General features: G+C 44.3%; 1 pseudogene; it reads left to right on the plus strand.

Annotated features, from left to right (window-relative positions):
* The first annotated feature begins 5382 nt into the window (after nucleotides 1-5382).
* On the plus strand, nucleotides 5383-60252 carry LOC125518427 (annotated as a pseudogene).
* The last annotated feature ends 731 nt before the right edge of the window (nucleotides 60253-60983 follow it).

The following is a 60983-nucleotide window of genomic DNA, read 5'->3' on the forward strand; positions in this document are numbered from 1 at the left end:
AGCCCTCCGGATCGAGCACAACTTCGGTAAAGAGACGAGGCCCGAAGAAAAAGTTGCGCGAGGATGAAAGGTTTGAGATCACAGCAATCGCGCGCGATGGCCTACCGATTGAACCCATCCGGACGAAGGATGTATTTACTGCTCAGTGCGGGGTTCTTGTTGGGGACAAGATCCCGATCAGCATCCACCAATGGTTTAAGCCGGCTGAAGAAGACCCTGAGGTGTCTTATGTCAATGATATGCAGAAAGATGATCTTTGGAAGGAGCTGAAGGCAAATTTCACCCTGCCGCCAGAGGAGGATCCGGAGAAGCCTGTTATAGAGCAATTAATTTAGTCTACTGCTCTTAAGAAGATGGCAGAGCTATTCAGGAGGTGGAAGAATGAGCTGAAAAGGTTTGTCGACAAAAAAGAGACACCAGAATTCAAGGGAAAATATGAGAAGATCAGAGATCAATGGCCCGCATTTGTGGCCCACAAGACATCGGATAAGATTAAGAAGATGTCGGAGACAAACAAGAAAAATGCTGCGAAGAAGATGCTTCACCATCGCACGGGGTCAGGTGGCTACCTCAAAGCCCGGCCTAAGTGGGCAAAGGCTGAGACTGATCTGCTTGATAAAGGGATTGAACCAGAGACAATGAACTGGCCAGACCGTTGCCAGACTTGGTTCTTCGGGGCTGGCGGATCCTTGGACCCTCTAACAGGGAAGTGTATTTGGACGGACGAGTAACTTGACATACCCTTGAAGAAGCTTCGGTACTATATCGATGCAGCGCAGAAAGGGACGTTCCTTCCAAATAGAGAGAACGACGAGCTCACAAAGGCCCTCAGAAATCCTGAGCACCCTGGACGGACACGAGGCACGCCAGGCTCCATTCCGTGGAAGGCTGGGTTTCCGGACGCAGGCTGTTACAAAAGCCACGAGAGGAGGAAGAAAGTGCAGCAGACCGAACTGCAGGCGCTGCACGCAAGGGTACAAGCGATAGAGGAACGAGAAGCAAATCACAACAAACGACTTGCCGAAGCTTCCCCTGAAGCTACCCCGCCATCTCAGCGGAGAAGCAGCGTGGCTTCCATCGAGCTGCTTCAGCCGGAGCTTGTCTTGACGGCTCCTGCCAGCTATCCCGTGGATGCTATCACGGAGGCTCAAAATTGCCACCTTATGATGCAATGGATGAATATGAAGGTCAAGGCGGTTGTTGGCTGTGTTTTTCCTAATGAACCCGGCGCAACTTTTCACTGCCGGCCGACTCTAGAAGGATATGCTAAGGTGATGGTGGATGAAATAACGAAGGGATTTGAGGACCTCCCGCTTGACCACCCTACCGGAGAAGGGGAGACTCGGCTGGGTTCTTCTCTAAAGACTCCATGCCTATGGCGGAAGGAGCTCATCAACCTTCCGATCCGGACGCCTCCGCCTCCTCCTCCTCTTCCGGCGAGTCAAGGCACTCCGCCTCCTCCACCGCCTCCTCCTCCGGCGAGTGACGATCAGGGCCCTCGGCCGCCTCCTTCTCTGGTGCGTGGCGGCACTCCGCCTCCTTCTCCGCCTGCGCCGGCGCGCCCGAGCAGACAGCCTCCTCCTTGTCCGCCTCGTCAGCAAGGGCGGAAGAGACCCGCCGCCGCTCCGGCAGCTGCTCCGGCGCGTCGTAGTCCTTCTCCTCCACCTCGTAAGCAAGTAAAGATGACAGCTGCTCCGTCTGTTCGGCTGGCGTCCAGCAGTACAGCCAGAGGAGGGAGGACATACAGATTCGGTCCTTCTCTGAAGACTCCAGATAAGTTACCATACGAGAGGACCCCGGAGGAGAACGCGAAGATCGCGCGAAGTGAAGTGGATGACTGGTTTTAAGGGTTGAAAGCAAAGAGACATCCACCTCTGGAGGAGAAGGTAGATCCAATGGAAGTGAAGTGCACTCTAGCTGCCCTGGCAAAACCACCCAAGTCTCCGCCGAAAGGCAACTATGAGCACATTATTGGAAAGACATGGGCCGAAGCGGAGCGGTCGGGAAGTACAGTCAGTGATCAAAGGATGAAAGAACGACAAGCAGCTGGGAAACAAATTGCCTAGCTCGGTAAACAAGCGAAGCAATCGTGCCCCCCGCTCAACGTGCCTAGCGACATCGTCGATCCGAGGATGGTGCCCGGTTATAGCAATCTTGAAGATTACCTGCCCGACGATGTACATTATGATCCCATGGACGTGCAGATACACAGATACGAGTACGGGAAGCCTCTCGTCAAAGATGAAAAATCTCTAACAACGATGATGCAAAGATTGCATGATTGGTACTTGAAAATCTGCAGAGAGTCTGGGGGAGGAGTACTTTGTATGTGAGAGTTAAACCGGAGCATGACCTCGTTGGAATTGATCTGTTGCCTACTCCATTTGAGGAGTTCTATCAGTTTTTCAATCAATTGGCCCTCGATAAAGCAACGGTCACCTGCTACTGTCTGTAAGTACTGCTACTTCTGTCATTAAGTCTCTCTATATAGCTCAGCTCTTTCATTGCATGTATTTATAATTATCCTCACTATATTAGTTATGCAGATTGAAGATCGCCGAATTGAAGAAAAGGCAAGTCGGTGATATTGGGTTCATTAACACATATCTCATAGATGCAACTCAGGTTAAATTTCATGCCGCAGAAACCGAGGCCAACTTGCTACGATCATTCAAAATAAATGAACAAAAAGATATAATACTCTTTCCTTACAACTTCAAGTGAGTGTTACTGTCTTGTGCATATTCGGTTTCCCTTATATATTAGTCCAGGTTATAGTAATGTAATTGATGAGTTATGCATGCGTGCGCAGGTACCACTATATTCTCCTAGAGATTAGGCTTGAGCAAGGAGTAGTAACTGTCTTGGACTCTAGACGAAAAGATCCCCAGGAGTATGCGGACATGACTGAAATGCTCGAGAAGTAAGTTAAATCGATATCCACCATATCAGCAACTTTGTTCATTTCAGATATCAAGTAATTGTTTTCTTTGTCTAGCAGGGTTTGGAGAAAATTCACCAGAAAAACTCTGGGACTGCCGAAGGAGCTGCAATTTAGACACCCGAAAGTAAGTACTATAGTAGCTAGTTTCATCAATACCATTTGGAATTCTTGCTTATCAGTTTGATTGACCTCTATTTCTAGTAAAGTGGTTGTGGTAGGAACCAGAGAATGATTTCTGTGGATACTACATCTGCGAGTCCATCCGCCACACGACCTATGAGCAGGGCTACTCTAACGAACAATATGAAGTGCATAAATAACAATATTCACAATTTTATTTTATTACCATCATTTGTGTTGAGTTTCATTCATTCATATATATATATATGTATTGACCCCATTCTTTAAATTAGATGTTTCGGATGCAGAATGAACTCCTAGCACCAGATCGCATGCGAGCAATTCAAGAGGAATTGGCGGCATTCTCCACGTGATTGCTGAAGACGGAGAATACTATGTGGACCATGTGTCCATAATTTAGGAGATTATATTTGTAAGAGATAATTATTGTATATTTGTAGCCGGTAGTGTCGGATAGATATACGAGAACTTGTTGTTCGACCAATCTCTCGGACAAGGAGAGGTGGTCAATATCACTTCTCTCTGTATGCATATATGTTCATGACGTTCTTCTGTTTCCTTCATTTGCTTACTAGCTAGCTAGCATGTCTAGTCCTCTCTATACGTATGTATAGTACGTAGCGTCGACCAAGCACGGACATAAGAGAGGACACTTCTCTCTATTAATTAGCTAGCTAACACAATATATGAAATACCTAAATTAACCCCCCAAAACCCCCAACCCCCCCCCCCTTAAAAAAACAAAAACCCCAGCCACAGAAATGCTGACGCGTGGATGCCTATTGGTTCCGGTTGGTGCCACCAACCGGGACCAAAGGCCCTCCTGCCTGGGCTCAGCGCGCAGGCCACGTGGAGGCCCATCTGTCCCGGTTCTGGTTAGAACCGGGACTAACGGGTCAGGGCATTAGTAACGACCCTTTAGTCCCGGTTCAAGAACTGGGACAAAAGGCCCTTACAAACCGGGACAATAGGCCCGTTTTCTACTAGTGTATGTGGGTGAAATGATCATACCATGCCAACTTTCAACCCTTTCACAGTTCATTTGAAGTGCTTTTCAATTTCAGGGTCATTTAGCTCAAAGAATGAACTAATAGCAAAAAGAATGAACTAGAAAACTTTTATGAAACTCTAATACCATAAAGAATGAACTAAAAATAATCAATTAAAATATTCTGTTATGATCAACTAATACAAAACTATAATACTCTTCAATAGCAAAAAGAATCCACTAAAAAGATTTTATAAAACTCTAATAGCAAGAATCAACTAAAAAGATTTTATAAACCTCTAGTATTTTTTAAACTAATTTTTTATAAAATTTATGCAACTTAAATTATCAAAGTATTTTTTGTTCAAAACAGTAATAGAAAAAAGAATTATCATAAAGATTTTTTTGTTAGAAACTTCAATAGCAAAAAGAATTTTCATAAACAATTTTTTGATAGAAACTAAAATAACAAAATCTTTTTTTGAAAATAATGATAAAATACATTAATATTAAATAGCAGGAAAAAGAATCACTAAAAAATCTATTTTTATAATGAAGTTATTCAAAACTAGTAATTCACACAAATTTCAAAGAATTCAAATTTAAACTATTTAAATTTGAAAACTAATGGCACTAATAGAAAGTTTATAATTTTTGTGACCTAAAGGCAAAAATAATTTTAAAAATAAATCAAAAAGCAAAAGAAAATTAAGTAATGCAAAAAACAAAACAAACATACTAGAAAAAATTACGAAAAATGCCGCCTACTGGGCCACATTGCCTGCATACGACTAGAAACCCATCTGTACATGGGCCCGGATGCAGGCCCGCAGGCCCAATAGGCCCAACATGGCAGTGAAGTGGGTAGGCAAGTACTGCCTGCAAATTAGAGAGGAGCTCGAAAGCTCTGCCGCAACGCAGCTTATAAATAGGTGTTGAGCTCTCTCAGCTAGCGAGGTGGGACTAAACTCCCACCACACCACCGCCGTGCCAGTTTATTTGTCCCGGTTTGTGCCACCAACCGGGACCAATGCCCATCTTTGGTCCCGGTTGGTGCCACAAACCGGGATGAAGACCCACCTTTGGTCTCGGTTCGTGCCACCAACCAGGACCAAAGGTCTTTGCTTCCTCCCTTTGGGCTGCTGAAAACTGACCTTTGGTCCTGGTTGGTGGCACCAACCGGGACCAATGCCCCTTTAGTCCCGGTTGGTGTCACCAACCGGGACCAATGCTCTGGGTATATAAGCAAACACTTGTGAAAAATTTCATTCTCACCTCGCAGTTGCCCCCGACGACGCCAACGACATCGATGCTGCTAGGCTGCACCGACACCGTCCGCCGCCCTGCCATCGCCGTTGCCCGTGCCCTGTCATCGCCGTCGCCGTCCCCGAGCCCACGCGCCCCTGCCCCCGCCCCTGCTGCCCCGCCCCCGAGCGCGCCGGCCGGCGCCACCCGTGCCCCGGCCAGCCACCACCGTCGCCGTCGCCGTGCCCTCGCCGCCCCCGCCGTGGCCCTCGCCGGCCGTCTCCGCTGTGAGCCGCCACCCCGGCTCTCTGCATTTTTTCTTCTTATATGTCGATTTTTTTATATGATGAATTTTTTTGTTCATATATATAATTTATTTATGTATGTGGCTATATGTATGTATGGATGTGGCTAATATGTTTGGATGTTCATAGCATGTTTTTCTTCATATATGTATTAATTTTTTTTATTTAGGTTGTTAGTAGATATCGATTTTAGGTTAGTTGATTTTAGGTTAGTGGAGAGGAAATAGAAAATAAGGAAAAAGAAGAAAGAGGAAGAAGGAAGAAGGAAGAAGAAGAAAAAGAAGGAGAGGAAAAAGGAAAATAAGAAGAGGAAGAAGGAGACGAAGAACGAGAAGAAGAGGAGAGGAAGAAGAGGAGAGAAAAAATTAGAAGAGGAAGAAGAATAAAAAGAGAGGAGATTATTCTATTTTTTATTCTTCTCCTCTATTCCTTCTTCTTCTCCTCTTTCTTCTTCTTCTTCTTCTATTTTTTATTCTTCTCCTCTATTCCTTCTTCTTCTCCTCTTTTTTCTTCTTCTTCTTCCTCTTCTTATTATCTGGAATGAGGGTGTCGAGGATCGCTGAGCGGTCGAGGGTCGGGAACTAGGGTAGATGGTCGAGGGTCACCGAGGGGTCGAGGTTTGAGGATCACCGAGGGGTCAAGGGTCGAGGTTCGAGGATCGCCTAGGGTTCGAGGGTCGACGCTCGTCGAGGGGTCGAGGATCGCCGAGGGGTCGAGGGTCGGTATGTTGTGCTAGGAGGGCATCCAAACTCTACACTACTAGGAAAAGGGCTATAGATGAAATTGACACTAATGGCACACCAGAGAAGTGGTGCGCCACTACTATATACTAATGGCGCACCATGTGGTGATGTGCCATTAGTGTGGAAGACACTAATGGCGCACCAGGCACAAGGTGCACCACTAGTAACAATTTTTTTTTCATTTTTCCAACCATACTAATGGCGCATCCAGGCAAAGTGCGCCATTAATAGTTCTAACTAGTAATGGCACACCAGCCATAGAGTGCGCCACTACTGTATTTTTTTATTCTTTTTTTTGTAAAACTACTAATGGCGCACCGTTCCAAAGTGCGCCATTAGTATGTATATATATATATATATTACTTTTTTGCAAAACTACTAATGGCGCACGGCCAGGAGGTGCGCCATTAGTATGTTGGGTTACTAATGGCACATGGCTGTGTGGTGCGCCATTAGTAACCTGGGACCAGCTAGATATTTTGGACAGCCACACCTACACACTCACTTTCCCCACTTGATTCCCTCCACCTCCTTCTCCAAGCTTGTCGGCTGCCTCCTCCTCCTCACCTCATTTGCACCATAGATTCATCAATATTAAGTGGTGAAATTACCTTTTTTGATAGGTAAGTAAGGGGAAAGCTATCTTCATGTTGTAGATCTACTTTTTTTCTCCCTAGCTCGCTCCAACAACGTGCACATGCACTTTTTGTGGCCTGGCTAGATTTATGTATGTTTGTGGTGTTGCATATGTTTGTGGTGTTGCATATATGTTTGTGTTTGCAGGTACCGGTATTTGAAATGCGATAGTTGCCAATATTTTGCCGGAATGTTGATTCATTTCCGTTTCGGCGAGAATTTTGGCACTATGCATTCTTTTTGCTTCTATTTTTAGGGAAAGTCATGCCAAAAAAATTTCTTGGTTCTAAAATATCATTTTGCTCTACCCCGCAGGTGACCATGGTCTGCACGATGACCGAAGGCATCGTGAATAGGTTTTTGAGCTCCGCGAAGGCCGAGATGCTTCAAAAGAACGAGACGGAGATAAGATGTCTGTGTCGTAGATGGAAGCTGAAGAGCCTTATTGCGGACCCAGATTCCGGGCAGGTGCGGGACCACCTGCTCTTGTGTGGTTTCATGGATGGCTATCAGTGGCAAGGTGATGAAGATGACTATGAAGTCGTCCATGGGGGCCGGGCAAGAAATGAGGAAGGGCAGCAAGACAACCACCGCGGCTCGGGTGGGCGAGAAGACGAAGAATCTCCAGAACATGATCATGACGGTGATGCTGTACACAGTCATCATGTAGAAGATGCCGGACATGATGATGAGGAAGACGCCGGAGCAGACGAAGGGCATGATCATGAAGATGAAGATGCCGGCAGAGCAGACGACGATGTACCATCAATGGGCTAGGTGCAGGACCCTCATATTCAAGAGCTGCTTCTCAAGCAGACGGATAACGCAAGAGCTGCCGCCCGAGAGAAAGCCAAGCTGGATCAACTGGATATAGACGCGGTTACTCCATTGTATGAAGGATGCAGACCCGAGGATACCCGCCTGAAAGTAACGCTCATGGCTTTGGAGATGAAGGTAAAACTCAAAATGACCGACGCATGCTTCGACGAGAACATGTCATTCTGGCACGAACGTCTTCCCAAGGGGAACAAGTGCCCGACCAGTTTCGAGGAGGCAAAGAAAGTCGTGTGTCCTGTGGATTTACCGCACGTGAAATACCATGTGTGCATGAACAATTGCATCAATTATCGGGGCGAGCACGCGGAGTCTACCATATGTCCGGTGTGCGGCGTCACTCGATACAAAAAGAGGGAGAAAGCTCCTCGAAAAGTGGTGTGGTACTTTCCGATCACTCCTCGTCTGCAGCGGTATTTCGCGGACCCTAAGGTAGCAAAGCTCCTGAATTGGCACGCGGATAGGGAGGAGAAGAAGCGAGAAGATGACGCAAATGATCCGGAGAAAAATAAAAAAGACAAGATGCTGAGTCACCCTAAGGATGGGAGCCAGTGGCAAGCATTGAACTTCGAAAACCCAGAATTTGGGAAGGATCCAAGGAACATCGTGCTGGGCGCGAGCACCGATGGAGTCAATCCGTTTGGCAGCAAGAGAAGCACACATAGCACCTGGCCTGTGTTTGTGTGGATGTAAAACCTTCTGTTGGGGAACATAGTAATTTCAAAAAAAATTCCTACGCACACGCAAGATCATGGTGATGCATAGCAACGAGAGGGGAGAGTGTTGTCTACATACCCTCGTAGACCGTTCGCGGAAGCGTTATATCAACGCGGTTGATGTAGTCGTACGTCTTCACGTCCGACCGATCCAAGTACCGAAAGCACGGCACCTCCGAGTTCTGCACACGTTCGGCTCGGTGATGTCCTCACCTTCTCGATCCAGCAAGAGGGGCGAAGTAGTAGATGAGTTCCGGCAGCACGACGGTGTGGTGACGGTATTGGTGAAGAACAATCTCCGCAGGGCTTCGCCTAAGCACTACGAAAACTATGATAGAGGATAAACTAGAGGAGACGGGGTTGCCGGCACACGGCTTGGTGTTTCTTGATCTGTCTTTTGTGCTAGCCCTGCCTCTCTATTTATATGTTGAGCCCTGGGGTCGAAACTTGGAGTAAAAGCCTCCACAAAGTCGGTTTCACCCGAAAGGCAAGAGTCCTTCTCGGACTCCAGGGCCAGATGCCAGGGTTCCTAGCGTCTGGACCCAGACGCCAGGGACCCTGGCGTCTGGCCCCTGGACTCCGCAAAACTTCCTTTTGCGCTTTTCAAAACCCTTGTGGGCTTTCCCCTTTGGCCCAAATAAAGTGTTCTCGTACCCAAACATTTCGGGAAACATCCGAAACCCCTTCCGGTGATTTCCGGAACCCTTCCGGTGACCAAACACTATTATCACATATATCAAACTTTATCTCCGGACCATTCCGGAGTTCCTCATCATGTCCGTGATCTCATCCCGGACTCCAAACAACATTCGGTCACCAACATACATAACTCACATAGTACTATATCGTCAACGAACGTTAAGCGTGCGCACCCTACGGGTTCGAGAACTATGTAGACATGACCGAGACACCTCTCTGGTCAATAACCAATAGCGGGACCTGGATGCCCATATTGGCTCCTACATATTCTACGAAGATCTTTATCGGTCAGACCGCATAACAACATACGTTGTTCCCTTTGTCATCGGTATGTTACTTGCCCGAGATTCGATCGTCGGTACCCAATACCTAGTTCAATCTCGTTACCGGCAAGTCTCTTTACTCGTTCCGTAATACATCATCTCACAACTAACATATTAGTTGTAATGCTTGCAAGGCTTATGTGATGTGCATTACCGAGAGGGCCCAGAGATACCTCTCCGACAATCGGAGTGACAAATCCTAATCTCGAAATACGCCAACCCAACATGTGACGTTTGGTAGCACACAAAGTGTTCCTCCGGCAAACGGGAGTTGCATAATCTCATAGTCATAGGAACATGTATAAGTCATGAAGAAAGCAATAGCAACATACTAAACGATCGGGTGCTAAGCTAATGGAATGGGTCATGTCAATCAGATCATTCAACTAATGATGTGATCCCGTTAATCAAATAACAACTCTTTGTCCATGGTTAGGAAACATAACCATCTTTGATTAACGAGCGAGTCAAGTAGAGGCATACTAGTGACACTCTGTTTGTCTATGTATTCACACATGTATTATGTTTCCGGTTAATACAATTCTAGCATGAATAATAAACATTTATCATGATATAAGGAAATAAATAATAACTTTATTATTGCCTCTAGGGCATATTTCCTTCAGTCTCCCACTTGCACTAGAGTCAATAATCTAGATCACATCACCATGTGATTAACATTGATAGTTCACATCATCATGTGATTAACACCCATAGTTCACATCGCCATGTGACCAACACCCAAAGGGTTTACTAGATTCGGTAATCTAGTTCACATCGCTATGTGATTAACACCCAAAGAGTACTAAGGTGTGATCATGTTTTGCTTGTGAGAGAATCTTAGTCAACGGTCTTTCACATTCAGATCCGTTATGTATTTTGCAATTTTCTATGTCTACAATGCTCTGCACGGAGCTACTCTAGCTAATTGCTCCCACTTTCAATATGTATCTAGATCGAGACTTAGAGTCATCTAGATCAGTGTCAAAACTTGCATCGACATAACCCTTTACGGCGAACCTTTTTGTCACCTCCATAATCGAGAAACATATCCTTATTCCACGAAGAATAATTTTGACCGCTGTCCAGTGATCTACTCCTAGATCACTATTGTACTCCCATGCCAATCAGTGTAGGGTATACAATAGATCTGGTCCACAGCATAGCATACTTTATAGAACCTATGGCTGAGGCATAGGGAATGATTTTCATTCTTTTTCTATCTTCTGCCGTGGTCGGGCTTTGAGTCTTACTCAACTTCACACCTTGTAATACAGGCAAGAACTCTTTCTTTGACTACTCCATTTTGAACTACTTCAAAATCTTGTCAAGGTATGTACTCATTGAAAAAACTTATCAAGTGTCTTGATCTATCTCTATAGATCTTGAAGCTCAATATTTAAGCAGCTTCACCGAAGTCTTTCTTTGAAAAACTCCTTTCAAACACTCCTTTATGCTTTACAGAATAATTCTACATTATTTCCGATCAACAATATGTCATTCACATATACTTATCAGAAATGTTGTAGTGCTCCCACTCACTTTCTCGTAAATACAGGCTTCAACGCAAGTCTGTAAAAAACTATATGCTTTGATCAACTCATCAAAGCGTATATTCCAACTCCGAGATGCTTGCACCAGTCCACAGATGGATCGCTGGAGTTTGCACATTTTGTTAGCACCTTTCGGATTGACAAAACCTTCTGGTTGCATCATATACAACTCTTCTTTAATAAATCCATTAAGGAATGCAGTTTTGTTTATCCATTTGCCAGATTTCATAAAATGCAGCAATTACTAACATGATTCGGACAGACACAAGCATAGATACGAGTGAGAAACTCTCATCGTAGTCAACGCCTTGAACTTGTCGAAAACCTTTTGCGACAATTCTAGCTTTGTAGATAGTAACACTACTATCAGCGTCCGTCTTCCTCTTGAAGATCCATTTATTCTCAATTGCTTGCCGATCATCGGGCAAGTCAACCAAAGTCCATACTTTGTTCTCATACATGGATCATATCTCAGATTTCATGGCTTCAAACCATTTTGCGGAATCTGGGCTCACCATCGCTTCTTCATAGTTCGTAGGTTCATCATGATCTAGTAGCATGACTTCCAGAACAGGATTACCATACCACTCTGGCACGGATCTCACTCTGGTTGATCTACGAGGTTCAGTAGTATCTTGATCTAAAGTTTCATGATCATCATCATTAGCTTCCTCACTAACTGGTGTAGGTGTCACTGAAACAGTTTTCTGTGATGTACTACTTTCCAATAAGGGAGCAGGTACAGTTACCTCGTCAAGTTCTACTTTCCTCCCACTCACTTCTTTCGAGAGAAACTCCTTCTCTAGAAAGGATCCATTCTTAGCAACGAATGTCTTGCCTTCGGATCTGTGATAGAAGGTGTACCCAACAGTCTCCTTTGGGTATCCTATGAAGACACATTTCTCCGATTTGGGTTCGAGCTTATCAGGTTGAAGCTTTTTCACATAAGCATCACAGCCCCAAACTTTAAGGAACGACAACTTTGGTTTCTTTCCAAACCATAGTTCATAAGGCGTCGTCTCAACGGATTTAGATGGTGCCCTATTTAACGTGAATGCAGCTATCTCTAATGCATAACCCCAAAACGATAGTGGTAGATCGGTAAGAGACATCATAGATCGCACCATATCTAATAAAGTATGGTTATGACGTTCGGACACACCATTACATTGTGGTGTTCCAGGTGGCATGAGTAGTGAAACTATTTCACATTGTTTTTAACTGAAGGCCAAACTCGTAACTCAAATACTTTTCTCTAAGATCAGATCGTAGAAACTTTATTTTCTTGTTACGATGATTTTTCACTTCACTCTGAAATTCTTTGAACTTTTCAAATGTTTCAGACTTATGTTTCATCAAGTAGATATACTCATATCTGCTCAAATCATCTGTGAAGATCAGAAAATAATGATACTTGTCGCGAGCCTCAATATTCATCGGACCATATACATCAGTATGTATGATTTCCAACAAATCTGTTGCTCGCTCCATTGTTCCGAAGAACAGAGTTTTAGTCATCTTGCCCATGAGGCATGGTTCGCAAGCATCAACTGATTCATAATCAAGTGATTCCAAAAGCCCATCAGCATGGAGTTTCTTCATGCGCTTTTACACCAATATGACCTAAACGGCAGTGCTACAAATAAGTTGCACTATGATTATTAACTTTGCATCTTTTGGTTTCAATATTATGATTATGTGTATCACTACGATCGAGATCCAACGAACTATTTTCATTGGGTGTGTAACCATATAAGGTTTTATTCATGTAAACAGAACAACAATTTATTCTCTTACTTAAATGAATAACTGTATTACAATAAACATGATCAAATCATATTCATGCTCAACGCAAACACCAAATAACACTTATTTAGGTTCAACACTAATCCCGAAATTATAGGGAGTGTGCGATGATGATCATATCAATCTTGGAACCACTTCCAACACACATCGTCACTTCACCCTTAACTAGTCTCTGTTTATTCTGCAACTCCCGTTTTGAGTTACTAATCTTAGCAACTGAACTAGTATCAAATACTGAGGGTTTGCTATAAACACTAGTAAAGTACACACCAATAACATGTATATCAAATATACTTATGTTCACTTTGCCATCCTTCTTATCCGCCAATCACTTGGGGTAGTTCCGCTTCCAGTGACCAGTCCCTTTGCAGTAGAAGCACTTAGTCTCAGGCTTAGGACCAGACTTGGGCTTCTTCACTTGAGCAGCAACTTGCTTGTTGTTCTTCTTAAAGTTCCCCTTCTTCCCTCTTCCCTTTTCTTGAAACTAGTGATCTTGTCAACCATCAACACTTGATGTTTTTCTTGATTTCTACCTTCGTTGATTTCAGCATCACGAAGAGCTTGGGAGTTGTTTCCGTTATCCCTTGCATATTATAGTTCATCACGAAGTTCTACTAACTTGGTTATGGTGACTAGAGAATTCTGTCAATCACTATCTTATCTGGAAGATTAACTCCCACTTGATTCAAGCGATTGTAGTACCCAGACAATCTGAGCACATGCTCACTAGTTGAGCGATTCTCCTCCATCTTTTAGCCATAGAACTTGTTGGAGACTTCATATCTCTCAACTCGGGTATTTGCTTGAAATATTAACTTCAACTCCTGGAACATCTCATATGGTCCATGACGTTCAAAACGTCGTTGAAGTCCCGATTCTAAGCCGTAAAGCATGGCACACTGAACTATCGAGTAGTCATCAGCTTTGCTCTGCCAGACGTTCATAACGTCTGCATCTGCGACTGCAATAGGTCCGTCACCTAGCGGTGCATCAAGGACATAATTCTTCTGTGCAGCAATGAGGATAAACCTCAGATCACGGATCCAATCCGCATCATTGCTACTAACATCTTTCAACACGATTTTCTCTAGGAACGTATCAAAATAAACACAGGGAAGCAACAACGCGAGCTATTGATCTACAACATAATTTGCAAAATACTACCAGGACTAAGTTCATGATAAATTTAAGTTCAATTAATCAAATTACTTAAGAACTCCCACTTAGATAGACATCCCTCTAATCCTCTAAGTGATCACGTGATCCAAATCAACTAAACCATAACCGATCATCACGTGACATGGAGTAGTTTTCAATGGTGAACATCATTATGTTGATCATATCTACTATATGATTCACGCTCGACCTTTCGGTCTCCGTGTTCCGAGGCCATATCTGCATATGCTAGGCTCGTCAAGTGTGCAAAACTGGCTTGCACCCGTTGTAGATGGACGTAGAGCTTATCACACCCGATCATCACGTGGTGTCTGGGCACGACGAACTTTGGCAACGGTGCATACTCAGGGAGAACACTTCTTGATAATTTAGTGAGAGATCATCTTATAATGCTACCGTCAATCAAAGCAAGATAAGATGCATAAAAGATAAACATCACATGCAATCAATATAAGTGATATGATATGGTCATCATCATCTTGTGCATGTGATCTCCATCTCCGAAGCACCGTCATGATCACCATCGTCACCGGCGCGACACCTTGATCTCCATCGTAGCATCGTTGTCGTCTCGCCAATCTTATGCTTCCACGACTATCACTACCGCTTAGTAATAAAGTAAAGCATTACATCATGATTGCATTGCATACAATAAAGCGACAACCATATGGCTCCTGCCAGTTGCCGATAACTCGGTTACAAAACATGATCATCTCATACAATAAAATTTAGCATCATGTCTTGACCATATCACATCACAACATGCCCTGCAAAAACAAGTTAGACGTCCTCTACTTTGTTGTTGCAAGTTTTACGTGGCTGCTACGGGCTTAAGTAAGAACCAATCTCACCTACGCATCAAAACCACAACGATAGTTTGTCAATTTGACTCCATTTTAACCTTCGCAAGGACCGGGCGTAGCCACACTTGGTTCAACTAAAGTTGGAGAGACTGTCGCCCGCAAGCCACCTATGTGCAAAGCACGTCGGGGGAACCGGTCTCGCGTAAGCGTACGCGTAATGTTGGTCCGGGTCATCTCATCCAACAATACCGCCGAACCAAAGTATGACATGCTGGTAGGCAGTATGACTTATATCGCCCACAACTCACTTGTGTTCTACTCATGCATATAACATCAAACCATAAAACCTAGGCTCTGATACCACTGTTGGGGAACGTAGTAATTTCAAAAAAAATTCCTACGCACACGCAAGATCATGGTGATGCATAGCAACGAGAGGGGAGAGTGTTGTCTACGTACCCTCGTAGACCGTTCGCGGAAGCGTTATATCAACGCGGTTGATGTAGTCATACGTCTTCATGTCCGACCGATCCAAGTACCGAAAGCACGGCACCTCCGAGTTCTGCACACGTTCGGCTCGGTGACGTCCTCGCCTTCTCGATCCAGCAAGAGGGGTGAAGTAGTTGATGAGTTCCGGCAGCACGACGGCGTGGTGACGGTATTGGTGAAGAACAATCTCCGCAGGGCTTCGCCTAAGCACTACGAAAACTATGACAGAGGATAAACTAGAGGAGACGGGGTTCCTGTCACACGGCTTGGTGTTTCTTGATCTGTCTTTTGTGCTAGCCCTGCCTCTCTATTTATATGTTGAGCCCTGGGGTTGAAACTTGGAGTAAAAGCCTCCACAAAGTCGGTTTCACCCGAAAGGCAAGAGTCCTTCTCGGACTCCAGGGCCAGACGCCAGGGTTCCCGGCATCTGGACCCAGACGCCAGGGATCCTGGCGTCTGGCCCCTGGACTCCGCAAAACTTCCTTTTGTGCTTTTCAAAAACCTTGCGGGCTTTCCCCTTTGGCCCAAATAAAGTGTTCTCGTACCCAAACATTTCGGGAAACATCCGGAACCCCTTCCGGTGATTTCCGGAACCCTTCCGGTGACCAAACACTATTATCACATATATCAAACTTTATCTCCGGACCATTCCGGAGTTCCTCGTCATGTCCGTGATCTCATCCCGGACTCCGAACAACATTTGGTCACCAACATACATAACTCACATAGTACTATATCGTCAACGAACGTTAAGCGTGCGGACCCTACGGGTTCGAGAACTATGTAGACATAACCGAGACACCTCTCTGGTCAATAACCAATAGCGGGACCTGGATGCCCATATTGGCTCCTACATATTCTACGAAGATCTTTATCGGTCAGACCGAATAACAACATACGTTGTTCCCTTTGTCATCGGTATGTTACTTGCCCGAGATTCGATCGTCGGTATCCAATACCTAGTTCAATCTCGTTACCAGCAAGTCTCTTTACTCGTTCTGTAATACATCATCTCACAACTAACATATTAGTTGTAATGCTTGCAAGGCTTATGTGATGTGCATTACCGAGAGGGCCCAGAGATACCTCTCCGACAATTGGAGTGACAAATCCTAATCTCGAAATACGCCAACCCAACATGTACCTTTGGAGACACCTGTAGAGCTCCTTTATAATCACCCAGTTACGTTGTGACGTTTGGTAGCACACAAAGTGTTCCTCCGGCAAACGGGAGTTGCATAATCTCATGGTCATAGGAACATGTATAAGTCATGAAGAAAGCAATAGCAACATACTAAACGATCGGGTGCTAAGCTAATGGAATGGGTCATGTCAATCAGATCATTCAACTAATGATGTGATCCCGTTAATCAAATAACAACTCTTTGTCCATGGTTAGGAAACATAACCATCTTTGATTAACGAGCTAGTCAAGTAGAGGCATACTAGTGACACTCTGTTTGTCTATGTATTCACACATGTATTATGTTTCCGGTTAATACAATTCTAGCATGAATAATAAACATTTATCATGATATAAGGAAATAAATAATAACTTTATTATTGCCTCTAGGGCATATTTCCTTCACCTTCTCCCCTGGTTGTGCATGAAGAGGAAGTACATTCACATGAGTATGCTAATTGAAGGGCCGAAACAACCAGGGAACGACATCAATCTGTATCTAGGGCTGCTGAAAGAGGAGTTAGACACGCTGTGAAAAACGCCAGCCAATACGTGGGATGCCGCAGAGAAAGAATATTTCCCTATGAGAGCCGCACTGCTCACGACGGTGCACGACTATCTCTGTTACGGATATCTCGCGGGGCAGGTGGTCCACGGATTTTCTGGATGCGTCAGGTGCATGGATGACACAACGTATCGCCAGCTAGATAGAGATCCCGGGTCTTCAAAAACCGTGTTCATGGGACATCGAAGGTGGCTTCGCGACGATGACCCATGGAGGAAACGCAAGGATCTGTTCGATGGTGAAACCGAACCCCGAAGACGCCCGCGTACGAGGAGCGGCGAGGAAATAGATGGGCTGTTGAAAAATTGGAAAGATTGCCCATTGCCGGGAAAGAAGCAAAAGGCGCCAGAGCCGGGAAAGAAGTGAAAGGCGCCAGAGCCGCTGCTGAAGGTATGGAAAACGAGGTCTGTTTTCTGGGACTTGCCGTCCTAGAAGATCCACCGTGTGCCTCACAGCCTTGATGCCATGCATATCACGAAGAACGTGTGCGAGAGTCTGCTTGGTGCCCTGCTCAACATGCCAGAGAGGACCAAAGATGGGCCGAAAGCAAGGGCAGACTTGAAATCAATGGGCATCAGGCAGGAGCTTCACGCTAATGATGATGATGATGATGATGATGATGATGATGATGATGATGACGATGATGATGATGATGATGAGGCGAAGCAGGACACAGAAAGTCGTCGCAAAGGCAAAAAGGCCAAGAAGACCAGAAATGACTACCCTCCCGCGTGCTTCACTCTAAGTCAGGAGGAGATCGAGCAGTTTTTCACCTGCCTCGTAGGAGTAAAACTTCCTTACGGTTACGCGGGGAAGATAAGCAGATACCTAGACCCAGCGAAGCAGAAGTTTAGCGGGATGAAGTCTCACGACTGTCATGTGCTGATGACGCAGATACTTCCAGTTGGAATCCGTGGGATCATGGACGTGCACGTCCGTGAAACGCTATTTGGCCTATGCAACTTTTTCGATGTCATCTCTCGGAAGTCGGTTGGCGTGAGGCAACTCAGAAGGCTACAGGAAGAGATCGTGGTGATACTATGCGAGCTTGAGATGTACTTCCCGCCCGCATTCTTCGACGTTATGGTGCATCTGCTGATCCATATCATGGAGGATATCATCCAACTCGGGCCGACGTTCCTGCACAGCATGATGCCGTTCGAAAGGATGAATGGTGTCATCAAAGGATACGTTCGCAACATGTCACGTCTAGAGGGAAGTATAGGCAGGGGCTTTCTGACCGAAGAGTGCATCTCCTATTGCACGAATTATCTAGGCTTCAAGAACCCCGTTGGTCTTCCCGTCAACAGGCACCTCGGCAGGCTCGCTGGATGGGGTCACCGTGAGGGTCGCCGCGAAATACATGTCGACTTCGAGGGTCGACTCGCCGACTTTGAAAGAGCAAACCTAGTCGTGCTACAACACATAGACGTGGTCGATCCTTGGGTGGTAGAGCACAAAACCTTTATTGAGAAGACGTACAATGACCGAGGCCAACAGAGGACGGACGGAGATATAATCAAAGAGCACAACTCATGTTTCATGCGTTGGTTCAAGCAGAAGCTTCTGTCATACCCTTTACATGAGGATTCTTCCACGGAAGAACAACTCATATTCGCCTTGTCACAGGGCGCCGAGCACAACCTGATGACCTATGATGCGTACGATATCAACGGCTACACATTCTACACCGAGGACAAGGACATGAAGAGCGATGGTTATCAGAACTCCGGGGTAACGGTGGAATCCTACACCGGTAACGACAAGGACAGATACTACGGAAGGATCGAGGAAATCTGGGAGCTGAGCTACGCTGGAGAGAAGGTCCCGATGTTCCGTGTCAGATGGGCCAAGAGCGTCCTAAAAGAAGACCGGTATTTCACCACCATGGTTATACCCGAAGCCAAATCCAAGACCGCGGGCACAAACGTCACCGCGAAAAATGAGCCATGGGTACTGGCTTCCCAAGTGGACCAATGCTTCTTCATTACCGACCCGTCAAAGCCCAGTCGTGTTGTCGTGAGGAGAGGCAAAAGGAAGATCATCGGAATGGAAGGAGTAGCCAATGAGCAAGACTTCGACAAGTACGGTGACCCGAAGATCGAACATGACGACAACGATGAAGTAGCAGCATACACCAGAAGAAGAAGCAGGACCACCCTACCTAAAGGACGTCCGTTCCACAGAAGAACTCCATTTGCGAAAAAGAAGGGCAAGAAGATTGTGAACAGATAGCTAACTAAGATCGATTGTATTTAAATCGTAGTCTTCATTTCTCAATTGTATTTCATGGGCACTTTTTGATATCATGAATATTTTTAAATTTCATTGGCACTTTTTGAATTCATGAGGACACTCGATCTCGATCCCCCTCCATCTCGATCTCGATTCCACCCGCACCCTCCCCCGCTAGCTCCACCGCTGCCGACGACCCACCGCACCCTCCCCCGCTCCACCGCCGCCGACGAGCACCCCCTGCACCCTCCATCTCGATCTCGATTCCACCCGCACCCTCCCCCGCTAGCTCCACCACCGCCGACGTCCCAACCGCACCCTCCCCCGCTCCACCGCCGCCGACGAGCACCCCCGCACCCTCCATCTCGATCTCGACTCCCCCGCTCCACCGCCGCCGATGATGATATTTTCAAATAACAAATTTGATGATATTTTTTAAAAAATATATTACTCTTTTTATAAAAAATTATTACTGTTTCATATTCATATTCATTTTCTAAAAAATAATAATAATAAATTGTAGACTACAATTGTTGTTAACAACAATTATTACTATTTTTATAAAAAAATATTACTGTTTCATATTCATATTCATTTTTAAAAAAATAATAATAATAAAATATACTAATGGCGCACCGGCCTGGTGGTGTGCCATTGCTATCTGAAAAAAAAGATTTCTAATGGCGCACCGGCGGTGGGTGCGCCATTGCTATCTAAAAAAATATTTCTAATGGTGCGCCATTAGTAAGCTTCCCCCTATAGCTAAGTCCTCCCTCTCCCTCGCGACATCCCCTTCGTCCCTCTCTCCCTCGCCAGACCCACGACGCCGCCGCCCCGACCCCCGCCGGACTCCACCCCGCCGCCCCCGCGCCCCCACCCCTGCCGCCCCGACCCTCAACGTCTTCGCCTTCCTCCTCGCCGTCGGCGCCGAGCAGTGACGCAGCACCGTACGCCCCCCCGACCCTCCTCCTCCCCTTCCTCCTCCTCCTCCTCCTCCTCTTGCCCCCCGCCTGCGCCGGGGCTGACGGCCCCTTCTCTGTCTCGCAGGGCAAGGTCTCCGGCGCCTCTACGACACCGACGCCTCCACCGTCTACGGCGTCTGCGCCTTCTTCCACCCCCGGCCACCGCGGCCTCACCGTCGATCCGCGTCACCTCGTCAACCCCGGCCCCGCACGAGCTCGCCATCGTCTTCCTCTCGGTGAGCTGCACCGGTTCGCCTTCCCCCCCCCCCCTCTCGCCATCGTCTAATTTGCTGTTCTCAGTACAGTAGTTTACTCTGGTTCTCAAGCTGTGGATGAAATTCAGTCAGTGGATACAAAGCTAGAGAAATAATCCAGGAAAAAGGCTGTACAAAGATGCATTAGCATTAGAATCACATTTCTGTTCTAATGTAAAAACACCAAAGATGCATCATGTACTCTGCAGAAATGTTGCAAAAAAGATTCAGTTAACACAGAAGTTAACTGAATGTGTCCCTCAATGTCCAAAGTTCATCAGTGAACTGAATGTTAACAGAAGTTAATTGAATCTTTGGATAATTTGTGATCCTCACCTAGAGTAGAAGCAATTTCTGATCTACTGTTGCTATCAATTTACAATATTGAGCAGTGCTACACCTTCACAATATTGTGCAACATCCCATTCGCCTTAAAGGGAGAGGGAAGGTTAAAAAGTTCAGGTTCTGTTAACTGAACATTTTCAGGTTTAGGTTCTGTTAACTGAAAAAGTTTAGGTTCAGAAACATTGTTGGACTGATAGGAAGTTTGTTGAATAGAGAAATCTACACCTGTAATTTGTACTGTTATGCCTTTGTTACTCCAGTCAAAATTTCAGCCAAAATTTTCCTGTCAAAATTTTCAGTCAAGCACAACTGATCATGTAACTTGAGAAAATTATTGGAGTAGATCAAATTCAGCCATTATAATGTTTGATGCCTGCATCAACACTTCTCTGTACTGCATGCGGTTGTTATAGTTGAGGGTCAAAAGTAGGGGTTAGCTTTAACATGATTCGCTAGTGCTTTTACATGTTTGCATTGCTTCCAAGAGTAACAACAGGTGCTTAGGACACCTTTAGGAGATCTACTCATCTATAATGATGCTACTCAAGGATAGGAACCCTAGGCTTCTCTATATATTTTTTGAGTGTCCTTTATTGGTGGTTCTATGATGTAGTCCAGATGAAACCAATTGCATTGAGAAATAGAGTATTAAAATAGAACTTGACGTGGTTTTCCACTTAGCTATCTGAATTGAGAAAAAACATAGCTTTTGCGGTCTCTGAGGCAAAACTTGCTACTCCATATACAACTAATACTACTACTAGACAAGATACTACTCCATATACTACTAATACTACTACTGTATTTCATTTCAAAAGTTCAAAATGCTGGTACTGAGATTTTCATTTCAATGAGTGATGTTTTTCCTAGCGGTAGAAAAAACATAGCAACTTCTTTGATTTTATAAAGTTGTTCTTATATGGGTGAAACTTCACTTGTTTTTAGGCTAGTGCAGGGTGTTGCTTCTTCTGTATGGGCCAACTATGTCACAAATAAATTGTTCCTTCCTCTGTATTTGACAAGTAATGACTTGCAAAGATGATGATCATTTTGCTAGTTTGCTGGGTTTTGTCTCCGACCATTGTGTCGTGATGAATTTGCAGGTACCCCGAGAGGCCCTTGAGTTTGCCGGAATGTCGATTAACTTCCATTCCGGCAAATTTAGGTACTCCATATGTCCTATTTTTAGCAAAGGTCATGCCGAAATTTTCTGTGAATTTTAGCATAACTTTGCTAAAAATAGGACATATGGGGTACTTGCGACTAATGCATGGGCCGGGGTATCTTAGTACTTAGTTAAGTAGGGTCAACTGCCCCACCATTCTTGCTGCATTGAACCATAGGTTGCAATAGAGCCAAGTGATTAGGCCCAACTTAGAATTCTCCTTAGCATCCATAAACCCTACATGATAAACCCAACAATAGGTGGCAATAGAGCCAAGTGATTAGTGCCAAGTGATTAGGCCCAACCTAGGGTGCCTCGGCATCGATAAACCCTAAATGATGAAAACTTAACTTGGCTTCTATAGGGTGCCTCGGTGTCGATGAGAACCTAAATGATGTACGCTTAGGCTTTTAGGGTGCCTCGGAGTCGACAAACCCTAAATGATAAAAGCTTAGCTTTTAGGATGCCTCGGTGTCGACAAACCCTAAATGATGAGACCATGATCTTGTTCCTTGACAATAACCAACTTTTTGACCAAACTTTTTTCCTATTTAGAGTGAAACATGGCCCACAACGATGAGGCCGGCGGTTCGGGCGGCAAGCCATTCTGGGAGCTGTCCCAGGAGTTGGAGGAAGAACCTCACCGCTATGAGGATGCCGCGGAAGGCACCAATCCTGACTACACAACCACTAGTGGCGTCGGGGATGACACCACTGATGGCGCCGCCGAGGATGCCACCACTGATGATGGCGGCGCACGCATAGATGGCAGCCAACCGAAGAGGCAACGGAAGGACCGGCGCCCGAGCGTGCTCGGCACCGTCAGGGAGGAATTTAATGAAGTGAACTCCGACGGGCATCCGACAGCGCCCAAACAAGTAGTCAAGGGGTACTCGGTTCAGCTCGGGTGCATTCTCCGGAGCACCATCTCGATCAACACCGAGAACCTAAGGCAAAAGGACCGAGGGAATTTGCGCAGCCTCCTCTTCACGAAGCTGCACGAACGATACAAGTTCCCCGCTGAGTTTGCAAACACATGCCTCTCAGGAATAAAGTGAACAGTGCCGCCCTCACGAAGATGAGCACGGCCCTGTCTACTTGGAGAAGCATGGTGAAGGCAATGATTGATAAAGGTGATAGTTATGACAAGATCAAGGCGAAATATCCTTTGACGAGCGAAGATGACTACAAGGAGTTCAAGATCAAGTGCGAGAGCCCCGCAACCTCCGAATCAAGTTAGTGGGGGAAAGAAATGCGGCAGTTGAACTTAGGGGTCCACCAACTCGGTCCCGGCGGTTACAGAGTGGCGGAGCCTATATGGGACAAGGAGGACGCGGAGCGTGCCGAGCAAGGCCTACCGCCCCACTTCGAGAAATAAAGTGACAAGCAGACCAGGAACTTCCTCAGGGCCCGGTACAAGGAGGACCCGGTAACAAAGGAGCTTACCACGGATCCGAAGACCAAGCAGCTTGAGCTTGTTCTGGTAAGGAATACACCCCCGCGTAATTAGCTCCATATGGTTGCATTCTAATTAATCCCCAATATTTCTAAATGGTTCACGTTCCTTCCGCAGGACAAAGAAAGCAGTAGCGCGGGGTCGTCTCAGAGATCCCCTTTCGACACCCCTTTGAATAGGGCATTGAACGTAATGAAAAATAAGGATAAGCTCAGTAAGCCGACGTCAGCTGGTCGTGTGGCCGGCAAAGGCTTGTCCACAAAATGGTCGTCATACTATACCGCTGGTGCGAGAAAGGAGACAAAGACCAGCTCGGAAAGCTAGTCGCGCGAGGTTGCAGCACTCAAGGCACAAGTGGCGTGGATTCCGGAGCTTGTCCAAGAGCAAGTGGAACAACAACTGGGAACGAAGCTCAACGCCATGGTGCCTACGTTGATTCATGGGCTGACGACGTGGATTGCGGGCGGCCAACAGGGGCCTCCCCCGGTTCCCAGCTTCACGGCCAACAACTCGCACAGCGCGCAGGCGGCGCCATTGGTGTCTCCGGCGACGCCATTGGTGTCTCTGGCGGAGGCGGTATTCGTGTCTCCGGCGTCGGCACGGGCATTGGAGCTTAATGCACCCGGGTGTACGCCGGTCGGCACCTCGCCAGCAAGCAGCCCCTCCGTCAGTTGCACGCCCGCCGTTGGCGGTGCCTTGACATTAGCCGAGCTCGATGGCATCACGGTAACTAAGCCTCTTGGTCGATGACTTCATCTCCCTGCCTTTGACTGGGCATCTCTGATGCCCTACATGTTTTCGCAGGGTGCCGCCGACGTTCCTTGCACTCTCCTGCACTTCGTGGGCGGCGAGTTGGTCGATGTCGCCAAGGGCAGAATCATTCAACCGGGCAACCCCGTGTTCCACGGTAATCCGATGCCACCCACAGTGTATAGGGTTGAAGTGGTTCGGGTGCTGCCAGGCTGCGACGAGCTGTTGCCTCCGATTTGACCCGCTGGGGCCGAGGAAGAAGATGAGATGACCCTCGGCGCCTGCGTAAGCTGGCCCCTGCTTTGGCCGAAGAGCCAGATTCGTTTGGGGGCGGGGGACACCACCCCATAGACAAGACCGCCAGTCGTGCCGGCGCCAAGCCATGGCAAGAACGCCGCAACGCTACCGGACATGCCGGACATCCCTATGGCACAGGATCCGGACATGCATATGGCACAGGATCCGGACGACGACGACAATGACGACGGTACATTTACCAACGTCGATAAGTACTTTGCCGAACATGGATATGGTGACGAGTTATGCGGGCCTCCTTCTCAAGAACCCAACCAAGACGACCGCGATCTAGCTGGTTCTACGGAGAAACCCAGTTGCAATAGGCGTCGTCTGGCGTTCAGTTCTCAGGAGACGCCTCCAGCTGCTGCCTTCACCGAGCCTCAGATAGCTGAGGTGCGAAATATTATCAGCCCCAACACGCACAAGAAAGCGGTCTGTGAGCAGAACTCGGTCTCATTACAGTAGATCCAGAAGAAGAGCCGGAAACGGAAGACTAAAAAGGGCGCCGGTGCGAGCCAGCCGGCACCGAGTACGATCCGTGCTCAGGACGGGCCACCTTCACCTAAGGATATCTCGAGGAGGGTGCATGTGGCGAGTAGGGTGATGCTACCGACAAATATGCTCAATGCTGCAACCGGTGCTATGCGGAGTCTGCACGACAGTGTTCTTTCTTTGGAGAAGCGGCAACTCAGAGAGAATGATGTGGCATACCCGGTTTTCGTGGCCAAGGTGCCAGAGGGCAAGGGCTTTGTGGATGGCGACATCGGGGGTACGATCGTCCTGCGGTTTGATGACATCTTTGCTATGTTTAACCTTCATCCGCTGCACTACACCTTCTTTCGGCTGTTTTCGCTGGTATGGAGATGCGGATCATTAGAGACAAGACCCCGGACATCGTGATAGTCGACCCCTTTGTAGCGACCAGACCTCAAACAGACTGATCTCTGTGCTCCGATGTCATCCCTGGATCAGTAATGCTGACACCACACAGTACTCGGAGGATTTATAGCAGAGTAGCAATCACACACTTATTACATCGAGTGTCTCGAAGGAGAACCTATTACAATAAATATTGCTTAAGGCCATCTAATAACGATAACAGCGGAAGGCTTGGAAGATAAGTGAGTTCATCAACTCCAACGGCATTACTGAGTATAGAACCACAACCTAAAACTCCTTAATCGTCGTCTGAAAAGTCTGCAACATTAACGTTGCAGCCCGAAAATGGGTCAGCACATGGAATATGCTGGCAAGGTAACACATAGAGAATAATGGAATGCAACAACTATACTATATGCATATTTGGCTGGTGGAAAAGCTCTATGGTTATAGTTTTTGCGTAAAGCCAATTTTTCCCTACTTCAAAGGAATAAATTTAATTACTATCATGGTGGTTGTGAAACATTGAGAATGGTTGACAGCATTCTCAATCCCAATTAAGTAGCATCATTAAAACCCATCAAAATTAATTTTAGAGTAACATGTTGAGATTCACATGATAATCCAGGTACTAGATACTCAAGATGTCCATAACCGGGGACACGGCTAATCATGATTAGTTTATACACTCTGTAGAGGTTTGCGCACTTTTCCCCACAAGACTCGATCGCTTCCGTTTGGTTTCTCGCACTACAGGGTGTTTGAGAAGACGGATGACCGAGACATAGTCTTTCAGAAGCGCTAGCACCTTACGATCGGGTAGACCGTACCACCTACATCCCCTACATCTACTAGTCTACCACTGTAAGAGTTCGCACAACTTAGTCAACTATGCCAGAGCCCATAATGGCTTGTGGCTGCACACGGAAGTTTCTAGTATGAATAATCTCATGATCCCTTTGGGCCTGGGTGGCGGTCCAATAAAAACAGGCAAGTCCTGGAAATCCCAGGTGCCTCAATCCACCCAGATGTGTGTTAGGTTGCCACCTTAGATAAACCATTAATTAACAATCTCACATCTGTCAATGGATATCACTCACCCAAACCACATCTACTAGCATAGCATGGCATAATAAGCAAATGTAGAAGTACTCCCAAAGGTTTGATAATAAACAGGTAATAGGTACTACCTCATCTACTTCCCATCCCAGAATTTAATTAGATCCTAATCATGCAATGTGTGAGGATTGATCTAATGCAATAAAACTGGGTTGTAGAAAAGGTATGATCAAAGTGTTACTTGCCTTGCTGATGATCCGCGTAACCTAGAGATTCAACGTAACAGGCGGCGCACTCCGGGTATTCTATCGCAGACAAACAACAAGCATACAATAAGTACTCCTCTAATGCACAGGTAAAACTCAAATAGAAGATCTAACCAGAAAGTTCAACTTAAGAACTCCGGTTGGCAAAAAGAATCAAATCGAACGAAGCAAAAGAAATCAAATGGCGAAAGAAAACAACTTTGTTCTAGTAATCTGGATCTAGGGCAAATTTTACTGTAGCAAAAACATGTTTAAGTTGATTATTCGGAAAGAGGGTTTCGAGACGAAACTCCAGGCGCTTGAATCGCCTGATTCCGATAAACGAGCGAAAAGTTATACTAAAACGAAAATTGGATCAGAAATCGCGATCAGAAAATAACCATGGAAAATCCGACGAAAAAGACAAAAACGACGAACAGAATTTTTTTTTAAAAAAACTGCATGGAAAACAAGGCGGCGGCGGCGAACCTCGGGCGACGTGCTCCGGCGACGGCGGCGGCGGGCGGCGGCGGCGGCGGCGGCTGGACAGGGGCTAGGGTTAGGGTTTCGTGGTGGCGGGCTGCTCTCCTCTCGCGGGCCTTCGGGCGCTATATAAAGGCCCCAGGCCAGGGAGTCCTGGCCGGGTACGGCCCGAAGTCGGTTTCCATTTTTTTTTAAATCCGCTCGGAAGAAAAATAAAAAGAAATACTAAGCGGACTCCAAAAATCACGAAATAAATTTTGCCGGGTTCCTAAAATCAAGCCCGATAAAGTGAACATTTATCTGGGCCCAAACTACAACTTTGAAAAACGCGCATTTTTCCTAAATTCAAATAAAAATACCGAAAAACTCCGAAATAAAACTTATTTGATTTTTTTATTAAATCTTCAATATTTCTATATTTTGGGAAAGTCATTTTATTCCCTCTCTCATATTTTTGTAATAGAAATAATTGATGATAAAATAAATAAAATCAAATGATCCTGTTAACATAATTTGAGAAAACTCAAATATGTAAATAACGAAATCCCCAACTCTCTCCGTGGATCCTTGAGTTGCTTAGGATTTTCTAGGATCAAAACCAAAAGCAAAATAAAATATGATATGCATGATGACCTAATGTATAACGTTCCAAATTAAAAATTTGGGATGTTACAAACCTACCCCCCTTAAGATGAATCTCGCCCTCGAGATTCGGGTTGGCTAGAAAATAGGTGAGGGTGGTCTTTGAGCAAATCTTCCTCTCGCTCCCAGGTGGCTTCATCCTCCGTGTGGTGGCTCCACTGAACTTTGCAAAACTTGATAACCTTGCTACGAGTAACTCGACTGGCAAACTCGAGGATCTTGACTGGTTTCTCCTCATATGTCAAATTTTTATCCAACTGAATTGCTTCTAATGGCACTGTGTCTCTCAAAGGTATGTCAGCCATCTCCGCGTGACACTTCCTCAACTGAGAAACGTGGAACACATCATGCACTCCGGCCAATCCTTCTGGCAATTTCAACTTGTAGGCCACTTCTCCCATACGCTCCAAAACTCGATATGGTCCTACAAATCATGGCGCTAACTTCCCCTTAACTCCAAAGCGCTTAATCCCTCGAAGTGGGGATAGTCGAAGATAAGCTCTATCTCCAACTTTGTAAACTGTCTCCTTGCGTTTAGAATCTGCGTAGCTCTTCTACCTGGACTGGGCTACCTTGAGCCTATCGCGAATCAACTTCACTTTCTGTTCAGACTCTTTGATCAGATCTGGTCCAAACAACTGGCGGTCTCCAACTTCGTCCCATGACAACGGTGTCCTGCACCTCCTTCCGTACAAAGCTTCGAAAGGTGCCATCTTCAAACTAGTCTGATAGCTATTATTGTAAGAGAACTCTGCATATGGCAAATTATCGTCCCAACTAGATCCATAATCTAGCGCACAAGCTCTCAGCATATCTTCCAAAATCTGATTGACTCTCTCAGTCTGTCCATCTGTCTGCGGGTGAAAAGCTGTGCTAAACTCTAGCCTAGTACCCAAAGTCTCATGTAACTGCTTCCAAAACTTTGAGGTAAACTGGTTTCCTCTATCTGATACGATGCTCCTCGGAACTCCATGCAAACATACGATCCTGGTCATGTATATCTTTGCCAACTTAGCACTGGTGTAAGTGGTCTTTACTGGGATGAAATGTGCTACCTTCGTCAATCGATCGACTACAACCCAAATCGAGTCATAGCCTGAACGAGTCCTTGGTAATCCCGTGATAAAATCCATGCCTAACTTATCCCACTTCCATTCGGGCATCGGCAATGGTTGCAACAATCCTGCTGGCTTCTGATGTTCTGCCTTTACTCTCTGACATACATCACAAATTGCTACATACTCCGCAATATCCTTCTTCATTCCGGTCCACCAGAAAATATCCTTCAAATCCAAATACATCTTGGTATTTCCTGGGTGAATTGAATATGGTGAATCATGTGCCTCTTGCAGAATCAACTTTCTAATCTCCGGGTCATTGGGCACGTAAACACGGTCTTCAAACCATAGGGTGTCGTGCTCATCCTCACGAAATCCTTTAGCTTTTCCTTTGCTCAGTTTCTCCTTTATAGCGGCAATCTCTTTGTCCATTTTGTGAGCTTCTCTGATTCTATCCATCAAAGTTGACTGAATCTCTAGTGCTGCTACATAGCCTCTCGGAACTATTTCCACACATAGTTCACGAAGATTTTCAGCTAACTCCTTGGGTATTTCTCCCGTCATTAACGTATTGACATGGCTCTTGCGGCTTAATGCATCAGCTACTACATTAGCTTTTCCGGGATGGTAATGTAATTTCATGTCATAATCCTTGATAAGCTCCAACCATCTCCTTTGTCTGAGGTTCAACTCCTTCTGCGTGAAAATGTACTTCAAACTCTTATGATCTGTGTACACCTCACAATGATTTCCAATGAGGAAATGTCTCCATGTCTTCAATGCATGCACTACGGCTGCTAACTCCAAATCATGCGTAGCATAATTCAATTCGTGGGGCTTCAGTTTTCGTGAAGCATACGAAACAACTCTTCCTTCCTGCATAAGCACTGCTCCAAGTCCTCGACGTGAAGCGTCGCAATACACCTCATAATCCTTGGTTTGATCTGGCAAAATCAACACTGGTGAGGTAACCAAACGTTTCTTCAACTCCTGGAAACTTGCCTCACACTCCTCAGTCCATTTGAACTTAGTATCCTTCTTCAGCAACTCCGTCATAGGCTTTGCAATCTTTGAGAAATTCTCAATAAACCTCCGGTAGTATCCTGCGAGTCCAAGAAAACTCCGGATCTCTCCAACTGTTATTGGTGCTTCCCACTTGGTCACGGTTTCAACCTTAGCGGGATCTACTACTATACCTTCTCCGGATATAACGTGTCCGAGGAATCCTACTTCCTTCAACCAAAACTCACATTTGTTGAACTTGGCATATAATCGATGTTCTCTGAGCTTTCCAAGTACCAAACGCAAATGCTCCTTATGCTCCTCTTCATTCTTCGAATATACCAGGATATCATCAATGAACACTACGACGAACTTATCCAAAAACTCCATAAACACTTTGTTCATCATGTTCATAAAATAGGCAGGCGCGTTAGTCAGTCCAAATGACATAACGGTATACTCATACAGTCCATATCTTGTGGTAAAAGCTGTCTTAGGTATATCCTGTTCTCGAATCTTCAACTGGTGGTATCCTGATCGCAAATCGATCTTGGAAAACACTTTAGCTCCTTGCAATTGATCAAACAGATCATTGATCATTGGTAGTGGGTACTTGTTCTTGATCATTACTTCATTCAATCCTCGATAGTCAACAACCATCCTTAACGATCCATCCTTCTTCTCCACTAAAAGTACTGGCGATCCCCAAGGCGAAGAACTTGGGCGAATATATCCCTTATCCAGTAACTCCTTAATCTGCTTCTTAATTTCCACCAAATCTTTTGCTGGCATCCTATATGGTCTCTTCGATATTGGCCCAGTGCCTGGCAAAAGCTCAATCAAAAACTCAATGTCTCTATCCGGTGGCATGCCTGGCAACTCTTCGGGAAATACATCAAGAAAATCCTTTACCACTGGTACTTCCTCCTGCACAACTCCTGTTAGTCAATTCACTTGTGTCCTTTTTGGTACATGCCGGGATACATACTTGATCCTTCTCCCTTCTGGTGTGGTAAGCAAAATTGACTTACTAGCACACTCAATATTCCCTTTATACTTTGATAACCAATCCATGCCTAATATCACATCCAATCCTTGAGATTCCAATACTATTAGGTCTGAGGGAAAAACATAGTTACCAATCCTTAATGGTAACCGATCACACCATAAACTTGCCACATACTCTGCTCCTGGCGAGGTTACTAACATGGGTGGCCTAAGGGCTTGGGTTGGTAGGTTATACTTATCCACAAATCCCCTTGAGATGTATGAATGCGATGCACCAGTATCAAAAAGAACGAGTGCAGTAAATGACTTAACCAAAAACTTACCTATTACTGCATCGGGCTGAGCTTCAACCTCCTCCACGCTAACGTGGTTCACCTGTCCCCTATTGAAAGGGTTCGGCTTCTTCCCAGAACTTCCATTGCCGTTTTGGCCTTCAGGACATTCATTTGCAAAATGTCCTGGCTTCGAACACTTATAGCAAGTGACGTGGCTCAAATCCTTCTTGGCTCGGGTTGATGGGGTGCTGCGGTCCTGTCCATTACTTCCTCCATTCCCATTACCATTCTTGGTGCCATTGTGATTGTGCGAGCTACCTACTCCATGGGTATGCTGAAAATGTCCTCCAGGTCTAGGGGTAAAACGAGGCTTCTGCTGAGCTCCTGAATTATACTTTCCTTGTCCATACTTCCTCTTGCGGTTCTCAATTTGCTGCTGCCTCCCTTCAATCATAAGAGCACGATCTACCAACTCCTGGTAGTTGTTGAAGGTGGCTACCATCAACTGCATGCTCAATTCATCATTCAGTCCTTCCAGGAATTTCTCCTACTTAGCTGCATCTGTAGCAACGTCATCTGGGGCATAACATGCTAGCTTACTAAACTCCTCCACATACTGGCCAACTGTCCGTCCTCCTTGGCGCAAGTTACGAAACTCACGCTTCTTCATGGCCATTGCTCCTGCTGAAACATGGGCGGTACGAAAAGCTTGCTGAAACTGGTCCCATGTGACAGTGTCGATTGGGAAGGTGGCTGTGAAATTCTCCCACCAAGATGTTGCGGGTCCTTCTAACTGATGTGCGGCAAACTTAACCTTCTCCGCATCCGTGCATCCTGCTGTGGTCAACTCCCTAGATATCTTGCGGAGCCAATCATCTGCTACTATCGGCTCGGTGCTACTGGAAAACACCGGCGGATTTAGCCTAAGAAAACGGGCTAAGTGGTCAACAGGTGGTGGTGGTGGTGAATTGTTGTTGTTGTTCCCCTGATTCTGATTCTGAACTAGCAACTGCATCAGGGTGTTCTGCTGCTGGATCAACTGGGTGAGCTCCGGGGGAAAGGCAAATCCGGGGTCATGTCTCGGAGGCATCTGAGGGTTTTAGAAAAGATGAGATATAAGAATAGAGGGGGTCTAAAGGGAAAACACTACCCATATGCACATGAGGCAAAAGCACACAATTCACTTCAATCAATCAAACAAAGGCATACAATCGATCTAACTATCGCAAAAAGTGCTCGGACTACTATATTTACAGGGTGGACTACTACTGCTGATGAGGTGGTCTACTAGAAATATTCTACGGTTGTAGACTCCATGATATCCGCTCCTGCTTCATCAACATAGTCATCATCGCTACTTCCTTGCTCCGAGTCGGTGGCGTCAATGATGATGTAGTCTTCCGGGCTAATCTCTTTGGGTTCCTCGTCTTCATCTACTGGTGTTGGGCCTCCCATAAATATTCCAATCTTCTTGATCAGATCGTCATTCTTCTCCACCAATACTTCAATTTCTTCTTCATAACCTTCGCGTGTAGTCTTGAGTTCTTCCTCCAGTTCCTTGATTCTAGTCTTAGCCTTCTTCAGATCTATCATGTCGGCGCACATCTGATTCTCCTGTCATCGAATGTGCTGGTTTAACTCCTGAATAAAAGCTGCAATTGATCTATCCTTCCTGGTGTTGATCATCTCCCAATGTTCATCTCGGCGCCCACAAATCTGGTAGATAGTATCCTTGAGATCCTTGCGGTAGACTTCTCCAATGCGTCCCATGGCGATGTGAGCTGTCATACTCTTTCCTAGACTCCAAGTTGGTGCATCAAAAGAAAACTCTATGGGCTCAGTGACTGGCATGAACGTCCTTCCTGGAACTTGAACTTGAATCATCCAGCGCTCTTCTTCAGGTAAAGTGGCGTTGTAGGTTCCCGTGAAGCTTGGTATTCCTATGTTCAGGTATCTAGTGACTTCCTTCAAGTGGCGTCCAAAGGGTGTGTCTTCATCTGGTTGTGTGAACTTGTTCCTTGCATCCGCCATCCTAAAGAGTAGAAAAGATGAGAAGTCAGAAGAGAAGAGAGTGATCTAGTGATCTAGGTCTTTGGCTTAGTGGTCGTGTCCTACAGTCAGCGTGTGCTCTGATACCATCTCTGTAGGGACCAGACCTCAAACAGTCTGATCTCTGTGCTCCGGTGTCATCCCTGGATCAGTAATGCTAACACCACACAGTACTCGGAGGATTTATAGCGGAGTAGCAATCACACACTTATTACATCGAGTGTCTCAAAGGAGAACTTATTACAATAAATATGGCTTAAGGCCATCTAATAACGATAACAGCGGAAGGCTTGGAAGATAAGTGAGTCCATCAACTCCAACGGCATCACTGAGTATAGAACCACGACCTAAAACTCCTTAATCATCGTCTGAAAAGTCTGCAACATTAACGTTGCAGCCCGAAAACGGGTCAGCACATGGAATATGCTGGCAAGGTAACACATAGAGAATAATGGAATGCAACAACTATACTATATGCATATTTGGCTGGTGGAAAAGCTCTATGGTTATAGTTTTTGCGTAAAGCCAATTTTTATACACTCTGCAGAGGTTTGCGCACTTTTCCCCACACGACTCGATCGCCTCCGTTTGGTTTCTCGCACTACAGGGTGTTTGAGAAGACGGATGACCGAGACATAGACTTTCAGAAGCGCTAGCACCTTACGATCGGGTAGACCGTACCACCTACATCCCCTACATCTGCTAGTCTACCACTGTAAGAGTTCGCACAACTTAGTCAACTATGCCAGAGCCCATAATGGCTTGTGGCTGCACACGGAAGTTTCTAGTATGAATAATCTCATGATCCCTTAGGGCCTGGGTGGCGGTCCAATAAAAACAGGCAAGTCCTGGAAATCCCAGGTGCCTCAATCCACCCAGATGTGTGTTAGGTTGCCACCTTAGATAAACCATTAATTAACAATCTCACATCTGTCAATGGATATCACTCACCCAAACCACATCTACTAGCATAGCATGGCATAATAAGCAAATGTAGAAGTACTCCCAAAGGTTTGATAATAAACAGGTAATAGGTACTACCTCATCTACTTCCCATCCCAGAATTTAATTAGATCCTAATCATGCAATGTGTGAGGATTGATCTAATGCAATAAAACTGGGTTGTAGAAAAGGTATGATCAAAGTGTTACTTGCCTTGCTGATGATCCGCGTAACCTAGAGATTCAACGTAACAGGCGGCGCACTCCGGGTATTCTATCGCAGACAAACAACAAGCATACAATAAGTACTCCTCTAATGCATAGGTAAAACTCAAATAGAAGATCTAACCAGAAAGTTTAACTTAAGAACTCCGGTTGGCAAAAAGAATCAAATCGAACGAAGCAAAAGAAAATCAAACGGCGAAAGAAAACAACTTCGTTCTAGTAATCTGGATCTAGGGCAAATTTTACTATAGCAAAAACATGTTTAAGTTGATTATTCGGAAAGAGGGTTTCGAGACGAAACTCCAGGCGCTTGAATCGCCTGATTTCGATAAACGAGCGAAAAGTTATACTAAAACGAAAATCGGATCAGAAATCGCGATCAGAAAATAACCGCGGAAAATCCGACGAAAAAGACAAAAACGACGAACAGAATTTTTTTTACAAAAACTGCACGGAAAACGAGGCGGCGGCGGCGAACCTCGGGCGGCGTGCTCCGGCGACGGCGGCGGCGGGCGGTGGCGACGGCGGCGGCTGGACAGGGGCTAGGGTTAGGGTTTCGCGGTGGCGGGCTGCTCTCCTCTCGCGGGCCTTCGGGCGCTATATAAAGGCCCCAGGCCAGGGAGTCCTGGCCGGGTACGGCCCGAAGTCGGTTTCCGTTTTTTTTTTAAATCCGCTCGGAAGAAAATAAAAAGAAATACTAAACGGACTCCAAAAATCACGAAATAAATTTTGCCGGGTTCCTAAAATCAAGCCCGACTAAGTGAACATTTATCTGGCCCAAAATACAAGTTTGAAAAACACGCATTTTTCCTAAATTCAAATAAAAATACCGAAAAACTCCGAAATAAAACTTATTTGATTTTTTATTAAATCTTCAATATTTCTAAATTTTGAGAAAGTCATTTTATTCCCTCTCTCATATTTTTGTAATAGAAATAATTGATGATAAAATAAATAAAATCAAATGATCCTGTTTACATAATTTGAGAAAACTCAAATATGTAAATAACGAAATCCCCAACTCTCTCCGTGGATCCTTGAGTTGCTTAGGATTTTCTAGGATCAAAACCAAAAGCAAAATAAAATATGATATGCATGATGACCTAATGTATAACATTACAAATTAAAAATTTGGGATGTTACACCCTTCTACATGCGTGCCAAGCTCTTGAGCAGCGCTGGGGACCGCCAAGTCGCGAGTTCACACCTCGAAGGCGTCATTCTGGCAAACCCAGATAAGGATAACTTCCTTGTGGCTTACTTTCCCGAGTAAGTCATCCCTTAACCGCCCCGTAACATATGATTTCTTAGATTTCGATCGTTCTTTTTTTTTCTAACATTCTGTGTTCTGTGCAGTGACACACATTGCACACTCATCCTCTTAAGCCCGAAATATTCCATGGCCATGTATTTCGACCCAAACCGTGACTCCAAGATAGACTACACAAATATCAAGAAAGTTCTTGATGATGTTCTCCCCGGCTACGCCAAATCTGGAGGCACCTTCACCAGGGCAGTTCGTAAGTACGGCAAGCACGTGTTCGCCCACAATACGACGTTCTCCTGCGTCAAGCAGCCGCCTGACGGTCAGAAGGATGCCTACTACGCCCTCCATCACATGTGGGCGATCGTAAGGGACCATCATCACCTTCTGCTACCATATAATCTCAAGGATTGGGCCGCGAGCTTGTCGGCAATCCAGGACGCGGATATCAGACAAGAATTCTTTCGCATCCAGTCGGAGTTTGCGGACATCATCCATCAAGATGTCCTTCATACCTCGGGGCAGTTCTTCTTCAGATATCAACTGTCCAACAGTGAGATAGACGGAATGCTACAAATGCAGGCTGACAACGCCCGCGATTTCATGACCATCACGACAGACGGCGGCTTCATCCATGCTCCTGTCCCATGAGTCGAGTCGAAAGTAGTGATGTGTAGTTCTGAAACATTGATTGGCTCATGTTGTAATTAAACTTTAATGAATTGTATGTCTCTTTGGTTTGGACAGTCGTTCAACTTAGATGTAATCGATGCTATTTATTAGTAGGGCCATGAATCATGCTAGTAATGTCTTGCTTTTCTCTTCCGATCCTTTTGTTGCATACTTATCTATACCTACTAATAAAAGAAATAGGTATTCTTAGTCTGTTTTGCTATTTTATAGAAAACCCCCTAATATTTCTAACATTAAACCCGCAGTACATATCAAATGTTTTTTAAAATACTCGTATCTTCTAAACCGTAACTCCAAATTTAACATGTTATATATGAAATCTGATTAGAAAAATATGTAGAATCTGAATATAATGTTATTTTACCTGTTAACAATTTAAAATATACTATCTAGGCTGCAATGTTAATCGCCACATCAACTCTTCCTCGCTTTTGGCCATCAGCATGTCGCGTCGTTTACCATCCCCGGCGGCGGTACGATCCTCTTTCCTCCCCCCTACCTTTTCTCGGTAGGTGCGGTGCCAACATCAGCAAATGAACCAGTAGCCTACCGGCGCGCCACCATCGGCCTATTGGACGACGTGCACCACAACCTTTGTTGAGCCGCTCCTCCCTGTAGGCGGCGAGTTCTGGCCAGATCAAGACGAGCCACAGTGCCGCATCGTCCTCCGCCACCTGAACTGGGGTCAGCCTGTTGGACTATGCGCACCACAAGATCGTTTGTTTTTGTCGTTTTTCTTTACTCACCCGTAACAACACCCGATTCCGAACATGACATGAATAAATGCATGATCACTTACCCGTTTCTTTGTATGGATTAAATCTACATGCAAGCTGTGTTGAAATAGAACACCTGTAGAATCTTAAACTACGCTTTTATAGGTTAAGACCATCTTTGTTTGGGCCATAGCTACAAGTTCTCAGATTATCGATCATTTTTTGTAAATTAAGAGCATGTGGTAGTTTTTTCTCCCGTTGCAACGCACGGGCTTTTTTGCTAGTATATTGCTTATGTATGTATTGTCTGTTGTTTGGCTTGTGCATAGAGATGTCGTCGTATGTCGTGTACAAGGGTAAGGTTCTCAGAGTCTACGACGACTGGGAGGAGTGTCGGAGAGGTTCACCGTTTCAGTGGTAACAGTTACAAAGGGTACACCACTAGGCCGGAGGCGGAATCTAGATACGCCCGCTATCTAGCGGGAGAGAGGAGGGATCGTTGGAGGAACCAGATGAAGACCAGTTTCATCGCGATGATGCTCATCATGATGACCGTAGCTTTCTTCTATGTGATGGTAGTTTAGATGATCGATATCGACTTGTAATGTGAAGACAAACTCGATACTCGCGGTCTCGAGACTTGTAATGTTTTATCTTTGTTCGGTCTTTTGAATTCGGAGACTAATATGATGAATTGTATTCGGAGACTAATCTTCTATTGTATTCGATGAATCTGTTGTTGCTGTGTGCTGCTGTCTATATTCTGTCAAATAATATATTTTGTAACCTGTGCAAAAATCAGAAAAGTAAAAAAAAACCTAATATTCATACTAATGGCGCATCACTACAGAGTGCGCCATTAGTATGCCAAGTATACTAATGGCGCATCACCCAACAGTGCGCCATTAGTATGCCAAAGCACATGGTAAATATGGCCCCCTGGGAGGCATACTAATGGCGCATTGTGTTCTATACTAATGGCGCACTGCGTGGTGCGCCATTAGTATACCAGATACCAATGGCGCACCAGTGGTGCACCATTAGTAAGAAATACTAGTGGCGTGATACTAATGGCCAGTAGTGCGCCATTAGTAGGCAAAACTGGTGCACCATTAGTAGGCCTTTTCCTAGTAGTGCTAGAAGAAAAACATTGTCGATCTCATACCCCCTCCGACCCTACCTGACAAACTCTCAAGATTTATAAGAGATTTATCAAGAATGCCCCCATTATGGATGTGCATAATTAAGTTGATCCATATCTTTCTTGATCTCATCTACGCCTCTATATGTGCATGTTCTCTTGTGTCAAAGTATTGAAGAAATCCATGGTTTCATAATTACCGGAAGTAACAGGCGCATGATGGTATGAATCTCTCGAAAGTTGTTTTGGAACGGAGTCCTGATAGGATAATTCGCTTTTTGGTATGAAGTTCATCAAAGGCCTTCCAAATAGCGATATTCGAAAGTCTCTTGCTGAACTTCGTACCAAAAAGCTAATTAATCCTATCCAGGACTCCGTTCCTAAACAATTTTGGAGAGCTTCGTACCATTATGCGCCAGTTACTTCTGGCTAAAGATGAAGCCATGGTTTTCTTGAATCCTTTGACACTAGACAATGTGACATATGGAAGGGTAGATGAGATCAGGAAAAATAGGGACCATTTTGTACACATGCAAAATGTCGCCATTTTGTTAAATACCTTGTTTGACATTCATGAGAGAGGTGGTCCGGACGTCATACATTCATGAGAGAGGCGGTCCGGCATAGGTAGTATTTTTTTGTTCATATAAAACTTCAGTAACTTTTCAACATGAGGGGGGAAGTCGATTAACCCCCGCTCGCCCGACCAAACCCTAGAAGCGTCGAGGCCACCCCAAACCCTAATAGCGTCGAGACCACCCAAATTTACCAAGTTAAAACAGCATTGTCGAGGCCACCCTAAACCCTAGAAGCGTTGTCGAGGCCAACCCAACCCGTAGAAGCGTCGAGGCCACTAATTAATATTCCTTGTTGTGATTAGCTAGCTAGGTCTATGTTTGCCACCAATAGATGCATATCTCATGTTTGCATATTAATTTCCATGTTGTAATATTTGCAGAAACTATGGATAAATGAGACTTAGAACAAGAAGAGTTGTTGGGGGACATAATCCGCGACAGATGTGATGTCTTGTTGTTTCTCAATGACACCGATCGTCTGGAAGGAGAGGATGAAGGCTCTGATGATCGAACAATGGAGGAGGAAAGACATGATCTTGATGGCTCCGGTGACCGAATGCCGGTGGAAGAAGGAGACCGTGATGACGGCTCCGGCGACCGAACGGAGGAGGGAGTTGTTGCAAAGTCTGGCGAGGTATATATATTAATTAAGCCCGTGCTGACTAGCTAATTGATGCATCAATTGTTTTGGTATGTACATATATTAACTCCTCTTTCTTCTTTTATAGCCCTCCAGATCGAGCCAAACTTCGGTAACGAGACGAGGCCCGAAGAAAGCTTGCACCAGGATGAAAGGTTCACGATCACAACAATCTCGAACGATGGCCAACTGATTGAACCCAGGTGGACCAAGGATGTATTTTCTACTTAGTGCAGAGCTATTGTTAGGGACAACATCCAGCTATGGAATTTTCCTAAGAACAAAGACCCTCAAGTTTCTTATGTCACTGATAGACAGAAAGATGAACTTTGGACCTCGCTGAAGGCAAATTTCACCCTACCGCCTGAGGAGGATCCGATAAGCCAGTTATAGAACCATTGGTCAAGGTGTGTGCTCTTAAGAAGATGGCAGATCTATTCAGGAGGTGGAAAATGAGTTGAAACCAACGTTTTTCGACAAAGGGAAGACTCCGGAATTCACCGGCCGATTTGAGAAGATAAGAGATCACTGACACGCATTTGTGGCCTACAAGACGTCAGACAAGAGTAAGAAGATGTCAGAGACAAACACGATAAATGTTGCAAAGAAGCTGTATCACCATCGCACGGGGTCAGGTTGCCACCTCAAAGCCCGGCCTTTGTGGGACAAAGCTGAAAATGACCTGATTGCTAGGGGTCGAACCAGAGACATTGAACTGGCTAGACCATTGAAGGACTTGGTTCTTCGGGGTTGGGGGAACTTTGGACCCTGAAACAGGGAAGTGCGTTTGAACGGACGAACAACTTGCAATACCCGTCAAGAAGCTTCAGAAGTATATCGCCTCAGTGCAGCAAGGGATGTTCATCCCCGACAAAGAGAAGGACGAGCTAACTGAGGCCCTCGGGAATCCTGAGCACCCTGGACGAACGAGAGGCACGCCTGGCTCCATTACGTGGAAAGTTGGGTATCCTGGCGCAGGCGGTTACAAAAACCGGGAGACGAAGAGGAAACAGGAGCTGAGTGAAATGCAGAAGCTGAATGCAAGAGTACTAAAGCTAGAGGAACAAGTTGAGATCCAGTGAGCTGCCGGCCAACCATCTCAGCGGCACGAAGCTACCCCACCATCTTAGCGGAGAAGCAGCGTAGCTTCCACGGAGCTCGTTCTGCAGCCTGACTTCACGGCTCCTAGCTACCCTGTGGATGCTATCATGGAGGCTCAACATTGCCAGCTTATGAGGAAATGCCAAAACCTCACCTTGAAGGCTGCTGTCGGCTCTGTTGCACCTCACTACTGCAGGATGGTCCAAATGCGACACTACGATCAGAGAACCTTCGAGAAACTGTGTGCGATGCCATAATCGCAAACGGTGGTGTAAAAAAAACCGTCAAAAAAGGTGCAAAACGTTTGCGATGACAGATGCATCAAACACGGTTCAGAATTTAGTTGCGTGTGTGATGCAGGGCAAACGGTTCAGCTCAATTAACTGTTTGGGATGAGGAGGCACAAAAGAAACGGGCAGCCAGATAAAGGCGTGTGTGATATACAACATACAGTTCACTGGGATGAACGGTGTGTGATTAGGCATCACAATGGAAACGGTTCAACTAAACAAGATGTGTGTGATATGCGGCAAACAGGTCCGTAATCTGGAATGGGTGCGAAGACCAATAATAACACAGACGATTGCTGCTAATACGCTTTGTGAATTGCTCTGTCTACAGTAGAATAACATGTATATATATATAATCTATTATATATTAAAAGTAATAAATGATGAATTAAGAGCAAGAGAAATAGAAAAGAAAATCCCATATTAATTAGAAAATACCGGCCCTTGATCTGGAAAATATTCGTTATAAAATATTCTTAGCCATTCATTGTTCGTAACAACATAAATTTGGTGGACCCAGACTAAAACCTCCAAATAAAATTATGAACCTCCAAATAAAATTATGTGTCCATCACGTCTAACTTTTCTTTTGAGTTGGTCCAACCGTCTAACTTTTTTTTAGTTGGTCCAACACGTCTAACTAGAGTCCTAATGAAATACGTCTACTTAGCTACTAGACGCCCCCTCAAAAATAAAACTACTAGGCATCCACGTTTAAAAAATAAACCTACTATATGTCCATGTATCCAACACGTGCACACTATTGATCTCTTCCTTTCTATAAAAAATTAATCTATTCCTATATACAAATTATCTCTTGTAGCCGGCCATTGATCTGGTGGACCCTCTATTAATCAACAAAATATGACCCTTAGATCTTCATAAATGAATGTGGACCCACACCATATAAATACATCTAAAACATTATGGGCAAGAACTCTTAATTCTTTTTAAGAATCAGACCTCTTAATTTTATAATAACAAAAGAGATCTCTTAACAGTTCAAAAAAAAGATCTCAAAGATCAGCGCCAGGTAACTTCAAAAGGAAAACCCCCCGCAAAAAAATCAAAAGAAAAAAAAAACAGCAGATCAAAAGAGATCTCTAATCACGTGAAAAAAGGGTCACCCATAGGTATGATCAAAACTGAAAAAGGTAATAAGGAGGAGCGGTGGCAACAGCGGAATGAGAAGATAAATAGCGTGCATCTTTGAGAGAAGAAAAAAATGTAAAAAGAAATCAGCTGATCAATAGAGATCTCTAATCACATAAAAAAGGGCCATCCGTAGGTATGATCAGAAAAAGATAATAAGGAGGAGCGGTAGCAACAACAGATCCCAGGGAGAAGATAAATAGGATGCATCTTTGGGAGGAGAATAAAAGGAAAAAAAATCAGCAGATCAAAAGAGATATCTAATCAGGGACCATCCGTAGGTACGATCACAAAACGATAATGAGGAGCGATAGCAACAATGGATTACTGGGAGAAGATAAATAGCATGCATCTTTGGGAGAAGAAAGAAAAAACAGCGCGATACTTATAAATAATATCCCTATGTCCCTTCTTCTTAACATGCATGTATAACATGGTCGGTCTGAGACGATTTATCGTGACAAATATACACATACATTTGTTTAAAAAGCATCTTCGAAAAGAAAATAGTACGCAATCCTGGAAAAAAAACTAGATTCTTCAGTGGTCAAAGATAAATTGGATAGGATACGTACAATACTATTTTTTGCATGAGAATAGTCCTTGGGCATGAAATTTTTTGACGTTGGCAGCTACTTCCATCAAGCATGGCCGAGAAACATACTACATAGTCGTTCGTGTGAGGTGGCCGTTCATGTCATTAAGCATCTGGATCCACTAGACGCAATGCAACAAAGTGTAGGAGATAACATTCGTGGTTTGTGACTAATCAGGCATTAGGAGAATGTGGCATGGCGAATAGTTTTCTTAAAAATATTGCAAATATATATTTCTTTACAAAAAGAATCTGGCTTTTATTTTGGACTCCCACCTTCCATACAAACTGTAAAACATAATTAATCTGACACAATATGTTAATTAGAAAACGGATCTGAGTACTGTCGTACACGACCCTGGATCTATCAAGCATATCATGGAATGAGAGAAACACCGGCCATGACTGTGTGGTCATCAAAGCCTGTGGTCTAAAGTTGCGTTGTCATCTGCTAATTCCTAGCAAGATACCAACACGTCTATGTACCACAACAATGGCAAGAGGCTGGGAGCACTATGTGTGCATAATTGATGATGGACTTAAGCCAATCTTTCGTCTACTTTCAAGTTTGGTCAAGACCTAGAATATGGCTCTGTGTTTGTGCTCTGTTTCTAAAGTAGCTGGAATATGCATCCAATTATACAACAATACATTTTTCACCCTTACCAAATAAAATCATAATAGTTGGTTAGCAAAGAGAGGAAACCAACGGTGATATGCAAGATTCGGTCCATCACCCTAATGTTCTACCTGGTTCGCTACTAAGGAGCAGTATTGACAAAATGTGGAAGTGTTTTGTGCTTCGGAGCTAATAGAAATTATTGCTAGGGCGAAGAGACGTACTGAAAATCAAGGGATAATTTTGAAAATAAATGTTGAAAATATGTTCGCCAAGCAAGCTCGGTGATCCTGTCATATCATACAACAAATCAATATGACAAAGGACATAGGATGTGCATGTTGAACAATGATGGAGCGATGAGAGAGTGAAAGGAAATAGATGTAAAGTGCGTTCCGACATACCCCCCGTTCCTTTACGTAAGGTGTATTTTTTTCAAAAGTCAAACAAGTGCATGTTTGGCTGAGTTTTTAGAAAGATATATCAATATCCACAATAAAAATTAATACCATTTGATCCATCATACATACAACTATTTGACTGAGTATTCTGCACGAATGATACATACAACTACTCACTAATATGGTGTTCTTAAAAATCATTATTCCACAAATTATAGCCTATGATATTTATTGATATTCACGATGGCTATAGTATTGCAAATCATATAATATGAACCCTACTTTCAACACACTATAGACAACACCCTCGCAAGTTCTTTGTAGCTACAAACAACGAGATTGTACATTCAAAATTTGGTCTCATTCCCTACACAAAACAAATAGTATGTTCTCATTATGAACTTTCTAGATTTCTAGGCCGCGCATCGAGCGGGCCACTCTGCTAGTTGAAATAAACATCAAATTACATAAGTGACTATACAGATCATTCGCACACACCTCAATAAACAATTGCATGCATTCTAAAGTAGGAGAAACGATCGTCTAGTCATCTACTTCTTGTGACGCTCCCGCCTTTGCTATGTGGCTCGATCCCTCGTCTGGGTCAGGAAGAAGACAGTTCCTCATGTCAACGATCCGCATGTACATCTCGTAGCTTGTGTACGTGTCCATGGCCGCGTACTTGACATGTTGTTCATCCAGTCTCTTATGCCACACACTATGCCAGGCGTTCTTGCACTACAAGAAATATGTCAACTTGTGACCTTGACTATTGGTCACTGAAAGGTCATTGTTTTTCATTTGCGACCTTTTTGTGACCAAAAACAGAAGGTCAAAAGCTGGCGGTCGTAAACTGAAATTAACGACCTTCTCTGTGAGAAGGTCGTAGACGTTTACGATCAAAATATGCCTATTGTTTTGTTTTGGTCACTAGCAGCCTCCCCAGGCCACGTAGGCATCCGACGTGGCAATCTGATGTGGCACAAGAATCAGCCCGGTCCAATTCGACTTTCTACATGGACCTAGCCCAACAATTCGGCCTTTTTAATGTATTTTTTTCCTATGCTTTTATTAGCTACATGGGTCTGACCCAGTAATTCGGCCCATGTATTATTTTCTAGGCAAGCCCTTTTAATATATGTATTTTATGTTAATTTCGGTTAGCTACATGGGCCTGGCCTACAATTTGGCCTTTTTATTTTCTAGCGCACAACATTTTGCAGTCAATTTATTTTTTATTTCCAGCTTTTTTTCCCAGCTCCAATTTACAGATGGGTCCCAAATGTCAGATTTTTCACAGCTTATTAATAAGCAATATATATATATATATGTATATATCAAACAGACAGAAGAGAGAAAGCATATGAAAATCTTCAAATAACAGCTAAAATAAGTTTATTACAATATGCTATACAGAACAGAACACGTGAAACTACATACACTCATTCACATCACAACAACCAGTTTCCATACACTCATTCACATCACATCTACCAGTTTAACCATCAAATCTTGCATACCCAGGAACTTCAAACTTCATCCAGATCCACACAATCATAAATATTGGGATCTACAAATAGACCGCTCTGCCAGTACAAAAGCTAGCTACTCTTGGATACCACAGAACATGCTCTTCAACATGGGTAGAAGTCCTCAACGGAGTTCTACCAACAACACAAGTTCCATTCACCTACAAGAATAGAACGGAATATCAAGTACTTGCATTCTTCAAGAAGATTACAACCAACATATATATGTAGAAGGACATCAGGAAAGCTGATGGAGCAAAATCAAACAACAGATAAATCAAGTAAATAGACCATTTGGAAAAAAAATATACTACCAGGCTTGAACATGAGCATAGAAAAGAAAAGATGATTCAGTGAAATTAAAACTGCCAATGAAAGTTGAATAACAGTGCAGCTGATTAGCTCCTAGTATGGAGGAATATCACAAAATTAAACAAGATGGTCGTGCAAGTTTCTATACAAGTATTCGTGATTACAGTTTGTTATCGTCGTCTAAATTCTCCAACATGCACAAAATTAATTAATATATCTGAATGTGCTACCAATGAAGCAAATTCTAAAAGATACACGGACAGGTCTTAATTAGCCAACCATGTCATTCTATAAACACACAGCAAACTCAACGATAACGTGTATAGTTATTACCATATAACATGGGAAACATACCTACTGTCCACATATTTCATAATGTAAATAGCTAAATGCTGCAGGAAATAGATTGTTGAGCATTTCTTCCCTTCTTTCAAGCCAGCACCAGCATAACACTCTCACTATAACAAGATCCACACAGACCACCATCCGCAGCAACCGCACACACAAAACAACCAGGGTCTATATATTCATGTTCGGGGAGAAAAAAAATCAAAGAAGGATTCATCACGTTTTACGATATGGAGCCGCCGCCAAGCCCTAATCTCTCTCGGCAGGGCTTATCTGGAGTCCGTTCGGGGCTCCGTAGAGGGGAATCCGTCGCCGTCGTCATCATCAACCTTCCTTCATCACCAATTTCATGATGCTCACCGCCGTGCGTGAGTAATTCCATCATAGGTTTGCTGGACGGTGATGGGTTGGATAAGATTTACTATGTAATCGAGTTAGTTTTGTTAGGGTTTGATCCCTAGTATCCATTATGTTCTGAGATTGATGTTGCTATGACTTTGATATGCTTAATGCTTGTCACTAGGGGTCGAGTGCCATGATTTCAGATCTGAACCTATTATGTTTTCATGAATATATGTGAGTTCTTGATCCTATATTACAAGTCAATAGTCACCTACTATGTGTTATGATCCGGTAACCCCGAAGTGACAATAATCGGGACCACTCCCGATGATGACCATAGTTTGAGGAGTTCATGTATTCACTAAGTGTTAATGCTTTGGTCTGGTACTCTAGTAAAAGGAGGCCTTAATATCACTTAGTTTCCAATAGGACCCCGCTGCCACGGGAGGGTAGGACAAAAGATGTCATGCAAGTTCTTTTCCATAAGCACGTATGACTATATTCAGAATACATGCCTACATTACATTGATGAACTGGAGCTAGTTCTGTGTCACCCTATGTTATAACTGTTGCATGAGGAATTGCATCCGGCATAATTATCCATCACTGATCCAATGCTTACGAGCTTTTCACGTATTGATCTTTGCTTAGTTACTTTGTGGTTGCCACTGTTACAATTACTACAAAACTGCTACTGTTACTTTTGCCACCGTTACCGTTACTTCCATACTACTTTGCTACTAAATACTTTGTTGCAGATATTAAGTTTTCCAGGTGTGGTTGAATTGACAACTCAACTGCTAATACTTGAGAATATTCTTTGGCTCCCCTTGTGTTGAATCAATAAATTTAGGTTGAATACTCTACTCTCGAAAACTGTTGTGATCCCCTATACTTGTGGGTTATCACGTACGAATATAACAATATTGATTGGGAGTTGGTGAATGTTGATACTTTTTTCTGTAAGTTTGATCAAAGTAGAAATACTTTGACTACACATCTATATCTATACCTAATATTAAAAGACGGAGACTTTCATAGTTCTCCATACGTCACCCTTTTATATCCGTCGATTTTGTTGTAATCATAAAGATTGATGGACAAGATTTAAGAGTATCTACATAACGGAAGAACCCCCTAGGCTATTTCTTGTCCTAATCCTCTCACATCGCGTGAGGCTAAGGCAAAAAAATTAGGAGGAAATCGTAGTAGTAATCGTGTGCTATAGGTATTAGAATTGGAACCGAATTTGACCATATAGATTCTGAAATAAGTGACGAGCACCGCCTGTCGTCGCACCCTACAAATGGCAAGCATCGCACCTCAGGATCCTCAAATTCAAGCGTGGCACCATATCCAGCAAGGAAGCATCCCTCAACGGCCCGACCTCCATTCCTGTGTGATCCGGCGACAGTTGGAGGACACCGCAAGCAACGCCTCGCTCAACCGAAGATGACGTGCGACTGTCGAGACGATCGAGGAAAGGGAGCAGCAGGATGGACCTCAACGCCCATGTTCACCTCCTCACGTAATCATGCTGCTTTGCTACCTGGCCGGCATGCATGGGCGCCGGCCCGACCTTGCCCTGCCTTGATTCACCTCCTACATGGGTTCCTTCCTCCAGCTGGTGGTCTCGCTGGCTACATCGCCCATCGCTCCGTCTCCTAGCCCAACAAAGTCCGTGTTGTTGCTAACTTGGTCCTGGCCTGCCATCACGGTAGGGCACTACCGGATCGCATCGCGGGTGCAGTCGAGTGACTCAAGAATGAGGCTCTTGTCGTCTTCTTCCTGTCATGAGGCAGTCATTGAGGGAGAGGAAAGATTGGCAAGCAGGTCAACGAGGTGCTCGCGCTGCTGGTGTTTCTGGGAGGCGGGGCGAGGTGTCTGGCAGTGGTGAATCTTGCAGCGCAGGCGGACGTGAGGAGAGGAATAAGAGGGAAGCGGGAGAGGGAGAGCTACACGGCATGGAGATGGAGGAGGGTTAGGAGGAAGACGGGAAAGTATTGGTGGGGTAGGAGCAAGGCGGTGAAGGGACGTAGAGGAGGAGGAGGAAGGGATGTGCTGCAGCTGCCATTATTTCCTCCTTCTCTTTGTCTGCTCGTCAGCTTCTCTCAAGGAGACACAAAGGTGAGTCGGGTGGGTTCTATTGGGATTGGATGCACTGTGGTGTTGGAAATATGCCCTAGAGGCAATAATAAATTAGTTATTATTATATTTCCTTGTTCATGATAATCGTTTATTATCCATGCTAGAATTGTATTGATAGGAAACTCAGATACATGTGTGGATACATAGACAACACCATGTCCCTAGTAAGCCTCTAGTTGACTAGCTCGTTGATCAATAGATGGTTACGGTTTCCTGACCATGGACATTGGATGTCGTTGATAACGGGATCACATCATTAGGAGAATGATGTGATGGACAAGACCCAATCCTAAGCCTAGCACAAAGATCGTGTAGTTCGTATGCTAAAGCTTTTCTAATGTCAAGTATCATTTCCTTAGACCATGAGATTGTGCAACTCCTGGATACCGTAGGAGTGCTTTGGGTGTGCCAAACGTCACAACGTAACTGGGTGGCTATAAAGGTACATTACAGGTATCTCCGAAAGTGTCTGTTGGGTTGGCACGAATCGAGACTGGGATTTGTCACTCCGTGTAAACGGAGAGGTATCTCTGGGCCCACTCGCTAGGACATCATCATAATGTGCACAATGTGATCAAGGAGTTGATCACGGGATGATGTGTTACGGAACGAGTAAAGAGACTTGCCGGTAACGAGATTGAACAGGGTATAGGGATACCGACGATCGAATCTCGGGCAAGTACAATACCGCTAGACAAAGGGAAATGTATACGGGATTGATTAAGTCCTTGACATCGTGGTTCATCCGATGAGATCATCGTGGAACATGTGGGAGCCAACATGGGTATCCAGATCCCGCTGTTGGTTATTGACCGGAGAACGTCTCGGTCATGTCTGCATGTCTCCCGAACCCGTAGGGTCTACACACTTAAGGTTCGGTGACGCTAGGGTTATAGAGATATTAGTATGCGGTAACCTGAAAGTTTTTAGGAGTCCCGGATGAGATCCCGGACATCACGAGGAGTTCCGGAATGGTCCGGAGGTAAAGAATTATATATAGGAAGTGCTATTTCGGCCATCGGGACAAGTTTCGGGGTCATCGGTATTGTATCGGGACCACCGGAAGGATCCCGGGGGTCCACCGGGTGGGGCCACCTGCCCCGGGGGGCCACATGGGCTGTAGGGGGTGTGCCTTGGCCTATATGGGCCAAGGGCACCAGCCCCAAGAGGCCCATGCGCCAAGAGAGAGAAAAAAGGGGAGAGTCCTAAAAGGGGAAGGCACCTCCGAGGTGCCTTGGGGAGGATGGACTCCTCCCCCCCTTGGCCGCGCCCTTCCTTGGAGGAAGGGGCAAGGGCTGCGCCTCCCCCCTCTCCCTTGGCCCTATATATAGTGGGGAAAAGGAGGAGCAACCATACCTAAGGCCTGGCGCCTCCCTCTCCCTCCCGTGACACATCTCCCTCCTCCCGCAGCGCTTAGCGAAGCCCTGTTGGAATCCTGCTACTTCCACCACGCCGTCGTGCTGTTGGATCTCCATCAACCTCTCCCTCCTCCTTGCTGGATCAAGGCGTGGGAGACGTCTCCGCTCCGTACGTGTGTTGAACGCGGAGGTGCCGTCCGTTCGGCGCTAGGATCATCGGTGATTTGGATCACGACGAGTACGACTCCATCAACCCCGTTCTCTTGAACGCTTCCACACGCGATCTACAAGGGTATGTAGATCCACTCCTCCCTCGTTGCTAGATGACTCCATAGATAGATCTTGGTGACACGTAGGAAAATTTTGAATTTATGCTACGTTCCCCAACAGTGGCATCATGAGCTAGGTCTATGCGTAGTTTCTATGCACGATTAGAACACAAATAGTTGTGGGCGTTGATTTTGTTCAATATGCTTGCTGTTACTAGTCTTATCTTGATTCGGTGGCATCGTGGGATGAAGCGGCCCGGGCCGACCTTACACATACTCTTACGTGAGATAGGTTCCACCGACTGACATGCACTAGTTGCATAAGGTGGCTAGCGGGTGTCTGTCTCTCCTACTTTAGTCGGATCGGATTCGATGAAAAGGGTCCTTATGAAGGGTAAATAGCAATTGGCATATCACGTTGTGGTTTTGCGTAGGTAAGAAACGTTCTTGCTAGAAACCCATAGCAGCCACGTAAAACATGCAAACAACAATTAGAGGACGTCTAACTTGTTTTTGCAGGGTATGCTATGTGATGTGATATGGCCAAAAGGATGTGATGAATGATATATGTGATGTATGAGATTGATCATGTTCTTGTAATAGATGATCATGGAGCCCCAAGATGGAGATCAAAGGAGCTATATGATATTGGCCATATCATGTCACTATTATTTGATTGCATGTGATGTTTATCATGTTTATACATCTTATTTGCTTAGAACGACGGTAGTAAATAAGATGATCCCTCATTAAAATTTCAAGAAGTGTTCTCCCCTAACTGTGCACCGTTGCTACAGTTCGTCGTTTCGAAGCACCACGTGATGATCGGGTGTGATAGATCCTTGCGTTCACATACAACGGGTGTAAGACAGTTTTACACATGCAAAACACTTAGGGTTAACTTGACGAGCCTAGCATGTGCATAGACATGGCCTCGGAACACAGAAGACCGAAAGGTCGAGCATGAGTCGTATAGAAGATACGATCAACATGAAGATGTTCACCGATGTTGACTAGTCCGTCTCACGTGATGATCGGACACGGCCTAGTTGACTCGGATCATGTAATCACTTAGATGACTAGAGGGATGTCTATCTAAGTGGGAGTTCATAAGATGAACTTAATTATCCTAAACATAGTCAAAAGATCTTCGCAAGTTATGTCGTAGCTCGCGCTTTAGTTCTACTGTTTAGATATGTTCCTAGAAAAAAATTAGTTGAAAGTTGATAGTAGCAATTATGCGGACTAGGTCCGTAAACTGAGGATTGTACTCATTGCTTCATAGAAGGCTGATGTCCTTAATGCACCGCTCAGTGTGCTGAACCTCGAACGTTGTCTGTGGATGTTGCGAACATCTGACATACACATTTTGATAACTACGTGATAGTTCAGTTAAACGGTTTAGAATTGAGGCACCAAAGACGGTTTTTGAAACGTCGCAAAACATATGAGATGTTTCGAGGGCTGAAATTGGGATTTCAGGCTCGTGCCCACGTCAAAAGGTATAAGACCTCCGACGATTTTCTTAGCCTACAAACTAAGGAGAAAAGCTCAATTGTTGAACTTGTGCTAAGATTGTCTGAGTACAACAATCGCTTGAATCGAGTGGGAGTTGATCTTCCAGATGAAATAGTGATGGTTCTCCGAAGTCATTACCACCAAGCTGCTAGAGCTTCGTGATGAACTATGATATATCAGGGACATATATGATGATCCTTGAGATATTCGCGATGTTTGACACCGCGAAAGTAGAAATCAAGAAGGAGCATCAATTGTTGATGGTTGGTGAAACCACTAGTTTCAAGAAGGGTAAGGGAACAAAGGGATACTTCATGAAACGGCAATTCAGCTGCTGCTCTAGTGAAGAAACCCAAGGTTGAACCCAAACCCGAGACTAAGTGCTTCTGTAATAAGGGGAACAACCACTGGAGCAGAATTACCCTAGATACTTGGTAGATAAGAAGGCTGGCAAGGTCGATAGAAGTATATTGGATATACATTGTGTTGATGTGTACTTTACTAGTACTCCTAGTAGCACCAGGGTATTAGATACCGGTTTGGTTGCTAAGTGTTAGTAACTCGAAACAAAAGGCTACAGAATAAACGGAGACTAGCTAAAGGTGAGCTGACGATATGTGTTGGAAGTGTTTCCAGGGTTGATATGATCAAGCATCGCACGCTCCCTCTACCATCGAGATTGGTATTAAAACCTAAATAATTGTTATTTGGTGTTTGCGTTGAGCATAGACATGATTGGATTATGTCTATCGCAATACGGTTATTCATTTAAAGAAAATAATGGTTACTCTGTTTATTTGAATAATACCTACAATGGTCTTACACCTAAAATGAATGGTTTATTGAGTCTCGATCGTAGTCATACGCATGTTCATGCCAAAAGATATAAGATAGTAATGATAGTACCACCTACTTGTGGCACTGCCACATAAGTCATATCGGTATAAAACGCATGAAGAAGCTCCATGTTGATGGATCTTTGGACTCACTCATTTTTGAAAAGTTTGAGACATGCGAACCATGTTTGTTGGTAGATATGCATGAAGAAACTCTATACAGATGGATCGTTTGGACTCACTTGATTTTGAATCACTTGAGACATGCAAATCATACCACATGGGCAAGATGACTGAAAGCCTTGTTTTCAGTAAAATGGAAATAGAAAGCAACTTGTTGGAAGTAATACATTTTGATGTGTGCAGTCCAATGAGTGCTGAGGCGTGTAGTGGATATCGTTATGTTCTTACTTCACAGATGATTTGAGTAGATGTTGAGTATATTTACTTGATGAATCACGAGTCTGAATTATTGAAAGGTTCAAGTAATTTCAGGGTGAAGTTGAAAGATCGTCGTGACAAGAGGATAAAATGTCTATGATATGATCATAGAGATGAATATCTGAATTACGAGTTTGGCACAGAATTAAGACATTGTGGAAATTGTTTCACAACTAATACAGCCTGGAACACCATAGTGTGATGGTGTGTCCGAACATCATAACTGCACCCTATTGGATATGATGCATACCATGATGTCTCTTATCGAATTACCACGATAGTTTATGGGTTAGGCATTAGAGACAACCACATTCACTTTAAATAGGGCACCACGTAATTCCGATGAGATGACACCGTATGAACTATGGTTTAGAGAAACCTAAGCTGTCATTTCTTAAAAGTTTGGGGCTGCGATGCTTATGTGAAAAAGTTTCAGGCTGATAAGCTCGAACCCAAAGCGGATAAATGCATCTTCATAGGACACCCAAAACAGTTGGGTATACCTCCTGTCTCAGATTCAAAAGCAATAAAGGATTGTTTCTAGAATCGGGTCCTTTCTCGAGGAAAAGTTTCTCTCGAAAGAATTGAGTGGGAGGATGGTGGAGACTTGATGAGGTTATTGAACCGTCTCTTCAACTAGTGTGTGGCAGGGCACAGGAAGTTGTTCCTGTGGCACCTACACCAATTGAAGTGGAAGCTTATGATAGTGATCATGAGACTTCAGATCAAGTCACTACCAAACCTCGTAGGATGACAAGGATGCGTACTACTTCAGAGTGGTACGTAATCCTGTCTTGGAAGTCATGTTGCTAGACAACAATGAACCTACGAGCTATGGAGAAGCGATGGTGGGCCCGGATTCCGATAAATGGCTCGAGGCCATGAAATCCGAGAGAGGATCCATGTATGGAAACAAAGTGTAGACTTTGACAGAACAGCTCGATGGTCATAAGGCTGTTGAGTGCAGATGGATTTTAAAAGGAAGACGGACAATGATGGTAAATGTCACCATTAAGAAAGCTCGACTTGTCGTTAAGATGTTTTCCGACAAGTTCAAGGAGTTGACTATGATGAGACTTTCTCACTCGTAGCGATGCTAAGAGTCTGTTGGAATTATATTAGCGATTACTGCATTATTTATGAAATCTTGCAGATAGGATGTCAAAACATTGTTTCCTCGACGGTTTTTGAGGAAAGGTTGTATGTGATACAAACCGGAAGGTTTTGTCAATCCTGAAAGATGCTAATAAGTATGCAAAGCTCCAGCAATCCTTCTAAGGACTGGAGTAAGCATCTCGGAGTTGGAATGTATGCTTTGATGATGATCAAAGATTTTTGGTTTATACAAAGTTTATGAGAAATTTGTATTTCCGAAGAAGTGAGTGGGAGCACTATAGAATTTCTGATGAGTATATGTTGTTGACATATTGTTGATCAGAAATGACGTAGAATTTCTGGAAAGCATATAGGGTTATTTGGAAAGTGTTTTTCAATGGAAAGCCTGGATTAAGCTACTTGAACATTGAGCATCAAGATCTATAAGGATAGATCAAAACGCTTAATGGTACTTTCAAATGAGGACATACCTTGACATGATCTTGAAGGTGTTCAAGATGGACCAGTCAAAGAAGGAGTTCTTGCCTGAGTTGTAAGGTATGAAGTTAAGACTTAAAGCTCGACCATGGCAGAAGAAAGAGGAAGGATGAAGGTCGTCCCCTATGCTTTTATCATAGGCTCTCTACAGTATGCTATGCTGTATACCGCACCTGAAGTGTGCCTTGCCATGAGTCAGTCAAGTGGTACAAGAGTGATCCAAGAATGGATCACAAGACAGCGGTCAAAGTTATCCTTAGTAACTAGTGGACTAAGGAATTTTCTCGGTTATGGAGGTGATGAAGAGTTCGACGTAAAGAGTTACGATGATGCAAGCTTAACACCTATCTGGATAGCTCTGAGTAGAGATACCGGATATGTATAATGGAGCAACAATTTAGAATAACTCCAAGTAGAACAGTTATTTGAAATGGCTCCAAATAGAGCGTGGTAGCTGCATCTAGGAGATGACATAGAAATTTGCGAAGTACATACGGATCTGAATGTTGCAGACCCGTTGACTAAACCTCTCTCACAAGCAAAACATGATCAAACCCAGAACTCATTGAGTCCTAATCACATGATGATGTGAACTAGTTTAGTGACACTAGTAAACTCTTTGGATGTTGGTCACATGGCGATGTGACCTGTGAGTGTTAATCACATGGCGATGTGAACTAGATTATTGACTCTAGTGCAAGTGGGAGACTGTTGGAAATATGCCCTAGAGGCAATAATAAATTAGTTATTATTATATTTCCTTGTTCATGATAATCGTTTATTATCCATGCTAGAATTGTATTGATAGGAAACTCAGATACATGTGTGGATACATAGACAACACCATGTCCCTAGTAAGCCTCTAGTTGACTAGCTCGTTGATCAATAGATGGTTACGGTTTCCTGACCATGGACATTGGATGTCGTTGATAACGGGATCACATCATTGGGAGAATGATGTGATGGACAAGACCCAATCCTAAGCCTAGCACAAAGATCGTGTAGTTCGTATGCTAAAGCTTTTCTAATGTCAAGTATCCATTTCCTTTAGACCATGAGATTGTGCAACTCCGGATACCGTAGGAGTGCTTAGGTTGTCCAAACGTCACAACGTAACTGGGTGGCTATAAGGTACACTACAGGTATCTCCGAAAGTGTCTGTTGGGGCACCGAATCGAGACTGGATTTGTCACTTCGTGTAAACGAGAGGTATCTTCGGGCCCCACTCGGTAGGACATCATCATAATGTGCACAATGTGATCAAGGAGTTTGATCACGGGATGATGTGTTACGGAACGAGGTAAACAGACTTGCCGGTAACGAGATTTAACAAGGTATCGGGATACTGATGATCGAATTTCGGGCAAGTATCGTACCGCTAGACAAAGGGAATTGTATACGGGATTGATTAAGTCCTTGACATCGTGGTTCATCCGATGAGATCATCGTGGAACATGTGGGAGCCAACATGGGTATCCAGATCCCGCTGTTGGTTATTGACCGGAGAACGTCTCGGTCATGTCTGCATGTCTCCCGAACCCGTAGGGGTTATAGAGATATTAGTATGCGGTAACCCGAAAGTTGTTCTGGAGTCCCGGATGAGATCCCGGACGTCACGAGGAGTTCCGGAATGGTCCGGAGGTAAAGAATTATATATAGGAAGTACTATTTCGGCCATCGGGACAAGTTTCGGGGTCACCGGTATTGTACCGGGACCACCGGAAGGGTCCCGGGGGTCCACCGGGTGGGGCCACCTGCCCGGGGGCCACATGGGCTGTAGGGGTGTGCCTTGGCCTATATGGGCCAAGGGCACCAGCCCCAAGAGGCCCATGCGCCAAGAGAGAGAAAAAAGGGGAGAGTCCTAAAAGGGGAAGGCACCTCCGAGGTGCCTTGGGGAGGATGGACTCCTCCCCCCCTTGGCCGCGCCCTTCCTTGGAGGAAGGGGCAAGGGCTGCGCCTCCCCCCTCTCCCTTGGCCCTATATATAGTGGGGAAAAGGAGGAGCAACCATACCTAAGGCCTGGCGCCTCCCTCTCCCTCCCGTGACACATCTCCCTCCTCCCGCAGCGCTTAGCGAAGCCCTGTTGGAATCCCGCTACTTCCACCATGCCGTCGTGCTGTTGGATCTCCATCAACCTCTCCCTCCTCCTTGCTGGATCAAGGCGTGGGAGACGTCTCCGCTCCGTACGTGTGTTGAACGCGGAGGTGCCGTCCGTTCGGCGCTACGATCATCGGTGATTTGGATCACGACGAGTACGACTCCATCAACCCCGTTCTCTTGAACGCTTCCGCGCGCGATCTACAACGGTATGTAGATCCACTCCTCCCTCGTTTCTAGATGACTCCATAGATAGATCTTGGTGACACGTAGGAAAATTTTGAATTTATGCTACGTTCCCCAACATGTGGATGGGTGCACTTCATTATGATCTAACCATCCGTAGTTAGCTAGAAATTAATGTCATAATTGAGACTAAATTCGCTTCTGATGTTAATGTTAATTATATGGAAGACGCTGCTTGACTGGCTGCCTCCGACCGTTCAGCAACAAAGGCATGCTTAGGCTGGCCATAGTGGGGGTAACATAAGTAGTATCATGTACTTGGGACTCGCAAACATGCTTATGTGGCAGGCAATTAAAGAAGAGAGAGATGATTATAGTAACATAGGTAGATACCGTAACATAATAAATGTGGTGCTACTATCAGCCCCGTTGATGAGGAAGGCCAAATTGGCCGACCGCACAGGGCCCCAAAATTTTGGGGGCCCCCAGTCCAGCATGTAATATGTATAAGGCCAAACCAACGCAATCTCAGGTAGCCCATTCTAGCGATCTGAGGCACGAACGCACGTAGCTCCTCCAGCCCGTTTTGCTTCCGTAACTCCCGTCCCGATTGGCCGATTTGATCGCACGCAGTCGAAAGGGCAACAGGGGTCAATGGCGGCTGAGCGACAGACACATCGAGCAGGCAGGGGGCGACGCCGTGTACGCGATACGCGGCCGCCGACCGGCCACACCCCAGCGCACATAATCCCTTGATCCCTTCCCTTTCCAGGGTAAGTTCTTGATTCTTGTCAGGCACTGGTTCTTGTAGTTGTAGACAAAGCGTCCAAGCCCTAATTTATTTCGTCAGTGTAGACAGTAGGCTGTAGGCTACTTTTTTGTTAAAGGAAAAATTCAAAATCTTACATCTGGGTGAAGTCCTTTTATATTTTCTTATAGCTATAATTCTCAGAGTTTGAATTGATTCAGATATGTTTGTCTTATTAAACAGAAAGAAGCATGCATCCAGGAAGGAGGTATGATTCTGGTGCTTCAAAGCGAAGGAAGAAACAAAAAGTAAAAGAAGATACTCGAAAACAAAAGGGCGCTCTCGATAAATTTGTTGTGAAAGACCCTCAACCCAATTCTGAAAACCAAACTGTAGATGCTAATATTGATGATGCACCTGGTGGTGATCCAGAAGAGGCTGAGGCTCACATTGGTGAAACAGATGAAGGTGGTGATATTAACAATGCTGACGAAGGTGATGATTCTAATCATGTTGATGAAGGTGCTAATATTGCTGGTGAAGGTGATGATTCTAATCATGTCGATGAAGGTGCTAATATTGCTGCTGAAGGTGATGATGCTAATATTGCTGATAACACAAATAATTCTGTTCAACCTGATATATTTGATCCAAGAACATGGGATGCACTTGATCCTACAATGATTGATATGTCGGTGCAAAAAGGTCCTAAAAGAGACTTGTCTATTGAGCATGGTCCTACAGACAAATTTGGTAGAAGGTTTTCTGCACTAGCGTACACTAGAGTTCTCTCAAATGAAGAAAAGTGTGATAGAGAGTGGCTTGTGTACAGCAAAGAGCTTGACAAAGTATTTTGTTTTTGTTGCAAACTATTAAGGAAGGGACATGTGAGAGGTCAGTTAGCAAATGATGGCTTCAGTGACTGGCATCATCTTATCAGTAGACTCAAAGAGCATGAAAATGGTAGAGAACATGTCACAAATATGAGTAGTTGGTATAATTTGCGCCTCAGGTTGGAGGAGAATCAAACAATTGATAAAGTTGCTCAGCAAGAACTTGAAAAGGAAAGGGAGCATTGGAGAAAAATTTTGCTCTGGATTCTTTTGATTGTGAAATTTCTTGCGGAACATAATATAGCATTCCGTGGCAGTAATAGCAAGGTGTACCAAGATAGTAATGGAAATTTCTTAGGACTGGTTCAAATGTTGGCAGAATTTGACCCAGTTATAAAAGAACATGTTGACCGCATCACAAGTGATAAAATCCGTGATCATTATCTCGGTCCTTCCATCCAGAATGAACTAATAAATTTGCTCGCTGCTACAATCAGGTCTGAAATCGTTAAGAAGGTAAAAGAAGCAAAGTACTTCTCCATTCTACTTGACTGTACTCCCGATGCAAGCCACCAAGAGCAGATGTCTTTGATAATTAGGTATGTTGATGCATCTTCAGGTTCGTTTTGCATTGAAGAATCATCCTTAGGTTTTTTGGATGTGAATGATACCACTAGGCAAGGATTGTTTGATGCTCTAAAAAATGAATTGAAAACTCTTGACCTTGATATTGACAATCTGAGAGGGCAAGGATACGATAATGGGTCAAATATGAAGGGAATACATAAAGGGGTACAAAGTAAAGTGTTGAAAATAAATCGGAGAGCTTTTTATTCAGCTTGTGGTTGTCATAGTCTGAATTTGACAATATGTGATATGGCAAAGTCTTGTCGTAAAGCATCCGATTTTTTTGGAGTTATCCAACGCATCTACACAACATTTGCTAGCTCTACTAAAAGATGGCAAATTCTCAAAAATAACATATCAGGAGTGACTCTCAAGTCATTGTCATCTACTAGGTGGGAGAGTCGTGTTGATAGTGTTAAGGCTATAAGGATTCAACTACCAGAAATAAGGGAGGCTCTACTACAAGTGGCTGAAATTGATAAAGATCCATCGACAAGTAGTGAAGCTCAATCATTGGCAGAAAATAATCTTTGTGACTTTGAATTCTTAGTATCAATAATCATATGGTATGAAATATTATCAGCTGTTAATTTGATCAGCAAAGAGTTGCAGTCAAAGGATATGCTTATTGATATTGCTATTGAGTCTGTAAAGGGCTTGATTTCTTTCTTCACTAAGTATAGAGAATCTGGCTTTTCAAAAGCATTGGAAGCTGCAAAAGAAATTGCAAAGGAGATGGATATTAATCCAGAGTTCCGCACCAAGCGTAAAATCAAGAGAAAAAGGCAATTTGGTGAGGGTGCAGATGATCCATCTATTGTTTCACAATCAGCAGAGGAGTCATTTAGGGTCAATTATTTTCTGCATATTGTTGATCAAGCTATAGTTTCACTTAACACGAGATTTGAACAGTATGAGGGGTATGAAAAAATATTTGGTTTCTTGTTTACTTCAGATAGGCTGCGATCCTTGGATGACAAGAGTTTATTGGCTGCGTGTGTTAATCTTGATGCACTTAAGAGTGGAGAACATAAAGATATTGATGGACTTGAATTGTGTAGCGAGCTACTTTTTCTGCAGGGCTCACTTTAGAAATCTATGGGCCCACTTGATATTCTGAACTTTTTGAAGAAGCGTTCCTTAATCTATCCTAATGTTGTTATCGCATACATAATTTTGTTAACCAATCCTGTGACAGTTGCATCTGCGGAAAGGAGCTTTTCTAAACTCAAGTTGTTGAAATCCTACTTGCGTTCTACAATGACACAAGAAAGACTGAATGGATTGGCAACAATAGCACTTGAAAATGATGTCTTGGAGAAGATTAATTATGGAGATTTGATCGAAGATTTCATATCAAGAAATACTAGAAGAATGCTGCTTTTTGGTAGAAAATGAGGTCAGTTTATAAGTGTATTCCTTTAGTACCATATTTACTATTTTACTGTTAGTATTTGATATATTTCCTAAATATTGTAACAATAAGATATATTTGAAGTTAAATAATTATGTGAGAGTATGCTTTACTTGCATTAGTTCTTCAGTTATATATGGTTTTAAAAAATAGGGCCCTATTTTGATTTTCGTCCCGGGCCCCCAAATTTCTGAAGACGGCCCTGTTCAGAGGTAATTGACACCTTTTGGTTTGTCACATTTGATGCATGAATTCTTGATAGTAAGCACGTCCAGTCCTAAGTAATGTTATGTTAGAAGGTTCATGTCGTCCGATATTTTCTCCGTAGCAAAGCATGTCACGTGTTCATCATAACCATTTTTCAGTTTGATATTTATTTATTTTGATGTGTTGCGTTCTTTTAGGAGAATGCAAGCTTATTTTTCTTCTATTGCAATGCGACATATTTGTCAGCCGAAGTTCATAAGTGGAATTGGCGGTGGCCCACACTATGGGATGCTAGGTGTTATATGTGCATACTATCATTGAGTAATTAAATTGACTTTGTCTGCTTCAATCTAAAGCGGTATTTGTTGTGCTTCTCTAATGAACGTCAACAAGGTTGTGACGAGATACTCACAACAAGTTAGATACTTTCCTGACAATTATGAAATCATGCCATGTTTACGTTTTGCACAACATCTCTTATAATGTTGTAGAGTTAAGGAATTTATTG

This window comes from Triticum urartu, chromosome 7 (assembly GCF_003073215.2).
Source record: "Triticum urartu cultivar G1812 chromosome 7, Tu2.1, whole genome shotgun sequence".
NCBI lineage: Eukaryota > Viridiplantae > Streptophyta > Magnoliopsida > Poales > Poaceae > Triticum > Triticum urartu.